Source organism: Nicotiana tabacum, chromosome 4 (assembly GCF_000715075.1).
Source record: "Nicotiana tabacum cultivar K326 chromosome 4, ASM71507v2, whole genome shotgun sequence".
Lineage (NCBI taxonomy): Eukaryota > Viridiplantae > Streptophyta > Magnoliopsida > Solanales > Solanaceae > Nicotiana > Nicotiana tabacum.
The window spans coordinates 58,208,518-58,280,606 of NC_134083.1; the positions used below are offsets into that span (position 1 = coordinate 58,208,518).

Consider the following 72,089-nt stretch of genomic DNA (forward strand, 5'->3'; position numbering starts at 1 on the left):
ACTGGTTGACCCCTCCGCTAAACCTTTACCACAGAAATCTTCTTAGACCTCAAATGGCAAACCTGCCTGTCCACAATGGCAACTGGCTCCTCCTCATAACCCATGCTCTCATCTAGTTGAACCATGTTGTAGTCTAACACATGCGACCTATCGGGATGATATTTCTAGAGCATAGATATGTGGAAAATCGGATGAACTCCCGATAGACTAGTAGGCAAAGAAAGCTCATAAGTAACCTCCCCAACTCGCCTCAACACCTCAAATGGACCTATAAACCTTGGTCTCAAGTTGCCCTTATTCTCAAACCTCATGATTCTCTTCATCGACAAGACTTTAAAGAGAACTTTCTCGCCCACCATAAATGATAAATCACACGCCTTCGCATAACTCTTCTGTCTGGACTATAGTGTGCGAAGTCGCTCCTGAATCAACTTCACCTTCTCCAAGACATCCTTCACTAAATCAGTGCCATATAACCTAGCCTCACCGAGCTCAAACCATCCGATGGGCGAATGTCATCTCCGGCCATCCAAAGCCTCAAATCGAGCCATCTCAATGCTGGATTGATAACTGTTATTATAAGAAAACTCGGCCAAAGGCAAGAATCGATCTCACGGCCCTCCGAAGTCAATCACGCATGCTCTGAGTATATCCTCCAAGATCTGAACCGTCCGCTCCGACTGCCCATCGGTCTGCAGATGAAAGGTTGTGCTGAGCTCTACCCGGGTACCCAACTCGCTCTGAACTACTCTCCAGAAGTGCAAAGTGAAATGAGGGCCTCTGTCTGAAATGATGAAAACAGGCACACCATGCAACCGAACAATCTCTTTAATGTAAATCTAGGCCAATCTATCTGAAGAATACGTAGTCAGAACCGGAATAAAGTATGCCGACTTCAACCTGTCAACAATGACCCAAACTGCATCAAAATTCCTCAAAGCCCGCGGCAACCTAACTACGAAGTCCATAGTAATGTGCTCCCATTTCCACTCAGGTATAACCATCTACTGAAGTAGACCACCTGGCCTCTAGTGTTCATACTTAACCTGCTTGCAATTTAGGCACCTCGCTACATACTCAACTATGTCCTTCTTCATACGCCGCCACCAATAATGTTGCCTCAGGTCGCGATACATCTTCGTAGCACCTGGATGAATAAAATACCGAGAAGTGTGTGCCTCTTCTAGAATCTTTTCCCTCAACCCATCAACATTAGGAACACATAGACGACCCTGGAGTCACAGAACACCATCCTCACTGATAGTAACCTCCTTGTCACCACCCTATAGTACCATCTTCCTAAGAACCAACAAGTGCAGATCATCATACTAACGAGCCTTAATATGCTCGAATAATGAAGATCGAGCGACGACGCAAGCAAGAACTCGACTCATGTAATGACCCGACTTGTCATTTTAAGAATTTATGTCCTGTTCAGTGACTTAAGGTCTCGAGAAGTTTCGTAATATATATTATGACTCGCGTGTGTGGTCGAGTCTGATTTTTGAAAGATTTGGGATTTAACTGAGAAAATAATTCTCATTTTTGAAGCTTAAATGGAAAGAGTTGATCAGAGAGTTGACTTTTGAGCAAAATACCCCAAAATTGAATTTTGATGACTCCAACAGCTCCGTATGGTGATTTTGGACTTAAGAGCGTGTTCGAAATTTTATTTGGAAGTCCGTAGTTGAATTAGGCTTGAAATGGCTCAAATAGAAATTTAAGTTTGAAAGTTTGACCGGGGAGTTAACTTTTTGTTATCGTGGTCGGAATCCAGTTCCGAAAATTTTTATAGGTCCGTTATGTTATTTATGACTTGTGTGCAAAATTTGAGGTCAATCGGACTTAATTTGATAGGTTTCAGCGTCAAATGTAGAAGTTGGAATTTCTTAGTTTCATTAAAGTTGAATTGGGGTATGATTCATGGTTTTAGCGTTATTTGATATGATTTGAGGTTTCGACTAAGTTTGTATGATATTTTAGGACTTGTTGGTATATTTGGTTAAGATTCCTAGGGGCTTGGGTATATTTTGTTTTTTTTTTAATTATTGGTGGAGAGACTAGTAAGGTTAAGAAATTTGGGAGTTTGACCCTAGTCAATATCGGGTCAAGATGGACTCTTTTCAGTATTTTGAGTGTGTGAGCAGGTCCGTAGCGTGTTTTATGATAGAAATTCATATATGGGTTGTGTTCGGGTGAGTTTTGGATGGTTAACGGATCAAAAGTTGGACTTAAACAACTGTTGCAAAAGCTGCTGCAATATTTTCTGCTGGAAATTCTGGGGTAGAAATCGAAAGGCCGAAGACTGAAGCCTAGGATCGAGGCCGAGGGTCAAAGGACGACGATCGAGGCTGAGGATCGAGGCCGAAGATCGAAGGCCCAGAATCGAGGCCCAGGATCGAAGGCCGAGGATCGAGGCCCAGGATCGAAGGCCCAGGATCGAGGCCCAGGATCCGAGGGCAGCCTGGACAGAACTGTGAGTTATAAAGCAGGTCGTCCCATTTTCCATTTTTAACATATTTGTAATTATAGAGCTCAGATTGAAGCGATTTTTGAGGCGATCTTCACCATATGGATTGGGGTAAGTGTTCCATATCCAAAAGTGATTATATTTTATAAATCCATGGTTATATTCATCATTTATTTCGGATTTAAATGGAAGAAATCAAGATTTTTGCAAAACTTTTCAATAACGAAAATTTTAGATTTGGAGGTCGAGTTGTTATCGGAATTTGATAAAATTGGTATGGGTGGACTCTTAATTGAATGGGTTGTCGGATTTTATGAGTTTCGTCGGATTCCGAGACGTGGGCCCCATGGGCGATTTTTGAGTTAAATTTCGGATTTTTGTTGGAAAATTAGTATTTTCATATGGAATTAATTCCTATAATTAGTACTCACTAAATTGAATTAGTTTGGTTAGATTTGAGCTATCCGAAGGTCAATTCAAGCAAGAAGATGATTTTTGAATATCAGTCTAACTTCAAAAAGGTAAGTATGTTGCCTAACCTTGAGTGAGGGAATTACCCCTTAGGCATTGAGTCTTATGTGAAAATTGTGTAATTGAAAAACCATGTACGCAATGTGACGAGTACGTACTTGGTTTATATGTGAAAATTACATTGGTTAAAATTTGTAGACGCCCGTATGTATTAAATTGGAAAATTGTTGGAACTTAGTACATCCTTAATTTGTAATGCCTCATTCCTTGTTTTGTTGAATTTGTTTTTATATGATAATTTGGTGTGATTGCCACTTTGATTTTTATGTGAATCCCGTGTTTTGTTGAGTTGTTATTTCGTGGAGATAATTTTATTATGGATTTTTCATCTACAAATAATTAATGAAATTTGTGATATGTTGTAATATTTGAGCACTTGATGAGCCATTTGTGATATGTGAGCACTTGATGTGCAGTTGTTGAAATCATATTTACTTTGGGACTACAGAATGGTATTCCGGGAGACCCCCCTGCATATTTACTTTGGGACTACGGAACGGTATTCTGGGAGATCCCCCTGCCCTGCATATTTACTTTGGGACTATGGAAGCCCTGCATATTTACTTTGGGACTACGGAACGGTATTCCGGGAGATCCCTCTGCCCTACATATTTACTTTAGGATTACGGAATGGTATTCCGGGAGATCCCCCTGTCTTGCATACTTACTTTTGGGACTACGAGACGGTACCTTGGGAGTGCCCCTTTGTTGATATTTTTCTATGGATGCACTTGCCTTTGATTATTTGTTTTTCCCCTGATATGTAAATTCTTGTCTTCTTCGGTGATGTACTAGTTGACTTTATTATTATGTGTTTTGTGCTCCTTATTGTATTGTGTTGGCTTGAGCTTTTTAGTACGAGACTTTAAAGATTTATATTTCTGTATTTTACTGATTTTTGATGATTGAATTGTTTTAAATAAAAGAAAATTTCTATCATGTTTTAAATTAATAAGTGTTACATACAAATCGGTAGTTTATCTGATGCTTTAATTTAAGTGCAAATGTCATTTTCTTCACTCAAATTATTTCTAAAGTAAATTAATCATGCAGATTCTTTTATATATTGATATTTTTGGCACGTGAGTTGTTCGTGCAGTTGTGATAGAAATATAGGCACGAGGTGCCGTAAAAATATGAAAGTGGGTTGAGACCCATATTTTTATGAATATGAAATGAGGTGTCACAAGGTGACTTTTATTTGAAGGAATTATATTCCAAAATTGTATTTGAAAGAATTATATTTGAAGGACTTGATTAATTGGTTGTACTTGTATTCATTATTTATTGAGCAATATTTATGGTGTTCTTGTCGCCCTGCTGTTTATATCACTGGTTGATTATTATTGCTATCATTGTTATTTATTTCTTATTATTTTTGTATGCTATATTACACAGGTTATTAGACTAGTGAATGTCTTGACTATACCTTGTCACTACTCCACTGAGGTTAGTCTTAATACTTACTGGGTATCGACTGTGGTGTACTCATACTACACTTCTGCACATTTTTGTGAAGAGCCAGGTATGGGAGATATCGGACTCGGGCAGAGTTAGTGTGTTGATCGCAAGGATTCAAGGTAGAGCTGCTTGGTCGTCGCAGTCTCTTAGAGTCTTTCCATTTTATTGTACTGTCAACTCTTATTCGAACAGTATTGTATATTCGATCTTGAGATTCATTGCATGTATTCAGTTAAAGTTCGTGACTCAATATTACCAGTCTTGGGAAGGTGTTATAATTATTTTCGTTGTTGGTTTCGACACTTGTATTAAAATTATATGTTAAAAAAAATAGCCTGAATTGTAATTGTAATTGGCTTACCTAGTCTTAGAGACTAAGTGTCATCACGACGCCTGTGGTGGGATTTTGGGTCGTGACAAGTTGGTATCAGAGCTCTAGATTCATAGGTTCTACGAGTCACGAACGAGTTTAGTAGAGTCTTGCGGATCGGTACGGAGACGTCTGTACTTATCTTCGAGAGGCTACAATACTGTTAGAAAATTTTCACTTCTTTCATTCCTTATCATGCGACATTTATTTAGCTTGAAGCATATATCTTATGTTCTTTTGCATCCACTCGGTATGAAATTACGCACTCGGTATCAACTATGCGCCAACGGTTCGTGATACTACAGAGGGGTTATAAGGGAGCCAGGGTTGCTCAACTATTGTTATAACGTGTCGTCCAGATCGAGGATGCAAAAGTATTGAGAGATCATTCAGTTGTGCATATGGGGATGCAACAGGTTCTGACATCTGGTTGATAAGTATGATCTTGAGAAGGTTTAATTAATTGCCTAATCGTCCCAATCATGGTAGGTTCACGAGATGGATGTAGATCTGAAGATAGTTGGTGGTATTAGAGACTATGTGGTTCGTATGGGATTTCTATTTAGCGAAGGGTATATACTAGCAGCTAAGGCACTAGAGGAAGCGAGTTTAACTGTCATGAGGATGACATGCGCTAAATAAATAGCGGGAGGTGTCTTATGACCGGTGTCGTGCGAGCGATGAAGGTTAGCATTGTGGATCATCAGACTGTGTCCTATTGCTTCGCGCCAAGTAGGGGAGTCCAATATCAACTATCAGATTGCGGGGTCATGTGTTATATCAGTTTTGGCCTGAGATGTATTTATGTGGTATTGAAAGGTTCTCCGAAATTTGTATATAATTAAGAGTTGAGATTTGTATGGGATGATGTTGGTACTTGCAGTATTCCCGCTTCCTTAATAATTCTACATTTCAGTACCAGCGGGGTCACAGAAATAATTTCAGAATACTCGGGGTGCTACAGTAAGTTCTTTTAATTCACCACCGACACGGGATTCCTATAATAGTTATTCCAATTATCCGGCAGAGACTCAGTATGAGCAGCCAAACCCGCAGAGGGGTTGTTATCAGTGTGATTGTACTAGGCAATTCATGAGAGAATGTCCCAAATTTGGGAGAGACGGATTTCATCAGAATACTTAGGCTACAAGATTTATTCCAGTTAATACTCCACGTGCACAGTCAATTAGGGGTGACGGATAGGCGAGTAGAGGGTGCCCAAGAGGGGGAGGCCCGGCTCGTTGATATAATTGCTATGACTTGGTTGAGGCCAATACACTTGATGGTGTCGTACAAGCATGATTTAATTTATAATAAAAGGAGCACTATTCTTATTTTGATTCAATTCTGATTATCGAAGTGAGACCTTCTATCGTGCTCCATATAGGGCGAGTTTGTGATTTGTACACCACTCACGTGTTTACCCTGTTGGGAGATTTGATGATTTTAGCCCATGTCTATCATTTTTTATTTTTTTCACTATCGAGGGCTATAAGTCCAATGACTTTCTATTACTTACTACAGTGGGTTTTGATGTGATTTCAGATTAATTGATTTCAATTTTATGAATTATATGCCCTATTGGTATGGGGGTTCATTATGTGTTGTAAAAAAATTGTTTACGAAATTTATTGAGAAGAAGAAAGAGAGAAAAATTGAAAATTTCAGTTGGCCCAATGTGCAAAATACTTGTGATTCGGAGTTGAAGACGAGATCCTCGCATTTTATATGATGTGATATGTTTAAACCGGGCTACAAGCCGCGGTGAAATTTATATAAGGACAAGGTACTTGTGGTGAAATATTTATGAGTTTAAATTCTCCCTCTGTGAAGTTTAATTTGTACTATAGTACTAATAAGGAGTTATGCCTGTTAGGCTTATTTGATAATTCTTTTATGTGTTTCTGTGCATATTTATCCATAATTGTGAGGAAAAATATTGAGTTTTAACCTATGAGTTGAGTGCCTAGGTGGCGTTAAATGTGATTCGTTAAGTCGGTTAAATAGTTATGAGGTCTTCATGCCTCACATTTTGCTGTCAGTATTGTGAAAAAAATTCGAAATGAGGTTTTGGTTAATATAAGGTTAATTGGCGATATTGTAATTGATTATGAACAACTATTAAGACCAGAGATATGGTGATGGACATACATATGATGTGCTTCATGTCCTGATATCATTATGATAATGCGGTGCTTGTAATGCTGAGATTAGTGTTATTGATATATACATTATGGTGCTTTATTGGATTGTGGATGTGTTGTTAGGAGTTGTTTTGGTATTACTCTGGCAGGTGGATAGGCCCCATTTACAGGGGAGACTCTGCCAAAATTTCTAAAAAATTTGGGAGTTAGTAAAATTTGGGGGATTGAGACGTGCGAAAGAAGAGATAAGTTATGTTATGTGTTTGAGGACGGATTCTACTTCTCATTCAAGGGCGATCGAAGTACTTCAACACTATCAAGAAAGTTGATGTGCATAGGCACGAGTTGCTATAGCCAGTTGAGACTAATACCATGCGTTGATGTGAAAATCAGGCCTTTTGGAAATATTTGGAGTGTAAGAAATTAGTTTTTAAGTTTATAAATGTGGATCAAAGAAGTAATCTCAATTGAGATGGTATTGTCGGACCCCTGTTAAATTTATGGTGACATAGAATCACCCGCGAGTATATGTGCAGTAAATACATTCAGTAAATTAAGTCCTCAGAAAGATTCTTGGCACGTTCGAGGACGAACGTATGTTTAAGAGGGGGAGAATGTAACGACCGGACTTGTCGTTTTAAGGATTTACGCCCCGTTCAGTGACTTAAGGTACCGAGAAGCTTCGTAATATGTATTATGACTCGCGTGTGTGGTCGAGTCTGATTTTCGAAAGATTTGGGATTTAACTAAGAAAACAATTCTCATTTTTGAAGCTTAAATGGAAAGAGTTGACCGGAGAGTTGACTTTTGAGCAAAAGACCCCGGGATGGAATTTTAATGATTCCAACAACTCCGTATGGTGATTTTGGACTTAGGAGCGTGTTCGGAATTTTATTTGGAAGTCCATAGTTGAATTAGGCTTGAAATTGATAAAATATGAATTTAAGTTTGAAAGTTTGACCGGAGAGTTGACTTTTTGATATCGGGGTCGAAATCCAGTTCCGAAAATTTTCATAGGTCTGTTATGACATTTATGACCTGTGTACAAAATTTGAGGTCAATCGGACTTGATTGATAGGTTTCGGCTTCGAATGTAGAAGTTGGAATTTCTTTGTTTCATTAAGGTTGAATTGGGGTATGATTCATGGTTTTAGCATTATTTGATATGATTTGATATTTTGACTAAGTTTGTATGATATTTTAGGACTTGTTGGTATATTTGGTTAAGGTCCCGGGGGGCTTGGGTGTATTTTGTTTTTTTTTTTATCATTGGTGGAGAGGCTAGTAATGTTAAGAAATTTGGGAGTTTGACCCTGGTCAATATCGGGTCAAGATGACCTCTTTTCAGTGTTTTTAGTACGCGAGCATGTCTGTAGCTTGTTTTATGATTGAAATTCATATATGATTGAAATTCAGGTGAGTTTCGGATGGTTAACGGATCAAAAGTTGGACTTAAACAGCTGCTGTAATATTTTTTGCTTGAAATTCTAGGGCAGAAATCGAAGGCCGAAGACTAAGGCCTAGGATCGAGGCCGAGGGTCGAAGGCCGAGGATCAAAGGTCGAGGATTGAGGCCCAGGATAGAGGCCCAGGATCAAAGGCCGAGGATTAAGGCCCAGGATCGAAGGCCGAGGATTGAAGGCCGAGAATCGAAGGCCCAGGATCGAAGGCCGAGGATCAAAGGATGAGGATCGAAGGTCATGGATCGAGGCCTGGGAACGAGGCCTAGGATCGAGGCCCAAGATCGAAGGGCGAGGGCAGCCTGGACAGAACTGTTAGTTATAAAGTAGGTCGTCTCATTTTCCAATTTTAACATATTTGGAGCTATGGAGCTCGAATTGAAGCGATTTTTGAGGCGATCTTCACCATATAGATTGGGGTAAGTGTTCTATATCCAAAAGTGATTATATTTCATAAGTCCATGGTTATATTCATCATTTATTTCGGATTTAAATGGAAGAAATCGAGATTTTTGCAAAACTTTTCAAGAAAGAAAAGTTTAGATTTGGAGGTCGAGTTGTTATCGAAATTTGATAAAATTGGTATGGGTGGACTCGTAATTGAATGGGTTATCGGATTTTGTGAGTTTCATCGGATTCCGAGACGTGGTCCCCACGGGCAATTTTTGAGTTAAATTTCGGATTTTTGTTGGAAAATTAGTATTTTCATATGGAATTAATTCCTATAATTAGTATTCACTGAATTGAATTAATTTGGTTAGATTTGAGCTATCCGGAGGTCAATTCAAGCAAGAAGACAATTTTGGAATATCGGCCTAACTTCAAAAAGGTAAGTATCTTGCCTAACCTTGAGTGGGGGAATTACCCCTTAGGCATTGGGTCTTATGTGAAAATTGTATAATTGAAAAATCATGTACGCGAGGTAACGAGTACGTACTTGGTTTATATGTGCAAATTACATTGGTTAAAATTTGTAGATGCCCGTATATATTAAATTGGAAAATTGTTGGAACTTAGTAAATCCTTGATTTGAAATGCCTCATTCCTTGTTTTGTTGAATTTGTTTTTATATGATAATTTGGCGTGATTGTCACTTTGATTTTTATATGAATCCCGTGTTTTGCTGAGTTGTTATTTCATGGAGATAATTTTATTATGGATTTTTCATCTGCAAACAATTAATGAAATTTGTGATATGTTGTAATATTTGAGCACTTGATGAGCCATTTCTGAAATGTGAGCACTTGATATGCAGTTGTTGAAATCATATTTACTTTGGGACTACGGAACGGTATTCCGGGAGATCCCCCTGCATATTTACTTTGGGACTACGGAACGGTATTCCGGGAGATCTCCCTGCCCTGCATATTTACTTTTGGACTATGAAACGGTATTTCGGGATATCCCCATGCCCTGCATATTTACTTTGGGATTACAGAACGGTATTCCGAGAGATCCCCCTGCCCTGCATATTTACTTTGGGATTACAGAACGGTATTCCGAGAGATCCCCCTGCCCTGCATATTTACTTTGGGACTACGGAACGGTATTCCGGGAGATCCCCCTGTCTTGCATATTTATTTTTGGGACTACAAGGCGGTACCTCGGGAGTGCCCTTTTGTTGATATTTTTCTATGGATGCACTTGCCTTTAGTTATTTTATTTTTCCGTGATATATAAATTCTTGTCTTCTTCAGTGATGTACAAGTTGAATTTATTATTATTATGTATTTTGTGCTCCTTGTTGTATTGTGTTGGCTTGGGCTTTTTAGTACGAGACTTTAAAGATTTATATTTCTGGGTTTTACTGATTTTTGATGACTGAATTGTTTTAAATAAAAGAAAATTTCTATCATGTTTTAAATTAATAAGTGTTACATACAAATCGGTAGTTTATCTGATGCTTTAATTTATGTGCAAATGTCATTTTCTTCACTCAAACTATTTCTAAAGTAAATTGATCATGCGAATTCTTTTATATTTTGATATTTTTGGCACGTGAGTTATCCGTGCAGTTGTGATAGAAATATGGGCAGGAGGTGACGTGAAAATATAAAAGTGGGTTAAGGCCCATATTTTTATGAATATGAAATGAGGTATAACAAGGTGACTTTTATTTGAAGGAATTATATTCCAAAATTGTATTTGAAAGAATTATATTTGAAGGACTTGATTAATTGGTTGTACTTGTATTGATTATTTGTTGAGCAATATTTATGGTATTCTTGTCACCCTGCTATTTATATCACTGGTTGATTATTATTGCCATCATTGTTATTTGTTTTTTATTATTTTTGTATGCTATATTACACAGGTTATTAGACTAGTGAGTGTCTTGACTATACCTCGTCACTACTCCACTGAGGTTAGTCTTGATACTTACTGGGTACCGACTGTGGTGTACTCATACTACACTTCTGCACATTTTTGTGCAGAGCCAGGTATGGGAGATATCGAACTCGGGCAGAGTTAGTGTGTTGATCGCAAGGATTCAAGGTAGAGCTGCTTGGTCATCGCAGTCCCTTAGAGTCTTTCCATTTTATTGTACTGTCAACTCTTATTCGAACAGTATTGTATATTCGATCTTGAGATTCATTGTATGTATTCAGTTAGAGTTCGTGACTCAGTATTACCAATCTTGGGAAGGTGTTATAATTATTTCCGCTATTGGTTTCGACACTTGTATTAAAATTATATGTTAAAAAAATAGTTTTAATTGTAATTGTAATTGGCTTACCTAGTCTTACAGACTAAGTGTCATCACGACGCCTGTGGTGAGATTTTGGGTCGTGACAACTGGGCTTGAAAATATCCAACCTCACAAGTCTATTAGCCAAGGATTGAATGTCCAAAGCCAATGGCCTCTCCTCTGCTTAAATGAATGCCAAACTACCCATACTCTCAGCCTTTCAGCTAAAGGCATCCGCAACCACATTCGCCTTTCTCGGATGATAAGGGATGGTATTATCATAGTCCTTTAGTAACTCAAGCTGCCTGCGCTGCCTCAAATTGAAATCCCTCTGCTTGAAATAATGCTGCAAGTTGCGATGATTGGTGTAAACCTCACAGGACACCCCATAAAGATAATGCCTCTAAATCTTGAAAGCATGAACTATCGCGGCCAACTCCAAATCATGTGCGGGGTAATTCTTCTCGTGCAGCTTCAGCTGACGTGAATCATATGGTATAACTCGCCCCTCCTGCATCAATACACAACCTAGGCCAACGCGTGAAGCGTCGCAATACACAGTATACATCCCTAAATCGGAAGGCAACACTAACACTGGTGTTGTAGTCAATGCAGTCTTGAGCTTCTGAAAGCTCACCTCGCAATCATCGGACCATCGGAATGGAGCACCCTTCTGGGTCAATCTAGTCAAAGGTGCTGCAATAGATGAGAAGCCCTCCACAAACCGGCGATAATAACCTGCTAACCCCAAGAAGCTCCTGATCTCGGTCGCTGTGGTAGGATGAGGCCAACTCTGGACTGCCTCGATCTTTCTGGGATCTACCTTAATACCCTCGTCTGATACAACATGCCCCAAGAATGCCACATAATCTTACCAGAACTCGTACTTGGAGAACTTAGCATATAGCTTCTGTTCCCGCAAGGTCTGAAACATAACTCTCAAATGTTGCTCGTGCTCCTCTATGCTATGCCAGTAGATCAATATGTCATCAATGAAGACAATGACAAACGAGTCAATGTATGGCCTGAACACCCGGTTCATCAAATCCATAAAAGATGTCGGGGCATTGGTCAAGACGAAAGACATCACTAGAAACTCATAATGGCCATATCTAGTCCGTAAAGCCGTCTTCGGAACATCTGAATCATGAATCTTCAGCTGATGATACCCCGATCTCAAGTTGATCTTAGAGAACATCATGTTTCCCTGCAACTGGTAAAACAAATCATCAATACGCAGCAACGGGTACTTGTTCTTAATTAACTTTGTTCAACTATCGGTAATCAATGCACATCTGTATGGTCCCATCCGTCTTCTTCACGAACAACACCGGTGCACCCCAAGGCGACACACTCGGTCTGACAAACCCCTTTGCCAACAACTCCTCAAGTTGTTCTTTTAACTCCTTCAACTCTTTCTAAGCCATGCGGTATGGTGGAATAGAGATAGGCTAGGTACCTGGAGCCAAATCAATACAAAAATCGATATCACGATCTAGTGGCATGCCTGGTAGATCATAAGGAAACACATCGGAGAACTCCCAAACCACGGGCACTGAATCATTTGCTGGAGTCTCTGCAACAGTATCTTGAACATAAGCTAGATAAGCCAAACAACCCTTATTGACCATGTGCAAAGCCTTCAGGAGGAGATAACCCGACTAGATGCACTGACAGATGAATCATTTCACTCCAATCTAGGAAACTCTAGTATCGCCAAGGTAATAGTCTTGGCATGGCAATCAAGGACGATATGATATGGAGATAACCAGCCCATGCCCAAGATGACCTCAAAGTCGTTCATGTTGAGCAATAGAAGATTCTCTCTAGTCTCATAACCACTGAAAGTCACGATACAGGACCGATAAATCTGATCCACAACAACAGAATCACCCATTGGCATGGACACATATACAAGAGTACCCAAGGACTCGCGAGGAACACCCAGAAAATGAGCAAATAGAGATGAACCATATAAATACATAGACCCTGGATCAAATAGTACAAAGCATCCCTACCGCAAACAGAAATAATACATGTGATCATGGCATCTGAGGCTACTGCATCTGGTCTGGCTGGAAAGGCATAGAACATAGCTGGAGCACCATCTGACTGGCCTCCACCTCTAGGATGGCCCCTACCCACTTGCCCTCCGCCTTTGGGCGGCCGGACGGTTGATACGACAGCTGGTGCGGTAATCATGGGCTAATGACCCTAATGTATTGCCTTGCCCCGAAGCATGGGGCAGAATCTTCTCACATGACCAAGATCCCTGCACACGAAACAACCTCTGCACTCTCTCTACATCAGTGGGGAGTATCATAAGGGCATGGCGAGACAACTCAGAGAATCTCGCCTCATAATCGATCACAGACATCTGACCCTGATGGAGTCGCTCGAACTGACCCCGTAACTCTTCCCTTTGAGAGGGTGGGATATATATCTCCAGAAAGAGACGTGTGAACTGGTCCCAAGTCAAGGGAGGAGAACCTGTTGTTCTGCTGAAAAGATAGGACTACCACCATCTACGGGATCTGCCCTCCAGCTGAAAGGTGGTAAAGTCCACCCCATGGGCCTCATATATCCTCATGTTGTACAGTTTGTCCCTGCAATGATCAATAAAGCCCTGGGGGTCCTTATGTCGCTCACCGTTAAAGGCGGGAGGATGTAGTCTGGTCCATCTATCCAATAGCTTCTGTGGCTCGCTGGTCGCGGCTAGTCTGGGCTCTGGAATAGCTGTTGCAACTGGCTGGCTCCGCCTATGGGTAGTGCACCTGGGGTCTGATATATGGCAATTGCATGCCCTAAAGCCTGAGCGGTAGGGGTTTGTGCTTCCCTTCCCGCCTGAGATGTGGCTGGGTCTGCTGGAAATAAACCAGCCTGCGTCATAGAGTCCATAAACCACAGCACACGGCCCATGACCTCCTGGAATCCTGGTGCGGACATGAAATCTGCTGGGGCCGGCTCTGCTGCAGGTACATTTCCCTACTCCTCAATAACAGGATCCTCCACTGGATCCACTGGTGGCACAACTGGAGCAACTCTAGGATGCCCTCATCCTCTAGCACGAGTTGGAGCTCTTCCCCGGCCTCTACCTTGGCCTCTAGCAATAGGGGGAGCAGCTCCTCCACGATCGGGTACATCTGCCGCGTGTGTTCTCACCATCTATGAGAGAATAAGAGAAAGATACTTAGCACAACATCAACTGCATGATAGAAGATGAAAAAAGAGAAGTTTCCTAACACCCTATAGCCTCTCAAAGATAAGTACGGATGTCTCCGCACTGATCCGAAAGACTGTATTATGCCTGCTCATGACTTGTGATACCTACGTGAACCTAGTGCTCTGATACCAAGTTGTCACGACCCAATTTTCCCTATAGGCCGTGATGGTGCCCAACGTCATTGCTAGGCAAGCCAACGGTGAACTAGTCACGTATTTGTTCTTTTTAATAATTTCAAAGTAGTTGTTTTTTATTTATTAGGTAAATGAGTAGTGGGAAATTATAGTAAGGTAAAACATAAACTAATGAGAGAGTAAATAAAATAAAATTAATACTCAAAACCATAAAGTGTCTACTAAAATACTCTCAAAATCCGGCGTCACAAATGTATGAGCAACTAGTAGAATATACAAACCACCTATGCTACTGTCTGGAATAAGAGAGACATAAAGTAAATAGAAAAAAGAGAATGCAGGTGCTGCAGAATGGACACAGAGAGTAGCTCACCACTATGCCTCAGGGTAGCGGGGGTGCGCGTCTGAATAACTGCCAGATGCACCTGCCTCAGATCCTGCACGATTAGTGCATAAGTGTAGCGTGAGTACATAAACCACATGTACCCAATAAGTATCTAGTCTAACCTCGAAGAAATAATAACGAGGGGTCGACATCGACACTTACTACGGGCCAATAAATAAAGTATAGAAATTCTACGTAGGCATGGAATATATCAATAATAATGATAACACAATAACGAACAGTAAATAAGTGATTCTTTAACTAAAAGTCAATTTAAAATCTCCAATTGACACATACTAACTTTAACAAATACGGGCCATCAAGTAAATTATAATTTCTCGAGTCATGAAAATAATATCAAGTGTAATCGGACTCCAAGCATTATCACGCATGATTTATATCGAGGTCGCATGGCCCGATCCAGAATAATGTGTACACTGTCGAGGGTCAACCGGCACGAATCATAGATGCGTCTATTATACCGCTGAGGCGTTCGGCCCGCTCCACAAGAAGAGAGAATACTCTACGAACATTCGATTTAAAGGATATCACAAAACTAATACACAAGTAGACACAATTTCTATCAACGGTCAAGTAACCCACCAAAACTCAAAGTAAGTGAAGTTCGGTCTTTTCGAATCCTTTATCAAGTTTCAATATAATTTAAAAACTTAAATTAACAAGTAGAGTGCAAACAATACAAGTATTTCATGATAGGGTCCTAAAACTACCCGGACATAAGCTTGATTTGTAGCTACGCACGGACTATCGTTACTTCGTGCATACGTAGCACCCAGTGTTTTAAAAGGCGTGGGTATAAGGCGGGGCGTTTTACATATGCCTCAGCGGGGCGTAAGCCCTGAGGCGCGGGGCGTAAGCCCCATAGGTATTTAATTTTTAATATTTTATAAAATAATATAATGATAATTAATATTTATAAACAGATAAAATTACATAAATATTGAAGAAAACTATATATATGTGTGCTCCATCCCTACAAAAAACTAATCATTTTCGTGAGGATTGTTCATAATTTACCCTCAAAAGTTCATAATTTAGCTCCTAGAGTAATTACCCAACCCAAATTGGGAGATTCCTAAAATTCACCCCCGGGCCGACGTGCCCGAATTCAAAAAATTTTCAAAGATAAATGTTATCCATAACCTCACAAACCCAAATATATAATTTCTACTCAATTCCATAATCATTTTCGTGGTCTAATCCCATTTTTATCAAAACCTAAGTTTTTCAACTAAGCCCATAATTTCTACAATTTACATGTTAAGAATCTATCCAAAATCCACGTATTAAACTCACATTAAGTAGTAATTACTTACCTCACGATGATAGGCGAAAAACCCCTCTCCAAGAGCTCCTCAATCGTACACCCCAAGTGAAAATGAGATAAAACCCACCTAAGTCCGATATAAATGCACCTTACTGCCCCAGCGATTTTCGCACCTGTGACAAAACAGTCGCACATGCAGCTCTGCTTCTGCGGACAAATCGCCGCATGTGCGGACCTTGCCTAGGCCAGCCACTCTAGCTTCAGCGGACAAAGTCTCACTTCTGCGAGCCCGCTTCTGTGGAGAAGTGGGTCGCACCTGCGAACCCAAGCTGGCTGGCATTTTCCGCTTCTGTGATCGCATTTCTCACACCTGCGAACTCGCAGGTGTGGTACCTTCTCCGCTTCTATGACCACTCGCCAGCCCACTCCAGGCCGCTTCTGCGGTCAATGAGCCGCTTCAGCGAGCTCGCACCTGCGGCCATTTCCACGCATGTGCGAGTGCACCAGATCCCTGCTGCTTCAGCCATTCTCCGAAGTTCAAACATATTCCGCACATCGTCCGAATAACACCTGAGGCCCCCGGACCTCGTCCAAAAATACCAACAAGTTCATAAACATAAAACAGACTTGCTCGAACACTCGAAACGCGTAAATAAACATCAAAACTAAGAATCGCACCCCAAAACTAAGTCGAAACAACTTATGTACTTCAAGTTTTTCCAACTTACTCCGAATGCGCCGAATCATACTTAAACTACTCGGAATGACATCAAATTTTGCGTGCAAGTCCCAAATCACCATACGGAAGTATCCTCATAATCAGAATCTCAAACGGGCCTCGATAACACCAAAGTCTATTCCAATCCAAACTTAAAAACTTGAACAACTTTCAACGTGCCAACTTTCAATATTAAGCACCGAAACGCTCTCAGGTCATCCGAAACCGATCAGAACACACGCCCAAGTCCAAAATCACCATACGAACCTATTGGGATTGTCAAATCCTTGTTCCAAGGTCGTTTACTCAAAACGTTGACTCAAGTCAAACTTAACCATTTTAAGCCAATATTAAGGAACTAAGTGTTCCGATTTTAACCCGAACCCTTCCAAACCCGAACTAACCATCCCCGCAAGTCATAAAATAGTAAGATCATATACGAGAGTCTAATTAGGTGAAAATGAATTTAGAAAGCAAAACGACTGGCCAGGTCGTTACAATACGCTTAAACCAAGAGTATATCAGTATATGTGAGTTTGCTTCTTATGATCTAGTGAAATAAAGGTGAGTGGAACTTCGCGGTGTGGAACTTCTAAATTCAAGAGTTCATACACAAGATATTTCAAGTGCTTTCAGTTAAAAGCTAAAACTAAAGTGAGAGTTGAATCTTCCCTTTCGTTTTAGGGGGCTTGGTTAGCACGATCAAGTTATTTTCAAATTTTGTTACTACCTAGCGCTTTGCTTCCTATTTGCACTCTACAAGACCTGTCAAGTAGGTAAGGTCGACCCCTTAACCGAACCCCTAAAAATGGACCGATCCACTTATTACTTAACCAAACCGGCCCAAAAAATAAGGAGCTTGGGCTGGTTCTAAATTTTTAAATCATGAACCAGTAGAGGAACCCAAGACCAACCTAGACCACATTTTATTTTCCATTGCACTTGTGATGTAGTATTACTATCATAATTTGTGGATATACCAAGTTGTATTTTTCTTTTCTTTTTGTTTTTGTAATTTGGTAAGGGAAAGATTGATATTCTTTTTATTCGAAAATATCAGGTGTCATGCAGAAGTTAGTAAGAAACACTTGAACGACGATAAATCAGACAATAGAAGAAAAATATATCAAAAAGAGACATAAAACTTTAATACGGTTCGGCCAATTGATCTACGTTTACAGGTAGAAATGAGCAATCCCCTGTATAAAAAGAGAGTACAATATATCGAGAGAACAACCTCACAAAGAGGCAAACACAAGTGGTACACTAACACTTGTCCCGAAAAGTTTTCCCCTTAAATAAGACTCTCAAACCCCATACGATTACATTGTGGATGTTGTTGAATAAGAAGGAAGGATCCTCAATTTATAAAAGTATAAAATATTTTTTTCCAAGAACAAGGACTAGCTAAATATGGGAGATTTATAATTTCCTTCTAAGAAAAGAAAAACTCAATTATGGTAAATATGTTGCCCTTTCCTTCAAGAGAGAGGGAAACTAAATATGGTATGAATATCAGGACAAACACTTAATAATTCTCCCCCTTGGCCTGAATTTTCTGACTAAATAAACTTGATCCACCTTCTTCATATAACCTTCAACATGCCGCATCTCCAAATCTCCACCACAAAGTTTGTCTCAACGTGAGTAGCACTCCAGTCAAATTTCTTAGACAAAAATTATGATTTCCGTCAAATAGGTTACGGCTAAAAATTAAACCCGCCAAGATGAACCTGTCTAGAACCTCGCTCTGATACCACTTGTTTTATCTCTCCCCCGGTCTTTTGTAACTAAAACATCTGCTTGTGTGAAAGAACCCTAAGATTTTCTCCTTACTTCCGCGATCATCACACCACTCTTGGCATATTCTATGGTCACCTTACCACAAGGAGTTGAATTTGTCAAAGAAACATGAAGAGTTTCCCAAGAATCTAACAGAGTATTTAGAAGCCAAAGTCCTTGTATCCCATCATCAAAATTAACTCTCATTCCAGACAACTGATCTTGGATACCCTGAAAATTATTTATATGATCAAAAATAGGAATGTCCTCCTTTTGAAGCATAAAAAGTCTCTAACTTTTTTCACAATGATCTCGCATATGTCTCATTCATAATATGGTTGCGAACATCATCTTCAACCCATTGTCGTATAAATCCACATACTTGCTGATGCTCGAAATGCCAATCTTCATCAGATATAGTCTCGGGTTTATGAGCTGCAAAAACTAGTAGATTCATCTTCTCCACGAATAACAAATCTTTCATCTTTTTTCTCCGAACATTATAATGGCTCCCATTCAAACATCCCATCTTGCTCATATTCGTCTCCATTCTTTATAAATTCGAATAAATAACCAAGGCTCAGATACCACTTGTTAGACCGAAAAATCAGGTATAATGCGGAAGCTAGTAGAGTAACACTTGAACGATGATAAATCAGACAATAGAAAAGAAATATACCAAAATAGACACAGATATTTAACGTGGTTCGGTCAATTGACCTACGTCCACATGCGGAGATGAGCAATTCACTATATAAAAGAGAGTACAAAATATCGAGAGAACAACATCACAAAGAGACAAACACACGTGACACACTAACACTTGTCTCGAAAAGTTCTCCCCTAAACAAGACTCTCAAACCCATATGGCTATACTGTGAATGTTGTTGAATAAGAAGGAAGGATCCTCAATTTATAAAAGTCTAAAATATTTTCCTAAAATATAAAGGACTAGCCAAATATGAGAGATTTATAATTTTCTTCTAAAAAAAGAAAAACGCAATTAAGGTAAATATGTTGTCATTTCTTTCAAGAAATAGGAAAACCAAATATGATAAAAAAATCAGGGCAAACATCTAACTTTTTTTCAATTGATCCGGTGAATCAGACCAGACAGAAATTAAGATGGCACTAAAATGACATTTTAGTAGACTATTACTCCATAAATTCAATGTTTTATTCAGTTCTAGAAAAAAGTATCAAAAAAGGCAATGCAGCTTACCTTAGCAATATCCCTCCACCCTCTGTTGCCCACTCCTGTATAATTGGACAGGCAGATTATAGCTCTATGGGTTGAGCCTGCATCTAGGGCAACTAGAGGAATTACTGCTTAATGAATTACTGTTAGTTTAAACGAACAAAAGAAAGAACCAAAATTTTACAGATCTTGTTATTATTCCATCGTGTATGAAAGCTCATGTTTTCGTTACTCTAATTCCTTTTTTAAATTAAGCTGATTGGGTATGAAATATAGACATCCTATCAGCTTGATATAATGAAAAATAATTGAGCACCTAACCTAAAATTTTAATTGTTCGTGTAACTCGATATAAACCTATTTGGATTCCCTCATATATCATATGTGGAAACATGATCTATTTCTACCTAAAACATTTTATGCAATTGATAGATACTTTAGTTTTTCTCATCTTTTTACCTCCTCCTCGCTTACTCTGTCACTCTTTTTTTTGGGTTTCCCATTCGATCGGTGCTAGTATTAATTGGAGTTCGACTATATCTGGATTCACACCGTGTAGATCCCCATTCGAGGGGAGGAACTCACTACCAAGGATTTTTTCATACCCACAGCTCGAATCTGAAACCTCTGGTTAAGGGAAGATCAACTCCCTCCGCTGCACCATATCGTTTGATGGTAACTCTGTCACTCATATAAATACAGCATCGGGGTAGTTCTCCAAAAAGTGAGGAACTTTTTTCTTCTATGTGTTTTTTGCTTTTTCCTTGGTAATGTTTTGATGAATATCTGTAATATGGCCAATATTTTGGCTAATGGAGTCCATCTCACATAAGCATAAGTATCTTTACAAAGTGTAGACTTTGTTGGTAATATTCTTTGGGACCTAAAAATATTGTATTGTGTGGTGGACATCATTTGCACAAGTTGTATCTCTTCTTTTACACCTAAGAGGCCAAGACTTTTTTGCCTATAAAAGGGAAGGCCATTAGTTCATTTTAAACACACCAACAAGACTTGAGTCTTCATTTCTTGTTTCTTCCTTTCCTCATTTATTAAGAGTATTTTGTATGAGAGTTAGTGTTGGGAAGCACTTGTGTGAACCCTTTCTCTTGGAATGATCTTGTGAGATTATTCCCTTAGGGTTTTGGGATTAATTAGAGTATTTACTCTAATTTTGTACTCTCTTTTGTACTCTTATTGGCATAGTAAAATTGCTCCTCTCCGCTTGTGGACGTAGGTCACTTTGACCGAACCACGTTAAATTTGTGTCTTCTTTATATGCTTTAATTGCCTTTTTTATCAAGTTTTCATTGTCTTTGTTATTGTCATTATACTGTTGTTTGGCTAAATTTTGCACTACCTGGGTTCCCGATCCTAATAAATTGGTATCAGAGCCGGATCTAATCGGGTTTATTTCAGTAGCCAATATGACTTTAACAAAGACTTATGTTGAGAAATTTGATCGAAGTGCAAACTTCAGAATGTGACAATTAAAGATGGAAGTTATCCTAATTCAGGATGGCTTAGATTTGGCGTTGCAGGAAAAGGAGAAGAAGCCTAATAAAATGATGGATGAGGAGTTTGCCGTCATAGACAAAAGGGCAAAAGCAGGTATCATTTTAAATCTCTCAAATAAGGTTTTACGTGAAGTTTCTATAGAAACCACATCCAAATACATGTGAAAAAAATTGAAAACATTATATATGAAGAGGACGATGCAAAATAGACTTTACCTAAAGCAGAAACTTTATACAATCCGTATGGGTGAAGGTACCTCTATTCTCTCTCATCTTGACACCTTTGATTCCATTCTTATCGATTTGAGTAATATAGATACTGAAATTAAAGATGAGGATCAAGCCGTATTACTACTTTGTTCTCTACCCCCATTTTTTAAGCATAGAAGAGATACTATACTTTATGCAAAGGATAATATCTCTTATAAAGATATTAAATCTATTTTAAAATCAAAAGAACAAATAGATAGTGATATTACTGGGGAAGCTAGTGGAACTCAAGCGGAAGTTGACTTGTTTGTTAGGGGTAAATCCGACTCCATATCCAGATACAATAATTTAGAGTGTCGCTATTGTCATAAGAAAGGTCACATTATTTCTGAATGCTATAAACTGAAAAATAAAGAAAAGCATAAAGAAAGAAAAAATGAGCACAAAAATACTGACACCGCCGAAGCTAGTGTAGCAACTGATGAGATTGAGGGAACTATATTTTTAACAACTGAAACTAGTTTTAGATCAGACAATGAGTGGATTTTAGATTCCGGTTGTTCATATCATATGTGTCCTAGCAGGGACTTATTTTCTACATATGATTCAGTTGCACATGGAGTTGTCCAACTAGATAACAATGTTACTTGTAACGTTATTGGCAATAGTACAATTCGGATCAGAATGCACGATGGTGTGATGAGAACTCTCACTGATGTTAGATATGATCATGAGTTGAAGAAAAATCTCATCTCTTTGGGCACTTTAGAATCCTTTGGGTGCAAATTCACTGGTGAAGGTGGAGTTCTAAAAATATTTCAAGGTGCTCTTGTGATCATGAAAGCACACATATCTGGTTCGTTGTATACTTTATTGGGCTCCACTGTTATAGGCCCTACTACAGTTTCGGTATCAAACAACATGTATGATTTTGATGACATTAAATTTTGACATATACCCATTGGGGCTTTTGCGGAGAAGGTGGAACAAATTTACTATATCAGCCAAAATTAGGCCAAGACGGAGATTTATAATATGGCCAATATTTTGGCTAATGGAGTCCATCTCACATAAGTATAAGTATCTTTGTAAAGTGTAGACTTTGTTGGCAATATTTTTTGGGACCCAAAAATATTGCATTATGTGGTGGACATCATTTGCACAAGTTGTATCTCTTCTTTTACACCTAAGATGCCAAGACTTTTTTGCCTATAAAAGGAAAGGCCATTAGTTCATTTTAAACATACCAACAAGACTTGAGTCTTCATTTCTTGTTTCTTCCTTTCCTCATTTATTAAGAGTATTTTGTATGAGAGTTAGTATTGGGAAACACTTGTCTGAACCCTTTCTCTTGGAGTGGTCTTGTGAGGTTATTCCCTTAGGGTTTTTGGGATTAATTAGAGTGTTTACTTTAATTTTGTACTCTCTTTTGTACTCTTATTGGTATAGTAAAATTGTTGCTCTCCGCTTGTGGACGTAGGTCACTTTGACCGAACCACGTTAAATTTGTGTCTTCTTTATATGCTTTAATTGCCGTTTTTATCAACTTTTTATTATCTTTGTCATTGTCATTATACTGTTATTTGACTAAATTTCGCGCTACCCGGATTCCCGATCCTAAAAATACCTAGAGAAGGATTCCTGGTCTATTTAACTACCTAAAGCTAGCCGAGAACGGAAGCTTTCTTATCATGTGATTAGTCGGCAACGACGGGAATGTCAAATGTGGATATTTAAGTTTGTGGCTGTGGTTTAATTAGAGGTCCCACTGCTATTTGGTTTCACTGTTTCCATGTCACATTAGATGGAAATCCTATGATGTCGCTGTATTTCTTTTTCCAATTTTTGCAAGTGTTAAAAGTGAGTCGGCCTATAATATATATTATGCTACAGTTTGTGTAGTTTGTCTGAGATATTAAAAGATAAGTCAAACTATAATTTGATTTGGCATTCCTGTTTACATCACGAGGAAAATTCTTGGGTATTACCTTTGACCGGCGTCAGAAACTATTTACATTCGATAGCCAAAAAATATATAAAATTTATATAATTTTTATATATAAAATACATAATGCATATATAAAAAAATAAATATATTTTTTCAATTATTATTTTGAAAGCAACTATACAGTATCATTTCCCAAAATTATTTTGTCAATTGGAGGAGGACTCCATGGTCTCATTGATTCCTATTGAAGTCTTCCAATTTTCCCCCTTTTTTTTATACAAAAGTAAAGGTGATGTTAATGATAGTATTAAAGGTGGGTTTGGGCCAATGGAGTTCTTGTTTCATGGACTCTATATTTTTTAGGGCAGGCCCTTGAGCTCAGCAATTGTACAACAACATTACAAACTATGAGATTAAATTGAATAACTAAACAAAATAGCCGCACACCCAAATTCTTAATTTAAAAATAGACAACAGATATATAATATATGTATAATTCATGTATAATCTATGTATACATGCTAGGAAAAATAAACAATGAATCCGACCGGTTATTTGTGTAAGGATCCCGACAATAGTCATGAACTAGCCTTCCGGAGTAAAGGGGAGAGTGCTGCAGTATTTTAACAATTTTCCTAATAATAGAATAGCCTGTCAGCCATAGAGATAGAATTTTCAAATGACGATTGACATTTGACTAGAGTGGTGGTTGTGAGTAACTTGTAATTTACAAGTGCTGTTCGTGCAAGGCACTCATCAAATGACATGAGCTACCTAATGCTGGCTTTAAGTATATAACCAATGGTTAAGTTATAGTGGTTGCAAATTAATTCATTTTTAGGGTGTGTATAGTATTCCTTTTTTTTAATTAAAAAATGAGCTATTTATGGCAAGAAATATGGGCTTCTGGTAGTGTTTTTATTGACAGTTGAGAGAAGGAAACAAATTGACTATAAAAACTGGTTAAAGTAAAGTATACAATAAAAGTGCACTAATAATCTTATTCATATGCGTCCCCAAACGATGCTAGTCTGCTGGTCATTTCAAATATTATTTTTGTCTTTTCAATAGTTTAAAACAATCTAATAGTGTAAAATAATTCCACGAGGAAAATGATTTATGCCACATAAAAGACGCCGTTGTGGATAATGTGCGTTTTACTCATTTACTAGCATTCTTTTCATAGTATAGGCTTGTCATGAATCATGATATGGACATATTATCCATTGATATTTTGAATATGAAGCCTCTTCCTAAATTCAAACGTTTGGAAACATGAAAATATCATAGAACTACGAGTCAATTGGCAAAAAAGTGATATCCCGTATTTTAAAGATGATTATCACCCTTGAGGACGTAAGAATTTTACTACTTCCTCTGTCTTAATTATCTAGTGTTTGGACATGGATTTGATTGAAACTTAAAAAAAATTGAACATAAAATTAAAAATAATTTTTGAAAGTTGAAATTATACTTGGACGTGCATTTTACTTTAAAAGAATTTGAAGCTTTGTAAATAAAAAAATTCAAAAACTATCCTAGAGTTGTTTTTTGGATTTGAAGATTTTGTTTTCAAAATCTGCCCAAAATGTAATATCTATAAAAAGATAGATATTTGAAAATAAAATTTGAAAAACAAACTCCAAAATTTTATGGCCAAATGGGAACTTAATTTATATTCACATATTTGATTTGGGCACGTAATTTAAGAAAGAATAAAAATTTTTTGGTATTTGTGATTTAAACAAGTCAAGATTAAAAAAGACTTTTAAAATTTATACCCCTTTCGGTCCACTTTAATTGATTTTTTAGTCTTTTTTTGTGATCCATATTATTTAATTTTTTCAGATATCAAGAGGAATTAACTTCTTTTTTCTAAAGTTACCCTTGGAGTAAAGAGCTTAGGAGTATTTGTTATATTTTCAATGAACAAGTTAAGGTTAATATGATCAATTTCATTGTTAATTAATGCTAAAATGTGAATTCTTAATATGTATAAAAACAACCAAAAAAATCAATTAAAATGAACTTGAAAAAGTAACTTTTAATATGTCAAAATATTTGTGACTATAAAAATTTCTAACTAAAGTATCACATAAAAGTAAAGTTAAAAAAAATTCAAATTTAATGTATTGATTAGACGGAAATAAAGTCACGTACACAGAAACGGATGACGAAGCAGTTGTTAGGCACAAGTCAATTTTGTACTAGGCGAGGTTTTGAGATTGACAACTACGTGTTGATCCGTCCGAGTAATTAAATAACTACTCAGTAAATGTGTTGTGTGTTTCATCATTTAATTGGGAATTTCAATAAGTCACCGCACAACTAGCTTAATACTGCTACTTTGAAATTCTCTTTTAGATAGTAATTACTAGGTGCCTTGAAAAACCAATCACGCAATACTCTTAACATGCGACACTGTGAATTAATCACAGATTTGTCTGTTTGGCAACCTCACAATTGACATGAATATTTAAGTGAAGTTGGAAAATTTGTTGCGCATGAACATGACTATCATTTTAAAAAAATTTACTAGTTTTAAGCTATTAATTTATTTGAAACACTCTTAACATAATTTTTTAAATATATTTTATCAATATTTCAAATGTTTAGTATGTACCAATGGTCAAATTATTATTTACAAATATTGAACTTCAAAAGTATTACGTATATGCTGTCGGTTAAGCTCTAGTTATGAACAGCGCAAAATTAATAGAAGAGCCAAAAAATCAAAGGATGATGAGAAAGCCCATGTGATATTAAATGGTGCTGTTGAAAGCGAATGAAAACAAAGTGCATTCATGTATGAAATTTTTTGGCATTGCGTCTTAAATTACAGAACGTGACAAAGGTTTCCCTTTGTTTACTATCGAAATGAAATGAACAAAATTAATTTCCAAATTATCCTCCGTTAGGGATACTATGAAGTTTGGTACATAACCACCGACAGATATCACGCAATTCCTTGCCGCCACGTGTCAGTTTGTAGATAACCAAAGGCCAAGATTAAATCTGATAAATCGTCACAGTAAAAGTAACATGCCTTTAGAGGATTACAGCGGAGAAGAAACCGCGTATACATTGCCCCGCTTCTCTGCATATATATATATATAACACACACAAACACACACACTGATTTGTACGTATAAGAATATAATCTGAGTGCCAGTAGAGATCGAGTTCGAGTGCTGGTGCGAAAATGGAGTTTTTCTATTACGTGGTGTTTGGGGCTCTGGCCGCAGTGGTAGCAGCTCTGGAGCTGGGTGGAAAGAGCAACAAAGATCGAATCACAACTTCTCAGGCTTTCAATTCCTTCAAGAATAATTACATTCTTGTTTACTCTCTTATGATGGGTATGTTCCTTTTCTTCTCCTCAGATCTGAGCCTGTTTCTACCTCTAATTGATTAAATCACTCTGCATTTTTCACATTAATGTCTGTTGGAATTCTCTTACTTACGTGCTCGATCTGATTATCTGAGCGTGGACTTTTTCGGAATTTGAATCTTATCTATTTGGATCTGAGTTTAGAGTTGTTTTTGCTGTAAATTAAATGAGCAGATTGGGTCTTGAAGTCTTGATATGCAGCCTAATTTGCTTAATGGTCTTTAGATCTGTGCATGATCATTTCACTTAATGATTCCTTGTTAATCCAGCTGTATTATCTAAGCAACTATTTATTCATTATGCCTATGGATTAATTGAGGTTCCAATGATCATTAGCACAACTAAAAAGCAAAAGAGGCTAAGTATTTACTTCTTGATCCTATGCTGGAATAATTCCATAATTAACAGTTACATTATGTATGGAGTAATAATATATATGAGTAGATGATACTTCCAGCTTTTATGATTTGTGTGAATGGTGGTGTTTCCCTTTGCTAACGCTTGGGTATTTTGTGGCCATAGCCGGTGATTGGCTACAGGGTCCATATGTATACTACCTTTACAGCACTTATGGATTTGGAAAGGGGGATATTGGACAGCTCTTTATTGCTGGATTTGGATCTTCCATGTTGTTTGGCACAATTGTTGGATCTCTTGCTGACAAACAGTAGGCTTTCAGAATATTTTGTGTGTCAATAATCATCTTTTAATACCAAAAAGTTTCTTGTTTACATGATCTGCCTTGCATTTTAAATTTCAGAGGTCGGAAGAGGGCATGTGTAACGTACTGTATCACTTACATACTGAGCTGCATCACCAAGCATTCACCTCAATACAAGATTCTGATGATTGGACGTGTTTTGGGTGGCATTGCTACATCTCTACTGTTTTCAGCATTTGAGTCATGGCTTGTAGCAGAACACTTTAAGGTGACATGACATGTCCTTATTATCAAGCTGCCTTTTAAGTAGGAAATCCAAACTGTTAAATTTGATCTTTATACATTGTTGATCGTACTACCATTGTCCTTGAGATACAACTTACAGTCCTTTGAAGGAACATAGCAAGTGCTTGCTCTTTGTTTTTGCTTTATTATTAATCTAATATATTTTTATGAAGTTTTAATATATTACTTGCTTTCTTTGTGCAGAGGGGTTTTGACTCCCAATGGCTCTCACTAACTTTCTCCAAGGCAATATTTGTTGGAAATGGTCTTGTTGCCATTATCGCTGGATTGTTTGGGAATTTTCTTGTTGATTCATTAAATCTTGGCCCTGTGTCTCCTTTTGATGCTGCTGCCTGCTTTCTTGCCATTGGAATGGCTATCATATTATCATCATGGTCGGAGAACTATGGAGACGCATCAGAGAGCAAAGACTTGCTCACTCAATTCAAGGGTGCAGCTGTGGCCATTGCTTCAGGTATAGCTAGATATGCTACACATTATGTTTTTTTGTGGACAATCTTCAACCTATGCATCTATCAAAGTGGATAGAGTGATTCCCTTCGGATGAGATTTGACATGGATATAGATGTGCTATGTGCTCCCTATTTATCTATTAGAGTTAGAGTTTCATAGCAAAGTGGTTTCGGGAAGTTATAAGGTTAATTACATTCTGCTATCTTTAAGGTTACAGGAACGCACCATTTCTGCACCCAGGTTATCTGTTATGATTTAAAGCTCCAAAGCTGCCTGAAAAAGGGCAGGCGTAGGTTGCATTTTCAGGGACTTAACATCTTTTTCTGTTCTCTTGATACTGCATTCTTTGTGATATATCTGTTTGATATATTCAATGATGGCTGTTCAATTTGTAGCTCTTGCACCCTGTGTCATTACTCGATTTTTTGTTTTGTTTACATTAACTTTTGCACTATCCTTATTGCTGCACGGTTTCTTTGACAGATGAGAAGATTGCATTACTCGGTGCTATACAATCTCTGTTTGAAGGTTCAATGTATACATTTGTGTTTCTGTGGACTCCTGCTCTCAGCCCAAATGATGAAGACATTCCCCATGGTTTTATATTTGCAACTTTCATGTTGGCTTCAATGTTGGGAAGCTCATTTGCAGCTCGTCTTATGGCCCAGAACTCACCTAAAGTTGAGAGTTACATGCAAATTGTTTTTGTCGTATCTTCTGCATCTCTCTTGCTGCCCATTCTGACAACTGTAAGTAGAAATGCCTTTGCTCTTTGAGTTTTCTGCCTTGTGGTTTGTTGGTTTTTAACATCTTTCATTGAACCAGTTCCTAGTATCTCCTTCAAATGTGAAAGGGGGAGGCATCTCCTTTTCTGGATGTATCCAGCTTCTTGGCTTCTGCACCTTCGAGGGTTGCTGTGGCCTCTTCTGGCCATCCATCATGAAGATGAGGTCTCAATACATTCCCGAGGAGGCAAGGAGCACCATAATGAACTTCTTCAGGATTCCCCTCAACATCTTCGTGTGCATTGTGCTTTACAATGTATGTTATCGTTCTTCTGCTCCAAGTAACTGTGCTGCACATGTTCCTTTTCTTACATTTATTTACTCAAGCAATTGTTGTGCTGCAAGACATAATTTTTTTTTTTCAATTCCAGCATTCTGATTTTTGACGATCTTTTTATGTCAATTTGAAGGTCAACGCTTTCCCCATCACTGTGATGTTTGGCATGTGCTCAATTTTCCTCTTTGTTGCATCCATCCTGCAAAGACGGCTTGCAGCCATCGCAGACAAGCCAAGTAAGTACGCGGTTCTCTCTAAAGCTTGCAAGGAAATTGACGCCTTAGATTTAAGATCATTCATTACCAATTCTGAGGCAGGATAAGTTCTCACACATGAACCAATCGTACTTGATTATGACTTGTTATTGCATTACCTTCTTTTGCTCTATGTAACTTTGATGGATTAACTTAATATTGTTACTGATTGCAGAAGCAGAAGATTGGGTGGCAATGAAGGAAAGGGATACTGAGGTCGATCCATTAAATGCACCTTGATTTAGCAGTCAAATATCCTATGTGAAATTTGTCTGCAAAGGACTATTCATTACCCATAATCGGCCATCAGGATTTAATATTAGTTGAGCTTACAATTGTTAAAGAGAAATACCATGGATTCATAATGGAGCTGTTCCTGCCTAGCAGATAAGAAAGAGGCGGATAAGCTAGTGATGTTATTCTCGTTCCCTGGTTGTGTTCTTAAAAGACAAACACTTTAACACGTTTTCGACTATTTTCATTTATCTCAGATTGTGCTGCTGTGATAGCGCATTACTTTACTCTATGATTTTTTACCTGTTTCCTTAGCCATGGTTCACAAGTATCGACCGAGGCCTACTTTTATGTCATAGGTTTAATCTTTTTGACAATTTATCTCGAATGTAATAGTGAAAAACACAAGTCAATTCTTTTTCTTAAGCAAAGCTGCAATTCTTGGGAAATTTTGTTGGTGATTGAGATGTCAGGCAAATGTCTAAAACTGGGTTGGTTTGCGGGTTTATTTTCATTTAAATATTTTTTATTTATATTCTATTCGCTTTAGCCTTTCTCGACCAAGAAAGAGTGCTGTAATGGGTAGCATAACAGGGGACTCGGGTGCAGAGCCGCTACTCTCTTGAACCATAAAAGTTTTAATCTTTGTATAAATTCTTTTCTTTTCCAGAATAAAATTTTGGATAACTGATATAATCTCCCTATAACTAATACCTTATACAGATAGTTTCACCGAAATTTGTCGATTGTGGGATTAAAATTCTTGTATTACCAAAATGTAAATAAGAGTATTTAAAGACATAACAATTCATTGCATAAACAATCTCTGCACTATAATCTTCCTATACGCAGACGGTTAACCAAACAACATTTTCCCTGTTTGGTGAAAATGAATGACCACATTTCCCTGTTTGGCGATAGCAGTTCTTTTTTTGTGCAATTTTAGTCTGAATTCAAGGTTGGAAGAGAGCCTGCTTAGAGCGTTGATTCCACTTGAAACTATGAGAACTTGGAATACTCTAGGCAAGTCATTTTTCAGAGATAGAAGAATTAGAGGCTTCAACTCAAAAACTTACTCACGGAGTGTGTTTATACCGTGCAAATTATATTAATTTATCCTGGTTAAGTGATAACTTAATGTGAGAAATATATTTAATCACGGTAATATGATTAAAGTCTGTAAGAGGCAAGTGTCATATAGCCGTTGATTTCGTGTAAACATTAGGTATAGCTAATTTTTTTTTTTTTTTTTTATTTTTTTTTTTACACATTAACTTGCTGATGATGAACATTATGATAGGTGGTAGAAAGGTGTTCTGTAAGAAATTGATACAATATTGGAAATCCTAGGTTTGCTAGACTCACTACTGCAGCATTTAAATTGGTTGACTATAAATCCTTGCAAGTTCAATCTAACTAGTTATCCAACTAATTTATTACTTTAGTCTTAATTTTACTTGGTTATAATCCTTTTGCCCTAATATGTATGTTGGTAAAAACTAAATTGATTAAATCAAGTGAACCTCAAACTATTGAATAACTAAATCAAGGTTGAAGTTCATATTATATTTTACAAGGTAAATAATACTTTCAAGTTCCAATCTTATGAACTTTTGAATTAGAATTCTTGCGGAGCTCATGGACTGGCCCATTTATTATATCAAACAATCCCAAGAAAGCTGAGTTATACTGGTTGATTTCTTGACCACTTAAGTTACTGTTTTTGGTTAAATTGGAGTAAATCAGAGTTTAGCAAGATTTGGAGTAGAAGATGAAATGAGCAGGACAAACCGATCTAAAAAGAAATTTTTCTTCAATAATTATAAAGTACACTTGGATACAGACGAAGTTGGGGCTTAAATTTACTTTCAAAGATTAATGAATACATCATATTACATACAAAAACATTGAAATATTACCATTACAAGGAATTTTGTTTTTAAAGATACAAAAAAAAGTTTAGGTGTTTTTTACATATTTGCCTAGAATCACCCGACAGACATACGTGACAAGTAACCAATGAAACAGACGAGATGCACATAAGCTGATCCAGTTACACCAGCCGGCTTCGTTTAGCCTGGGCTGAAGCAGCTTCAAAATCACCAATGAAGAAAAGGATCTTGTCCAATATGCCTAAATTGGGTTCCTCCTTATGTTCTGGTGAATCAGAGATGCCTTCCATTTTAGATATTCTTGAACCTAAATGTCTTTGAATTTCACCTTGGTGTATTAGGTAGTAGTCATCTCCTTCCCTTATAATCTTCAATCCCCTGAAAAATCATGTAAAAAAAAATTATGAATGCAAAACTAAAACATGTACTACAATATATAGAATTTGGCAATTGAGCTTACAATCCATTCCGATCACAACGATCTTGAACCATATACACATGTTTCCATGACTTAGAATCTGAAGGGGCATAAAAAGTGGCTTGATCTAATCCCCATCTTTCAATGAACAAATCACACCACAAGCTATTATCTGAACCCAAAATTTTCCACCTTCTGCAAACTTTCAAAAAAAACAAAAACATCTCTTTTCAAAGCATGGAACTTTGACTTTTTTTGGGGTCAAAACAGAGATCCAATTTTAATGCCAAATACAGCTTCATGAGAAATTCAGATCATTTCGTCAATAAATGCATAATTAGAAAGATACCCAATTGTCAGAAGAACTCCATATTAACTGCAAATCCGTTATATAATACTATAAGTTGCCAAATGAATCAGTAGAATTAAGACTAACCCAATTGAGCAGTTGCAAGGTTACGGTGATCCAAGAGGCACAAAATTCTGAGACTAAGTTCAGGTGGCAACCTCTCCATCAGAGTTTGAGGGGTGGGGGTGGGGTGTGGTGGGGTGGGTGGGGGGGGGGGGTTGTTACAGGAGAGAGTTGAGAGAATGGATGAACCGTTAACTTGGCTCTGTTTGCAAGTGCACTTTACTCTTCACCTTTGCCTTCTTTTTTGGACGTTACTGTGTGCTGGATTTTTGGTTACGTCCAAATTATTATTATTTTCATTACCTTATCGAGTATACATATATATGACTTCTACTCGCCATGCTGTCCTCTAGTTTTAAATAAACAAACAGGAACAGTGATCCTCTTTAAACTTTGTAGTGTAGAGACAACTGACAAGGATGAAAGAGTTTTAAATGAATATGATTAAGTTTTCTGGAAAATGGTTTTTGAATAAAATAAACTTTAAAGGATAATAACTATAGAATTTTTTTTAAAAGAATTTGTAAAACTTTTCAAAGAGTTCTACCCCTTTAGTTTATTTGATGTGATATTATTTCCTTATTAATTTGTTTAAGAAATAATATAGTTTATATTTGAATATATTTAACTTTAAACTTTTTATTTTCCTCTTAATAAGAAGTTTTTTAGCCACACAAATATCATGTCAAGTTTCAAAAATCTTATAGCCACACAAATGTTATGTCATATCTAGAATTATAAAGTTTCAAAATTCTTTTTTCTTCAATTCTGCATCGATACATAAATTGGTGCAAAGAGAGTGTATTTGTTAAGTTTTTCAAATATGGTTTTACTACGAGACGTTTATCTAATACAGTAGTTCTTTATGAATAAAATAAACTTTACAGGATAACAAGTGTTGAAATATTCTTTTCAGGTCCAGTTATGTTCCTGTACTGCATATAATCTTACTAAAGACTAATTTATATGAATCTGTCTCTAAACTAATTTAGCTGGTTTAAATCTTTTCACTATAAGGTGGTCTAATGTTCTTTTTATCGACCAGTTCGCAAAACATTAACTTCCTAAAACAAAATATAAGGTGTACTGACATTAACAATTAAAAAAAAAAAATTAAGTTATATATATATTGGCAACGTAAACTTTTGTATCAGATAAAATTACCTGTTGCAAGTATCAATTTAATCAGATAGTGCAAAATGTTTACGACCATTATACAGAACTTAAACTCTTAAACAAACGGATGAGGTGAGCCTGAGAGGGGTGGAGAGAAATGCAGTCTATAAGAGTTATTTTCCAAAAACTTTAATTATCTTTTGAAGAATAACGAGACCAGAAAGCATCTTCAAAGAGCAAAGTTTTTACGTCTCGTTACATTTGAAAAGATACCAGAAATTAGTATAGAGAACAAGTCAAAAACACGGCAGGCTTTAGTCATTGATATCGTTACTCTGGCGATCATTCGCAATTCAACTTTCAGCTTTAGCTCATAGCTTCACTTATCTGACAAATCAAAATCATAAAGGGGACCTATTTTATTTGTGAGGCGAATATCCGAAAAATACTTACCCGCACTCTGTGTTTATATTTCATCTTTTATGATCACATTCCAGTCAACTTGCCACCAGGGCCAAAACTGAGCAGAAGAAACGGCAAACTAAAAGCCGCAGCAGACAACCTCTATTTCGCAAGTACATTCATGGTCCAAAGATTTTTGTACAAAATATGCAAGTACAATTGTTTAAGTTGCTTGAGTCCAGGTATACAAATATCATCTCCCTTCAAATATATAATACCATTCACTCTCCAGCAAAATTTCTAAATGTTCTATCCACAAAAGTTTGGATAATGATTTAGAAAGGAAAAAGGAAAACCAAGGACTGGACTGTGAACAAAAAAATGTTCATCTACCATCAAGTGAAAGCAAGGACAGTGAGGATTGGATCAGGTTTTCCATCCTGTCCCTCAAACTGGATACTGTATTTAACAATGGATTAGAGAATTTCACGCTATCCCTAGAGGGGTTGCTCTCCTGTAGTATTTGGATTTGCCTCTCCAAATACTTGTTGAGACAAGCACCTGCTATGTTAATTAAGCTAAGAGAAGGATTTGTGTGCATGAACTTGGCAACAAGAAATCCTGCTAAAATCTGCTGCCCTGATCTCACAAGCTCCGAGACAAAACAGGGAAATACCAGTCTTGTGAAAAGATCAATATGATCTTTTGGAATATTCTCACTTTCTACAGATCCACCACATCCAACATCTGACGACTGGGAATCTTGGCACTGTCGGGAAAAGTTCCCAACCATATAGCAAAGATAGGAGAATACTGTACCATATGAAGGTTTGGTGATGATAGTTGATATAACTCCAGAAGATAAAACAAGTACTAAAAACTCAAGATCCATGCTGATTTTATCAGATATGCCTTCTCGTTTCAGCTTCTGCTCGACAGTATCCAAGCACTGCAACTGGACTACTTCATATGGCAACAAGAGCATCAACTTAAGGGCTAGAAAGCAATCCACTCCAAGTGCAATCTGGCTCAAACCTTGAGCATTCTCTTCATCTAGTAATACTTCGCCTGGCTTTGCCAATGATTTGTCCAACAATTTCAACATTTTGTTGTATTGGGATATTGTTAGCAGCTTTCTGAAGATCTCCATCCAACAGACTTGAAGAGGATGAACTGAAAGTTCAGCATCCTTCTTTGGTTCTCTTTCAATAGGTTCTTGGAAGCTTTCCCATCCTTCATCCCAATCATCATTACTCCAACTGTTTCCACCATCAGATATCTCACCAGAATCCTTTTCAGTTTCTCCCCGAGTAAATTGCTCCTCCCATTCTCTTAACATAGCCAATAATGTTTCTACATGGGATTCAGATTCAGCAAATTTAGATACTCCAAGGAAGCAAGAGACAGTGGATTCCAAAGTCGAAAGATCTTCAGGTGTAATCTCTATGCTGGGCGAGATAGTGGAGACCAGCTGTGTAGATTTTAGAGCAATCAAAGTATTTGTAAACTTATTAGACGCATCTAGTTTCTTTGAAATCCCATCAGCAGCAGTGTTCTCGCAGTTTGCAGTTGCACTATGCAAATTCTCCCAACCTTCCCAAGAATGAACTTCCACCTCTTGGTCAGAAGAAAATCCCTTGCTGTTTTTATCAGTAGCTGCAATAAGTTGCATAAGCTCCAGCATGTAAACTCGAACATGATTGGAGAGATGAAAGTTCTCAGAAAACTCTTCCAATCTCTCCCAAACGGCCTGCCTGACACTCTGCAAATTTCCCAAGTGACCATCTAATTTACTCAAAGAAGATAAGTAATGGTGTAGACATAGGTGCTCACGGGAATGGTCGGTCAATTCCTGCAAGATGGTCTCCAAGATACTAACATAGAGATCTTGAAGATTCTGGATGCTGACAGCTTCTTTTGAAAACTCTGTCACTGATCCAGCTTCACACACGAAGTGAGCCATGACTTCATCATATACATCTGCAACGGCCCCAAAACCACAACCAGAGCAAACCATTGCTTTGCAGAAATTAAAGATTTCAACGGCAGCATCATCAACAAGAACATAGCCTACATAGGCAATAATTGTAGCCCACCCCTGACTAGATGAAACTTTTTCTCCAGCAACTAGACGTGCAAAAACTTTAAGACATGTCATTAGACATTCTAAGCAGAATCTTTCTTCCGAATTCTCAAGTAGTGCAACTTCATGCATGTCATTCATCATTCTGAGCCAAGTATCCACAAGCATGCCAAGGCACACCTGCCAACCTGAGCCAAAAGGCCTCTTGAAAGATATTTCAGCAGGTAGTATGACGGCCAAGAGTTGTTTTAGAATGTCCAGACGAGCAGGATTTGGAATAAATTTTAAGTATTTGCAGCAGGCATTATAAGTCTGCTCGATATCATCGATTAAGCAATGAAGACTTTCAGAGCTTTGGATACTGACCCCAGATTTAGCTCTAGCTTCCAAGTTTGTCAACAAACTTAAAGCATGATGTTTATATACATACTGCCAACACAAGAGACCATCAGGCACAGGACCGTCATGAGCAGAAACAAGGTTGTTGACCATCTTTGCCAATGCCTCAACGTTGTTTTCATTGATGTGAGCAGAAACTTCACTGTTGAAGCAATCCAAGTTCAAATCTTTAATTCCAGCAATATTTTTGAAGTTTAGATGCCCGATAAAGGACACCTTGCAACATTCTTCTTCAACAGTCTTGGAAAAACGAGCAATATGAATAGAATCAGAATGCACTGGATCCTTTTGTTCATATAGCTGCAAGTAGCAGTCAGAGAGTAGGCCATATACTAGAGAAAGCCTCTTCTTATCATGTCCATCAACTGCAGGGTAGATCGATGAGGAAATAACTTTTATTGTTTCTGCAGCACAAGCAAGTATATCTTCTCTGTGATTTGACACTTCAGTTTTAACATCATCGGTGCTCCAAGCCTCAGAAACAAAGATGGACCTCAGGTAATGCAGCAACACCTGAATAGAAGGGGAGCAGTAGGAGAAAGAGTTAGTTTTCTAGCATCTTAGAATCTGTAATTGTAATTTCATTACTCAGTTACTCTTCTGGTTTAACAAACTTGCATACCTTGCTGCAATCTAGGCTATAAGTATTGACCAACTTCAATACATCCTTCACAATGTGTTTCTTCTCTGGGGTAATGGACTGGACAAATGAAAAAACAACACTCTCTCTGTAGTCCATGTCCCCAGATAAGAAGCGAGTAGTTTCAACACCAGGGATTATTTGTTCTAAGCTCCTTGAACGCTCTGCAATGCGCTTTTGCTCTTCTAGCTTCAGTTTCCATTCCCTCCAAAATGTGGATTGTGCTTGGTCTATTTGTTCTTTTTCGTCTGAATTAAAATATGAGGTTAGAGTAGCAATAAGAAAAATGAACATGCAAAGCAAAATACAAACAGTTCTCCACCTAGGGTAAAAAATAATAAGGTAGATCATATAGGTCTAAATTAACAAAATCACCTGAGCAGATCAGTTTATGTTTCTGTTGGAGCTTCGATAGAAGCAGGTCCCTCCTTTGTGCAGAGTCCTTGCACTTGATTTCACAATTGTGTAGCAAACCATAAATCATCCCAACATTCATTATGCTGGTTATTTCATTGTATTTCTCTCTTGTTCTCAAGTTTCTTTCAATTATCTCCACCCCTGAAAATGCATCAACAAGATTTAATAAAAAGGAGCATCCTATGATGTCTTCCTCCTCAGAGACAGGTGGCTCCATAATGGACTTAGCAACAGAAGCAATCAAACTATCCTTAGGGACAAAACCATTCCTTGCCAACCAGGACAAGATAGCCATCAGTGCCTGTGTTCTTAGACTGACATATTGAATCCCTGAAAATGAGCTGGATGTAAATTTCTTATTGCTTTCTGCTTCTCGACTCAGTTCAAGTAACCATGGAAGATATACAGCAGCAAATGATAAAAGTTTTCCATTTTCTCTCAAGATGGACGGGATGCTCCAATCACCATCCATCTGAACATCTTTGGCTACCTGAAAGAGTAAATTTTCTATCTGCTTGAGCTGTGTTTCCTGGTCAGAACATTCCTCTAAGTCTGCTTTATCTTGATTACAAGGAAGTTGATATGGGATAGTTGAGTCCTGAACTAAGGCATTTCCAGGCTCTTTCCCACTCAACACCATTAAAGATTCACATTGATCTTGCATATCCAGATCTTTCCATGCATGTAGTAACTCCGCAATTGATTCCCCATCACAGTGACTCAAACCAAAACCTAACAGCTGTTTTCTGGAAGCAATATCCATGTTCTCAAGGGCAGGACCTCTTGCCAGTGCTGCACATAAGTCCCACACTGAACCATGTCCCTTTTTGGCCAAAACAAGACATAGATCAAAAGCCAGTTGGAGATCTCCAACCACTGCAGCTTCTCTTGCAATAGCTTCTTGAACAGCTGATATGTCATCGTGCGAGCTCAACCCAAGAAGTTTGGCTAGTTCAATGATCTCATCAACATTCAGATATGCTCCACCTTGACTTGTAACAACCAACTTAACTATTTCCATTGGATCTTTAATTTGCCTGAATTGCATTGGCAACAAGGTGACACCAAGGTTGGGAAGTTTAACAGTTACAGCGTCAATAACATCAGCCTCCACCCTCACATTTCTGCTCGTTGGAAAGATATTCAAGCATTCTTTAGCCTTCCAAATCTGGCAGAATTTAGCAGCTTAATTAGTAAATTGTCATACATCTCAATTTGAATTGGACTACTTTCCAAGAGCATGTGCAACCAATGTAAAAAATTAGTTTTTAGAACATAATCTGGACACACTTTAGCCAAAAGCAGAATGCATCTTTATTTTTATTGTTTTTAATAATGGTAGTTTCCAGGCCAACTTGCCCGCACCTGACTACTCCACCGGGTACTTGCTACCTCAATCAGCACAGACCAAGTAACTCCGCCACCAGGCATACACAGATGGTAAGAAATCACACAGTGGTTTTTGTCTCTGCTAGTCTACTGGGATTTAACCCTGGTCACCAGGTTTGCACCCACTTCATTAACCACTAGGTCACATCCTTACATGTCTATTGAATAGTTGAAGGTCTAGTCTGAATGATAATTGATTATTGAAGTCAACACACACTGTGGAGGAACCTTTTGAGTGCTTTGCGGGGGAGGGGGAGACTTGAGGTCTAGCAGACCAAATAAAGCATCCCTTCTTTCATGTAGCATGACAATACCAAGCGAGCATGTCCGTATTCATGATTGAAGAAAAGCAGGTTTCATTAAGACAAAGAGGCAAAGGTATTCATCAAACATGCCCTCAATTTCACTCAATCCAAACAGAACTTCTTAGAACATAGTGCACCTGCACAACATTTTCTCATTCTAGCCTCCCTAGAAATTGATTCTAAATAATTCCTTGACATTGGCCAGAAAAACAAAATGCTCCCCAAATACACCAAAAGCTACTGCCACATTTTTTAGCAAAATGAACAATGTTAGAAGAGATTTATTTGTTAAACTACTTCTCTAGAACGTGATATAACAATCAGGTCTTACAGATTCTACCGGTCTTCCCAACTTTAACTTAGGAATTACGTAATCATTTCTATGCTAGTAATAAAAATAAAATGGACTTACTTCGGAACAAGAAAGACTTGACGCTGAGAAGAAATATTCTCTGGCAGCTTGAATAACAAGGTTTTCTGCTTTATCATTTGCCAAAGACACTGAGCCCACACCTTTCAAATAATTCCTCGCAAGTGCAAACTTCCCTGCTTTAAGCAATCCCCTGCAGAACTCCATTAACATGTATTCAAGATCAATGAAGCGAAATGCTTTCTCTTGCAAAGACTGCAAGTCAAGCCACATGTTTGTCCAGTCATTATCTGATCGACCAGGCTGTCGCCGAACAAATTTGGATAAGATGAGACGAATTATCTGCTTTACACCCTTTTCATCAGAATATGCCTCCTGGAAAAAGCTGATAGGCTTTGGGACCTGAGCATTACGGAAGAATAATTGGAAAATATTATTAGCTAGGTTATGTGACAAACAGCAATGAAGGATTCACTACCCTATCAATACCACAAGCTACAATATCATCCTTTCGTATAAAAAGATAAAGAAGTAAGTAGCCACAAGTCGGCTAATTTATGGCACCACACTTGTTGGGGAAAAAACCCAGTGGAATCGTCATTAATCATTGTGAGTCAATGTTTGACAACAATAGTGGAAGGTAAAACCAATTTGGCATGCTTTAAACAATTTTAAGGCGCATCCAGGCCTGATGATAATTTGACACGAAGCCACCAGATTGCTGAACTTATGGATGAAAGCAATACTATCCAATGGGAGTAAGGAGAAAAAAATCTTGGTATACATGATTACTCATACAAAGGAAAAACCTAACCTGGTAAAGCGCCAAAATTCTTCCTGCTTCAATATGACCTTCTGCAAGTCTCACCCGTTCCTTGAGGCTTGCATCTTCAGAATCTGTTAAACCACAATTTGGCTAATTATTTCTTTTCTTTATCCGTAATAGGGAAAAACAGTAGTGACTTCAGTAAAGTTAAATAATAATATTTAATTGCACAGCAACCCAATCAATGTCAGTCACAAGCAGTTCGACACTGAAAATACAAAGAAACAGACACATGAAATGAGACAAACTAGTAAGGGAGTAATATGACTATGACAATCCAAATTATCAGCTATGCCATGGATTTAATAAGAGCTTTCATCTGAGTCTGAAACTATAGATGGGCAAATGACAACTTCCAGCCCTCTCCCTAAAAAGAGAGGGAGAAAAAGGAAAAGAGAGAAAGGAAAAAAATAATAAACTTCAAAACTTCTATAAGTGCTGTATCAACTACATGTAAGAATTCAACTAGTTTTTCGCATTCCATTCATTTCATGCGAGCCTGTGACATATTTTTATTTATATGCCCTAAAAGTTTGATAATCAGAAAAGCACAGATGAGAAAACATTGAATATCCATCATTACCTATTAACCAAAACTTATACTATTATTTATGAATCAAGAACTGGTCTCAAAGAAAACTTAGACCAAAGTTTACTCAATTTTTAGCTCGATGCCAGCAGGGGGGAGAAGAGGGAGCCAAGAAGAGAAGGTGGAAGATTAGCAAAACTGCCACAGATTGATAAGTTAGTAAACAAAAGCATGATGAAGCAGAACTTTCTTCGTTCGCAAGGTTGGGGATAAGTTATCAATGTTTAGATTGATTGACCCCATAGCCAATATATGGACTGTGGTGATAACAGGATTATAGCATTTTGTCAAGGACTTACCACGGGAAAACTGAAGTTTAGACAGAATGGAAGCCATCATACTCCACCTATCTGTAACAGAGCAAGAGTATATGCACTGCAGAGCACAATCTACAACCTCAGCCTCATTCTGGAAAAAGCTATTATTCTGAAACTCTCTGCTACCCTCTTCAATTACAGCTGAGCACATCTCCAATTTATTTTCAGAGGCGATCTCCTTCAGCCATCTGACCAGAAATGACTCAGCTGAATTGGCTAAAGATGAGCAGTCTGTTTTCTCATCTCTGGAAGGCACGGTCAAAGAGTGAAACCTCTTTTTCATGAATGGAATTGCTTTACTATGTAATCTTTGAATAACAGTATCTTCTTTGACCCTAATCAACATTAATTTAAATCTTTCATAATCAGGTAAGCTTTCCCATATAGTAAGACTCATGGAGAAATTCATTTCGTCATTCTCCTCAGAATAGATAAGCTGGTGTAAGTAAGACATCTCCTCTAGGAACGGCTGCAATTGATGAATGCCTTTGCGGCAAGCAAAGTCGATTAAGCACATGGAGTTGTCGAGCTGCCCACTTAAGGTATCAATATCTCTAGCTCTCTTTTTATACCAAGAAGAGAGTTCACTTACCGATGGCCATTGAGACCCCATAAATTGTTTGACAATTGGTTCAGTCCTGATCTGAGTATAGCTCTCATGACTCTCAGGGACTCTGCTGATAATAAAAGTTACCATCTCATCACACTCAACCCAATCTTCTTCCCTCAAAGAAATACTTGGAGGAGGGGAACCCCCAGGAAGGAGCTGTCCATAAGTCTGCACCGGAAGAGTCTCAGGAATAGCAGCTAAGACATCCAACAATGAGGAAGTTAAGGAGTAAGGATGACGCTTAAAGAGAAGGTTTAATGCCCCAATCTTGCCACTTTCTGCAAGTGCAACTGCAGCATCTTTAATGGGCAAATTACAAAATTTCTTATACTCCAGTAAAGAAAACCTGCAAAAGGCTAAGTCATTAAGTATCAAGTCAGTAGAAACCATTTGAGTACTACTGCTATTAAAAGCATGAAAATTTGTCATGTAAAAAGTGGAGGAGAAAAAGATCACTAGGGCCATTATAAAACACGACCAAATAAGAAGCAATCCTAATGCAATATAGGGAAAGAAACAAAATTAGATATAAGGAAAATCCCTTATCAATTTCACTGCTTGGGTCATTGAGCAACAAGCCACTTTATCCCCCTAGAAAAAGTTTATGAACAGTTTGAAAATGAACGATTTCCATCTCAACTAGTAAGTCCAGTCAAATTTGGAAGTCAAAGGTAATGTGGTAAGTTTTGGAACCTCATCTCAATTTTGAAGTTTTCAGCTTCTGTTCGACATTTCCAGAAAATCTAATTAGGTACGTAGAAACTTCAAAGCCAATATTAAAGAATAGGATATTGCTCTTTGCTTTGTAATAACAATAAGACCGCTTGTGAGCATCACAACATCCCAATTCAATGTTTGATGCAAACCTTATGAATCCAGAACTAAAAATAGAAACATTCACCATTTAAAAAAATAGGGAGCAATAATATCATCACCTGCCCATGTTTATCCCAAGAAATGTCTCTAGCCGGTCTCTGTATTGCAACAATTTAAGTCTTGCCACAAGAAAATCCCAAACCTTACTATGCTCATCAACGTCAGACTCAGAAAATCTGTAACGGTCAGTTATGCCAAGTCCAAGATCGAGCAAAGCCCTAACTGCGTCTTCAGTTGGTCCAAATCGACCTACACATTCAGAAAGTACGAAAACTTGGTCCTTGACATTCGAAAGTAGTGTCTTTATCTCATTTACACCCTGGGAGGAGTGCAACCACTGTGACTTTAGAGCTTCGTCTTTATCTAGCCCATGGTGATCCGCAAATGTGAGAGCAGCCCGATACTCTTGTCTGGAGATTAATATATCATACATTTCAGGAATGGATCGCTCAGAAAATGAAACTAAGCTCCACCGGATACTGGCCCAGTCAAACTTGTTATTCATATCACCACGATTGCATTCAAAAAGACGAAAGCTGCTTGCTCTAATTCCTTCAGTTGATTCATTGTTCTGAATGGATGGTTTTGTCTCTAGTAGAAAAAGTTTTCCCGACAACTGTGGTACTCTCTCTAAAAGGGGCAATGAATACATAGTCTCATCCTTCTTAAATAGCATAGCACCGGTAGATATGTTAATCATAGTGATGTTACCATTCCATTCTGCAACAGCAAGTATATCATCAGACCACCAGGCAAAATCCACGACTTCATTCGCAAGATTGTTCCCCTTATCTGACTCCTTATTTCCATGATGTAATTCCTCTCGATAAGCAAATTTTGAGAGAGAACACTGTTCCTTATCAAATTTAAAGGTACTCAAAGATCCTCCCATATCAAGAGTAGCAACAAATTTTCCCTGTGGTGATATTGACACCTTAGGAGAAGTTATATGACCTACATAACCTTTAGGCATAGAAAAGAAACCCTCAAACTGAGTAGAAACGAGAACTTCTAGGGCTAAGTTTCCACTTCTTCGGCAAAGGGAAAGACTGTACAATCCTAGAAAAAGAAGTACTGTCAGTAATAAAGAAAAGTAATAAGTAGCTTGTACCAATTCGAAATGTCTGGTAAAACAAAATAAAGAAAATCATAAATATGTCCAGATATAGTTAGAGAGTTTGAGCTACCATTACTAGTCAGCTGCAAGCTGCCAGCACTGCTAACTATGGAAAATAAGCTCAGTTCTGGATGGTAATCCAGGCAGAACATGTTCTGTGGGAACTGCTTCAGCATTCTCCCACTTGTCGAGGCAAGGGGTGAGAAAACAGAGGCACTTGGATCTTGACTGATCTCAACGTCATGAATCAAGCCATCTGCCGTAACTATAGTGAAGGTACACCTGAAAAAGAGTTATCCAACCAAAATAGACATAAGCTAAGTAAATAAGATGAAAAATCCGATAGAAGAAACCTGTACAATTAGTGGGCGTTTGGACATAAGAATTGTAAAATTCCAAAATACGGGGAAAAAAAATTTCAAGTGAAAATGGTATTTGAAATTTAGAGTTGTGTATCAGTGTTGTCAAAGGCGCGCTTAAAGCGCGCTTAAGCCCTGAAGCGAGGCTCAAAACACGTTGAGCGCTTCACCCCGCTTTGTGGGCGCTTTAGTATCGCATCTAAGCTCTAAGTCATACTTTTCCTTGCCAATGAGTGTAATACTGAAAAGGCGACCTTAAACAATTGATATTTCACTTTATCGTGAATTGTTTTTCAATTTCTTTGTCCATATATTTGTTATTCATGCTTATAATGATTAGTCTTGGACTACATGCATATTTTTTACTTTTTCTTCCGTTGCGCCTTTTTCATTAAAGCACACGCTTTATTTGCGCTTTGCGCTTTGCGCTTAAAGCCCCAATGGACCTTAGAGCTTTTTTGCGCTTTTCGCCTTTGATAACACTGTTGGAGATGAATATAATTTTGGGTTGTTTTTGAAGTTTTGTGAGTGATTTGAATGAAAATTTTGAAAAACACCTTTTTGGAGTTTTTCAAATTTTCGAAAATTTCCAAAATGCATCTTCAAAGTGAAAATTGAAAATTTTATGAACAAAAGTGAAATTTTTTTGGAAAAAGGGAAAAAAATTCTTATGTCCAAACGGGCTCTTAATTGAGCTTACAAGCAGGATTTCTTCAAATCAGCATCACCCTGCACCGTCAGGCCAACTATTGATGAAGAACTTTTTATATGACTCTTTGAAATTCTGGTAATTTCATCACCATTAGCTCTAATGAGATAGACTGTGTCACTATCGTCCGCAACACCAAGAACATCATGAGTTTCAGACCAAGCCCCACAACAGAATGAAGTAATGCTTTTGCCTAGAAATACAAAAGCAATAAGTAATAGATAAATGTAGCAATACTTTTGCATAATCATAAAGAATGGCACCGGAAACCAACTGTATATATAAAAGTAGGTAACTTGACAGTCATTCTAATCTTCCTCGTCACCCTCTTGAGCTATTTCTGGGCTGGGTTTATTGAATTCTCAACCGGAAAAGAGAGGAAAGTTAACACATCGGTGACACTGTTCTGTCTATGTCCACATAATTCAATTGAATTTTCAGAGGAAAAAACCAGCGCAAGTTAGGTATTAATACATATCAAGGGCACAATGTGTTGGTTCAGTGATTAAATAGGGTCAGAAGAGTTAACACATCGGTGACACTGTTCTGTCTATGTCCACATAATTCAATTGAATTTTCAGAGGAAAAAACCAGAACCAGTTAGGTATTACTCCCTTTGTTCCAGTTTATGTGAACCTATTTTCTTTTTGGTCCGTTCCAAAAAGAATGACCCCTTTCTAAATTTGGAAACAATTTAGCTTAAACTTACAATTCTACCCTTAATGAGAAGCTTTTATAACCACACAAATACTCTGGGCCCCTTTTTGACTTGCTTAGGACCACAAATTTCAAAAGTCCTCATTTTTTCTTAAACTCCGTTTCCAGTCAAACAGGTTCACATAAATTGGAACGGAGGGAGTAATACATATCAAAGGGCACAATGTGTTGGTTCAGTGATTAAATAGGGTCAGAAGAGTAGGAAAAATTAAAAACACTGAAAAGCTGCAGGCAGGAAGGCAGCACTGATACCTTAAGACAAAGAAGCCTTTTAACATGCTAAAATGATGGCCCTATCAGGACATACTCTAAAGGAGGTTACTGCCACCACAGTTTTTCACTTCTATTTTAGGTTCCTAAAACTTACAGATATATATTCCACAAGGCTTTTGGTAGTCATCATCCTTCTGCATGATTGTTATCTGATTCCCAGATGCTACAGCGACAAGATCACCCCTTGAGGAAACAAATAAGGATGCATATCTCCTTACTTTTGTTGGATCCCCCTGCTTTCTGCATCTCTCCTTGAGTTGCGCAATACCTTCAAACATGGTAAAAAATTTGATAATATAAACTAAAAGGTCTTTACAACAAGCAAAATGAAACTAAATACTCTCTATATACAAAGTCGAATATCCTAATGACTTTTTATTTTCTTTCTAATTTTCCTTGGTCCATTTCCTTAAAAGGAAAATTTCTTATCCTTCAAGAATTTTTAAACTAAACTACTACTATCTTATCTTATTGTAATTCGGATACTTTTTGATGAAGATCGTAACTTACACATTATGTTTGTCAACTAGTTATTTTGCCTTTTTTCGACCTATTATTTCAATCCATTCTCTATCAAACTCCAATAAAATAATCTTATTATTTCTTCTCATGAATCTCTGAACTAGTAAAACACATGTAATTTAACTTAGGAGAAATTGCTTAAAGATCATTTGAATTCAAAAATCCGATATATTAAATGATTGTTTTTATGCAAAATAATGTGAACCAGCTATACAAAGCCTCAAAGCTAACGAGAGGGAAACCAAAAGAAATGCAAAAGAAGAAAAAGGAAAAGAGACAAGAAGCTCAAGATTTAAGCATCTCAGAGATGATATGCACTATAAGACTACATATGCGAAAAATAACATCCAAGTTCCGCTACAATCGAATAAGAAACTCTCAAAAGTGCAATGCAGCTTCTTGATGATATTATCATGTCAATTTTAATCAGTGATGATGGGTGACTTCAATAAATAGTTTATAATAATGAAATTTGTAGAATAACATCATATCTTCTTTTCATTTTTTGATAAATAACCCCATATTTTCTTTATATAATTGCATTTTTGTAATCCAATTCAAAAAGAAAGAAAAATTGAAACTTCCCGTCGTCCTCATAATCCGTCAGTATTAAGATTTCTATTTCAAAACTAAAACAATCTACTCACACTCAAAAGTCTTTGCACTATATGAATATATCCGGCCAAAGAAATATCCAACAAATCATGAATAAGGCAATAAGCTTACATTTATAAAATACAGAAAAGATAACATTTAAATCACACCAGAAAAGAAAACAAAAGAAAGATGTCCTCAACTATCAACTGGAAGTTACATTACATACTAGCAGAAAGAAATTAGTTTAAACATAATTTAGCCAATTTAGTTATAATAACTTCACGAAATACTGAATTTCAACAAAAAGTGAATGTACCTGAGGAAGAAAGCAATCTTGAAAAATAACTGCTTTTGGCGCCTTCATTTAGCTAAAATCAAACACAAGCAAATAAGCAATTGAGAAAAAAAGGCGGAAGATCATTAAACAAAAAAATATAGAATTCAAATCAGTAGAAACCTGTTGAATTTGTGGAGGATAATTGGAAATATAAGGCCTAGAGGCATGATGACGTGTCTCAAAGAGTATTTCGCTAGTTGATTCCTCCATCTGTATGTACAAGTAAGAAATAAACCTCTGTGAGCCTGTGATCTTAGAGATCCCAAACCCTATGATTCAGAATTCCAAGAGAAACGCACGGAACATCTATCTACAGTAAGAAAATTCGCAGGAAAACCGGTTCGATAATGAGATTCGAACCGGTCCAGCCGTTGTTTCTTGGGTTTTGGTCAAAGTTGAGGCCGGTTAAATGAAGGCATAATCATGGCATGAGTGATTCGTACGGAAACAACATCCGGGTCTTGGGCCTTTTTCTTCAATCTCTTGTTACATTATGGCCCAGGAGGCAGGACTTGTGGACTCGATGTGGAATGGTGGGCTGGGTATTTTCAAGATTTGAAAATTTGGGCTAAATTGGACTCAAATCTCAAACATAAAATTATTTTTCGAATTTCAACAATCCAATACATAATTTAGTACCCAAATCTACTTTAAATGAGCTCAAAATTGAAATATAACTTTCAGATATCATAAATAACAAATCTCAATCGTCAAATTATGAAAACAACAACAAAATTAAGAAGAAGAAGAAGAAGAAGAAGAAGAAGAAGAAGAAGAGGAGGAGGAGGAGGAGGAGGAGGAGGAGGAGGGGGATGAGGAGGAAGGAGGAAGGAGAAAGAAGAAGAAGAATAAAGAAAGATTGGGTCCTTCAATTGATGGCGCAAAACTAGGTGCCACATAAAAATTGGGTTATTTTTCTTCAATATCTCGTTACTATATGGGCTCAAGAGGCAAGATTTTTGGACAAAAAAAATAGTTGGGCTGGTCACCTTTCGGGACGGCTATTAGAATTTAGCTTTATTTTAAATTGTAGTGGTAAAGTAGCCATTGATCCGATTAATTGACTTATTTATCCCCAATTAAAACACGAAATATAACTCCAGTAGTCGTTATTGGAGTTCGAAACTTTGACAAGTGGAACCTCAGTAAACTATGTTAGAATTCAAAAAATTGCTGAATTTTCAAACCTAGGAATTATTCATAATTTTTGAACCTTTACTAGTGCTTAATTCAGGAATATTTCTTGAATTTTCAACCTTTACTAGCGCAAAATTCAGGAACGGTTTCTGCTTTTCGAATTCTAAGAATTTTGAACCTTTATTAGTACAAAATCCAAACTCTATAAATGATTTATGGTTTTTGAACATTAACTAGTGCAAAATCAAGAAAAATTCAGGAACGGTTCATGATTTTTGAATTTACATTATACTTCAGCAAATTTTAACCTTTAAATATAAGATCTAGGAAAATTAATGGCTTTTGAACCTTTAATAGTCCAAAAAAAAAATGAAAATTCGTGATTTTAGATTCACATTATACTTCAGCAAATTTTAACCTTTAGATACGAAATTCAGAAGAAAAAAATTAATGGTTTTTGAATTCTTTGTAGTGCAAAATCCAGGAAAAATCAGAAAAATAATTCATGGTTTTTGAATTCACATTATATTTCAACAATTTTTAACCTTTAAATATAAAATTTAGGAAAAATTACTAATTTTTGAACCTTTACTATTGTAAAATTCAGGAAGAATTCATAGTTATGAATTCACATTATACTTTAGCAATTTTTAATTTTAATTTTAAATACAAAATTCGAGAAAATTCGGGAATGCTTTATGGGTTTTGAATTCACATTATACTTCAACAATTGAGAGCTACTACTTTAGGTCATTCAAAGTCGAGGAATAATTGTTGAATTTTGAACTTATAACTATTAAAGTCTAGTAGTCATTCCTGGAGTTACTTCGTATTTTAAATAGGGATATTTTTATCAGACTTATATTTTTCGTAGTAATAAGTGATTACTTTGCCAATACACTTCAAAATATGACTAAACTCAAATAAATAGCCGACTTAAAAAGTGGCTATTTATCAAAATCATCCCTTTTGGCCTCATTTGAAAATTGGGCTTAAAGTCTTTCCATTTTTCGTCCACTTTTCCAATATTTTGTTTGTTTAGATGAGAGAAGCACATGTTACCTTTTATTTTAATTTTTTCGACAAGAGCAACATGTTGCTTCATGTCTTCTAACTTTGGGTTTGATCTTTGTTTTGCGACAAAGATTATTCCCGTAGTTTATATATATATAAAATTTGTAGTGAGACAAACCAACTTTGCAATGATTACGGGCCTAGTAGTTCAGAAAAATTCCTATATTTACAAGAAACCTATTTACAATTCCCTTCTAAATAAGAAGGACGAATAACACAATTACCCACAAAAATAAAACTATTTACCCTTTCCTATCCATTTACTTTTCTACCCATCAAACTAATTATCTTTTCTACTCATGATAGCTTTTGTGAGTAATTTTCTCTTTTTCTCATATTTCTTAATTTATCTGCTTCTTTTCTTCTTCTTTTTCCCTCTTTTCTTTCTCTTCTCCTTTTTTTTCCCTCATTTTCTTCTTATTTTTTTTTCCTTTTCCGTTCATATATTTTTTGCCCATATCATATTATTATTATTACCATAATTTAATTTCACACTCAATTTTGACTCCTTCTTTATTTTCTTTTTTTTTTCTTTTTATTTATTTTCTTTATTTCTTGTTACTTTTCTAATTTTATTTAACTCATATTTTCTTTTATTTTCTTTTTCTCTTCATAATCTAATTTTATTTATTTATTTTTTGCTTTTTTTATTATTCTTATATTTTTATACAATAAGAAAAGATAACTGATATAGTAAATATTTGTTTACTTTTTTTAATACAACTGGTATAATATACATTTTATCTTTTTTCTTATTTTCTTTCTTTTTAATTCAATTATTAAAACAACTTATACATTATAACTATTTTCTCTTTTATTTTTTGCTTTCATTTTCTTTTTTTAAAATATCATTTATTATTATTGTAAGCATTTAAATTTTGTTGGATTTAAATCCATAAAATAATTTTGGAGCATATTAAATTCAAGACATTAGTCCAAACAAATATTGTGGCTAGTAAATTGAGCTAATTATTTAAATTCAATATAGGTGTTGGGTTAATCCATTTAATTGGACTACGAATTAAATAATAAGCCCACTTCATTGGCCCAAGGTCCAAATGGCTATTAGCCCATTTTAAAGTCCAAACTCATGTCACATGTCAAGTGATGTGGCAATCCAAGTTAAAAGAATAACAACAACAATAACAACAATAATAATATACCCAGTATTATCCCACATCGTGGGGTTTGGGGAGGGTGGTGTATACGCAGACCTTACCCTTACTTTGTAAAGGTAGAGAGGTTATTTTCAATAGACCATCGGCTCAGAAAAATATAAGTACCACATTAATTAAAAAGATAGACAATGAGGGACAACACCAAAAAGCCATGTAAAAGTAGCATAGAAATAACACGATAATAAGATGATCAAAATGAAAGAAAATAATGGGTAGTCATAGAAACCTACTACTAACAGAATGCGAGAGTGCGTACTAATCCTATTGGTATGAACAATCTACCACCTATCCTACTACCCTAATCCTCGACCTCCACACCTTCCTATCAAGGGTCATGTTCTCGTTTAATTGAAGTTGTGTCATATCTTGCCTAATCACCTCTCCCCACTTCTTCTTCGGCCTACCTCTACCTCTCCATAGGCCCTCCAATGTCAACCTCTCACACCTCCTCACCTGGGCATCTGTGCTCCTCCTTTTCACATGTCAAAACCACCTAAGTCAAAAGAACGAGCCAATAAAATCAAGACATATGTCAAATGATGTGACGATCCAAGATAAATAAATAAGCCAATGAAATCATGCCATGTGTCAAGAAAGGGAGACATAACAAGTCAAATCAACAGCCAATAGAGTTGTGCCAAGTGTCTAGATGGTATTGATCAGTTCAAACAGACCAATCAAATCGTAGAGCCACACCACTCCCTACAACTATAAATAGAAATCTTCATAAGCTAGAAGACACCAGAAGTAATAACAAGAAGCAAGCAGAGAGCTCGTGGATCAAACACCGTAGATTTCTCTACAAGCTACAAGTTCAAGCTTCAAACTGTCACGACCCAAAATTCGCTAAAGGTCGTGATGGTGCCTAACACCGCCGTCAGGCAAGCCAACAGTGATTTACCAATTTAATTACTCATTTTTATATTTTGAAATAATAATTTTCCTTAATTGAATGGTATAAAATAGAATTTACAGAGTAAATGAAAACATTTACACAATTACCACAACTGTCACGACCCAAAATCTAACTAGTCGTGATGGCACCTAACCCAACCCGCTAGGTAAGCCAGTTATCAACTATCCAATTCCAATGAAATTAAACAAGACAATTAAGTAAAAAAATATCTAAATCTTATACATTCCCCAAGGACTGGTAGTACAAATCATGAGCTTTTAAGATTAGAATTTACAAAGCTGGTATGAAATAAATACATCATCTATTCGAAATGTACATAAACAGATTTTTATAAATCTAAGGCTACCATGAACAAGAGGCAGCAACGGCCGGAATACAGGTACGTCTTTAAATCCAGCTCATGTCGATCCCATCAACATCAACATCCAATATCTGCACGCAAGGTGCAAAAGTGTAGTATGTGTACAACCGACCCCATGTACTCAATAAGTAACAAACCTAACCTTAGGTTGAAAGTAACGACGAGCTGGAACAAAGGTCGGGTCCAACACCAATAGCCAACAACAGTCCATAACAACGTAAAGCAAGTAATAAAAGAAGTAACTCAGAGATAAAATGCTCAGCTTAATCATGATTTCTGAAAAGAGTTCTGCCTCTCAAGTGTATCAGTGAAAACTCAAGTCTTTTACCGAAGTTTCCAAAAATATGAGTAAGTTTGAATACAGTAATTTTCACAAAAATCCTTTCAATAATAAATAAGATGTTTTATTTTCTTTCCAGATAACCAGTGAAAAATACATCACTATGCCCATATGCCAATATGTGTGAGAAGTCATGAATGACGTGTTACCGTACAGCATGAAGAAAATGCATCTCTATGCTTGTATGTCAAATGTGCATGTCAATGCGATGCAACTCAGTGATAAAATCATATGCATACTCTCAGAGTATCATTTCACTCAGTCCTCCCAGTCACTCAGTCCTCCCAGTCACTCAGTCTTCCTAATCGCTCGGCACTCGACACTCGCACTCAGTAGGTACATGCGCTCACTGGGGGTGTGTACAGACTCCGGAAGGGCTCTTTCAGCCCAAGCGCTATAATCTGCACGGACAACTTACGTGCTATAGTATCAATATCTGTATCCGTGATGTGCCGTAGAATTTTGGCACTTTTGTTACTAATTACATAGACTTTCGCTCGCCTTTTAAAGCATTTTTAGTTATTTCTTATGTAGTTTTGGGGTTTTGCAATATACCAGACTTGAAGAACCAAGAACAAGGAAAAGATGACAAAACCCCATAGAAGAGTAGAAATGCAGCGGGTTTGCGACCGCAAAAGTGATGTGCGGGCCGCAAACCAACCGCAGAGTGAAGCAGCTATTCCAGTTCCTGAGAGAGGAGTATGCGGTCAATTATGTGGTCGCATAATGCTTGTGTGGGCCGCATAAGTGCAAGAAAGGGTTATGCGAGAGCACTTTTGCGGCATAGTCTGCGATCGCATAATCAACACGCGGACCGCATAACGGATCTGCGATGAACAACTGGGCAACTGGGCGTGCAACTATGCGGTGGATTTGCATTTATGCGGACCGCGAATGTGATCTGTGACCTATTCTGCGGTCGCAGATGTGATCTGCAGGGGTATGTTTGCCATATTTTGACCCCGATTTTTAGCCCATTATAAATAGAATAACTAGGGGTTTTGTGGGACATCTTGTCTGAAAAAGAGGCTACTTTTAGAGCATTGAATACACCATTATTTTGAAAGTTTTTGAAGAAAGAATCTTGCATCTTCGTAAGCTTTATGACTTCATTTATTGCTTTGTTCTTGGATTCTAGTATGAGTAGCTAGTTTTAAATACTAAAGTTGTGGTCCCTAAATGAGTGTAATGTTAATGGGTGTTTACCATTGAATATATATATAATGGTTGGTTGGTATTTATTCATTTCTCATGCTTCATTTAATGTTGGTGGTTGCAAACATTGACTAATGCCATTTCATTCTATCTTTACTTGGAAAAGTAGGTTAGGGTTTGGTAGAATTGAATAGCAAAAACTCAAGGCTTTAAACCTTGTTTAATAGAATCGCTTAGGAATAAGTGGGTTCTATTTGGCATAAATTGGTTGCCCTTAATTGTAACACTTTTATATTTGGGAAAATCATAAAGAGAAAATAATACCTAACTATTAGGAAATATTGGGTAGTCATTTAGAAACCATTTGCATATCAAAGGACCTTCCATTAGGAATATATCATATTAACACTGATAGCATTACATTCCATTGATAGGGACACAACCTAGATTTCCTTAATCAAATTAATTACATTCTCATAACAAAATAGTTTTCTCGATAACTCATAATTACAACACTCTCTTTTAAGCTAACGGAGTAGGATTACGACTTAAGTCAAGTTTCACACTATTCAAGTAATCTTTTCTCACCTATTCCCTGTGGGATTTGACCCCAACCTAGTTGGGTTATTATATTTGACATCGACTGCCTTACACCATTTATTTAGGTGTAATTTAAGTGTATCAAATTTTGGCGTCGTTGCAGGGGAATACGGTTTTGAAATTACTAATTAGTGTGTGCTTTACTTTACGTCTTCTTCTATTCTGTCACACTTTGCTTACTTTGCTTGGTGTCACTAGGTAAACATGGGCGAGCCGGAAGAAGAAAACATTTTTGCGGATATAGATATGTATATTGAGGATACAAATGCCATTGTCCCTCCAAGAGTTGATGCTGCCACCTTCAAGGTGGAACACAGTCTAATCCTAATGCTCAAGGCAGAGGGGGTTTTCCGAAATTTCACAGATGATGATCCGACACAACATCTCAGAAACTTCTTGGGTATGTGCGCGATGCACAAGCAGAATCACGTTTCAGATGATGCCCTAAGGTTGAGGGTGTTCAAGTACTCTCTAACTAGAGAGGCAAGACAATGGATCCAAAATCTACCGCCTAATTCCATTCATACTTGGCCCGAACTTGTCCGAGCTTTCCTATCAAAATGGTTCGTGCAAAGTAAGAAGTCCGAGCTCCGGGATAAAATTTTCTTCTTCAAGCAATTACCGGGAGAGCATCTACATGAGGCATGGGATCAATTGAAGCTATATCTAGTGAGGTCACCGAATCATGGTTTTCCGGACAACATCTTGTTGGAGAAGTTTTATATGGGCTTGGATCCTATGAATCAATCCATATCCAAAAATGCAGCCGATGGATCCTTTATGGATTAAACATTTGCAAGGGTCACACAAATCCTTGACAAGATGGCAGAACATAACCAAGCTTGGCACTCGGAAGACACCACGGGTGGAATTGCAGATGGTACTCCTTCCTTGACCAACATGATTAAGGAGAACCAAGAAAGAGATCAAGTAATTGCCGGGCTTGCAACCAACATCAATGTGTTGATGAAGATGTTCACTGAAAGACAAACAAAAAAGGTAAATATTGTGGAAGATATGCAACCCTTGTCAAATGAGGATTACGAAAAAGCAAATTATGTCAACAACTCTCAAGGTGGTTATCAAAGATAACCCTACCAAGGTTCAGGACAACAAAACCAATGGAGGTCTAACCCACAAGGGTAAGGCCATCAACAGTGGCGAAATGATCAAGGTAGTTCAAATCAAGGTAATTGGAGTAACAACAACAACAACTTTTCAAATCGGAGTTCAAACCCCTATGTTACACCAAAGGGGCAATATTCTAACTCTCCGCATTGGAAGGAAAGTTCTTCAAGTGAGTCCAAGTTGGAAAACATGCTTGAACGAGTATTGCAAAATCAAGAAAAATCTGACACTTCAATGAAGAACATGACTGAGCTTGTGGGTTCTCACACTGCATCCATTCAAAAGTTAGAAATGCAAATGCGAGATCTATCAAGAGAGCAAAATCCGAAGCAGAAGGGTACGCCCCCAAGTGACACAATAGCAAACCCAAAAGGTAGTGGGAATGGTCCGACTTCTCATTGTATGGCAATCACAAATGGAAGTGAGAAACTACTTTAAGGAGAAAATGAACAAGTGGTCGAAGTGAAATATCCTGAACAAGAAGTTGAGGCATAAGTTGAGGTGCCAATTACTGTTGAAGCTGAAAGACTCCCAAAGGAAGTGAAAATTCAAGAAGTGAACCGTGAAGAGGTTAAGGAAAAGGTAAAAAAGCCAAAAGATCTAGCACCAATTCTTAGGCCTCCTCCTCCTTTCCCTTAAAGACTTGCTAGGAGGGTTGATGATAGCAAACTCGAGAAGTTCTATGACATTCTCAAGCAATTATCGGTGAACATTCCATTTGTGGAAGCATTTCAAGAGATGCCGGGTTTTGCTAAGTACTTGAAAGACTTGATCACTAAAAAGAAAACCACTAAGAATTAAGTGGTGAATGTGACTCACCGGGTTAGTTCTATTATTGCAACAACCACCATCCAAAAGAAGGAGGACCCGGGAGCCTTCACCATTCTATGCACTATCGGGTTGCGCGATTTTGCACGAGCTCTTTGTGATAATGGGGCTAGCATCAACTTAATGCCTCTTGCTATTTACAAGCAAGCGGGGTTAGGTATGCCTAGGCCTACAAGTATGAGGTTGCAAATGGCCGACCGTTCAATAAAAAGACCGGTGGGAATTGTTGATTATGTTCTTGTGAAAGTGGGGAAGTTCCTCCTCCCTGCCGACTTTGTTATCCTTGATTGTGTTGTTGATAAAGAAATCCCTATCATCTTGGGGAGACCATTCCTTGCTACCGGAAGAGCACTCATGGATTCAGAACGAAATGAGATCAAGTTCCGAGTTAATGATGAAGAGGTTACTTTTCAAGCGAGTAAGAGTATGAAATTGCCACATGCATACGAAAGTATCTCAGTCATTGATATTGTTGATGAGGTAGAAGATGCAGTCGAGGTGAAGATGGAAGAAGAATTCTTGGGTGAGGCATTGGCGGCTATTTTGGTAAATTTTGATGGTGAAGACATGGAATCGGTAAATGCATTAGAAGGTCTTGGGTCCTACACTTATGCACCAAAGAAACTTTCTCTTGACTTAGAGAATAGAGTCACTCCTCCCACTAAGCCTTCAATTATCGAGCCGCCGCAACTTGAGCTCAAGCCACTTCCACCGCACTTAAGGTATAAATTTCTTGGCTCTAATGAAACTCTACATGTAATCATTCCTCTTTGTTGAATGATGTGCAGGTTGAACACTTGTTGAATACCTTGAGAGAGCACAGACATGCCATTGGGTGGACAATAGCGGATATCCGAGGAATTCCCGCTGAAATTTGTGAGCACAAGATACAATTGGAGCAAGAGAGCAAATCTAGCGTGGAGCATCAAAGAAGGTTAAACCCTTCCATGTAAGAGGTGGTGAAGAAAGAAATCATAAAATGGTTGGATGCCGGGGTTGTCTACCCCATTACCGATAGTCCTTGGGTGAGTCTGGTGCAATGTACTCCAAAGAAAGGAGGCATGACCGTGATTCAAAATAAAAAAAATGAGCTCATAACAACGAGGACGGTAACCGAGTGGAGAGTTTTCATGGACTACCGAAAGCTCAATAGTGCTACTTGCAAGGACCATTTCCCTATGCCTTTTTTTGATCAAATGCTTGATCGGCTAGCGGGAAGGTCATTTTATTGCTTCTTGGATGGTTATTCTAGCTATAACCAAATCAACATCGCCTTAGAAGATCAAGAGAAGACAACATTCACATGCCCGTATCGAACCTTTCCCTTTAGCCGGGTGCCATTTGGGCTATGCAATGCCCTGGCCACCTTTCAATGGTGCATGATATCATTCTTCTAGGACAAGGTGGAGGATTTCTTAGAGGTGTTTATGGATGACTTTTCTATAGTTGGTGACTCCTTTGAGCATTGCCTTGACAACCTTAGGCAAGTACTTAAAAGATGTGAGGAAACCAACCTTGTGCTAAATTGGAAAAAATGTCACTTCATGGTAGACGAGGGTATTGTTCTGGGCCACAAAACTTCCAAGCAAGGCATAGAGGTTGATCGGGCAAATACCGAGATCATTTCCAAGCTTCCTCCTCCCACTTTGGTAAAAGGCGTTCAGAGCTTTTTGGGGCATGCCGGTTTTTATAGGCGTTTTATCAAGGACTTCTCAAAAATTGCAAGTCCCATGTGCAAGCTCCTTGAAAAAGATGCAAAGTTTGATTTCGATGAGAAGTGCCTCAAAGCTTTTGAGGAATTGAAAGCGAGGCTCACCACGACACCTATTATTGTCACACCCGATTGGTCCCTTCCATTTGAACTCATGTGTAACGCTAGTGGTGTAGCTATTGGGGCGGTACTTGGTCAACGGCATAACAAGATCCTTCATCCTGTCTACTATGCAAGCAAGACACTCAATGGTGCATAAATGAATTACAAGGTGATAGAGCAAAAACTGCTTGCCATTGTCTGTGCTTTTGAAAAATTCCGGGCCTATTTATTGGGGTCCAAAGTGATAGTCTACATCGATCATGTTGTTCTCCGCTATCTTATGGTGAAGACGGATGCTAAACCAAGATTGATTAGGTGGGTTCTTTTGTTACAAGAGTTTGACTTCGAAGTCAAAGATCGGAAAGGAACAGAGAATCAAGTTGCGGACCACTTATCTAGGCTTGAAGAGGCAAGGAGACCAAAAGAAAATCTTGAAATTAATGATGCCTTTCCAGATGAGCACATATTGGCATTGTCTAGAACCTTCACTCCTTGGTATGCCGACATCGCTAACTTCTTGGTTAGTGACCTTATCCCCGACAGATTGGAAGCTTATCAAAAGAAAAAGTTCTTGCGGGAGTTTAGGCAATTCTATTGGGAGGAACTCTTTCTGCTCCAGATTTGCGCCGACAACATCATTCGACGTTGTGTTCCGGAAGATGAGGTAATGCAAATTCTTAAAGCATGTCATGACTCCCCAGTTGGGGGCCATCATGGTGGAAACCGTACTGCGGCAAAAGTGCTTGAATGTGGATATTATTGGCCATCGATCTACCAAGACGCAAACCAAATGGTCAAGGTATGTGATCAATGTCAAAGACAAGGGTCAATATCTAGAAGACATGAGATGCCTATGAACTTTGTGATGGAGGTAGAGATCTTCGATGTTTGGGGGATAGATTTCATGGGTCCTTTCATAAGCTCTTACGACATGACATATATCTTGGTGGCAGTAGATTATGTCTCCAAATGGGTCGAGGTAATCGCGTTGCCTAACAATGAGGCAAGGAGTATAACCGCTTTCTTGAAGAAGAACATATTCACGCGGTTCGGAACCCCAAGGGCCATTCATAGTGATGGTGGTTCTCACTTTTGCAACAAGGCTTTCACCGGGCTGCTCGAAAAATATGGAGTTAAACACAAGGTGGCCACCCCTTATTATCCTCAGTCAAGCGGTCAGGTTGAAGTCTCCAACAGGGAGATTAAAAACATCCTAGCAAAAACTTTTAATGCAAACAGGACCGACTGGTCAAGGAAGCTAGATGACGCATTGTGGGCATATCGCACAGCATTTAAGACTCCCATTGGTACCTCACCATACCGGTTGATTTTTGGTAAGGTGTGTCACTTGCCCGTGGAGCTTGAACACAAAAATATGTGGGCATTGAAAAAGTTAAATCTTGACTGGGCCGAAGCTACTAATCTAAGAATGACACAACTCAACGAGATGGAATAATTCCGTCTTCATGCCTATGAGAGTGTAGCCATGTATAAGGAAAGAATGAAGTTTGTTCATGACAAGAAGATTTTGAAGCGGGAATTCAAATCCGGTGACTTGGTCTTACTCTTTAACTCAAGACTCAAGTTATTTCCGGGCAAACTCAAATCCAAATGGTCTGGCCCGTTCAAAGTTGTGAATGTGTCTCCCTATGGCGCTATTGATTTGGAGTCTGAGGACGGGACTCGAACTTTCAAAGTTAATGGCCAAAGGGTCAAGCATTAGCTCAAAACCAAAGGAAAAAGGCACTTGGTAGAACAATTCGCACTCAAGGATAGTCCTACACCAGCCCCCACCACTGATTAGTCAAAATGGGGACAACATCGTCGTGTCGCGATGTTAAATCAAGCGCTTCTTGGGAGGCAACCCATGTGTGGTAACACCTTTTTGGTTAGATTTTATTTTCTGTAGGTTTAGTTGTTAGTGTTGAGCAGTTTGACATGTGTGTTAGAATGCAGGTAACCCAAAATACAATGAAACATGATGCAAGTGCAGAGGAAAATGAAGGAAAGCAAGCCCCATGGTCTGCGACAACATATACAGTCGCATAATGGATATGCGGACCGCATAATGATCGCAGACACAATCAGAAGCAAATGCAATCTAGGCCTTCAAAAATGCGGTGAGATTTTGCTGTCCGTAGCCCGCATAACTATTATGCGACCGCAGAACTGATCGTAAAGCTGGTCTGCCTCACTCAGTCACTAACTCATCGCATAACACATATGCGACCGCATAATGTGTTATGCGATGCTCTTTCTCACCGCGAACCTTCCAGGTATTAAAATCCTAAATCCCTCACTCCACATTTCCGTCATTCATTTACACTCTCACACACACGAGCACCGCATAACACAAAAGCAAAAAAAAACACAAAAATGTTGAAACAACACAAAATCACAAAAAGAAAAAGGAATTGAAAATGAAGGGCTCACCTGGTTCGTGCTTCAGATCCAAATCTTCAAATCCTCGGCTATCTGGTATGTACAATTCCACCCTTTCTCTTGCTTGATCAAATTGAAGAATACTATGGGCTTTCATTCCCCTCCCCCTTCTCCTCAATCCCTTGCTATGGATGTTCATGTGTGCGTGATTGAGCTGAAAATCATCGCTGGAAAACAATTTAGGCTGTGGGTAAATTGGAATTTGGGGATTTAATCTACAGAGTAGGAGTAGAAGAACAGGGATTGGAGAGTTGTCCACTTCTGCGTACCGCATAACTTGCTTTGCTTTTGAGGGATGTATTATGCGACAGGTTTTGCGGCTCGCATAGTTGTTATGGATCGCATAACTGATCGTAAAAATTTCTTGATACTTTTATTTGTTCTCAATATGTTGCCCATGCCATATAATATACTCACTCATTGATTAATTGACAGGAATGGCACCAAAGAAATCCCTAGCATCATGACAACCTCCCGCTCGAGGAAAGAAACGGGCTACTGCTCGGAGCCAACAAGCACATCAATCCAAACACACGCGGCCTGACACAACTAGAAGTATATATAAGCATTCCTCCTAGTCTGAAGAGGAGGAAGCACAGACTGATCTTGTTCCACCCGTTGACCTCCAAGCTGAAGCACGCCAAAAAAGTGGTGAAGATATCAGGTTTGGGGTTTCCGGCTCTTGGAACCTGTACAGAGATGGCTTAGCAAAGAGAAGAATCCTTGAAGAAAAGCAGCTAGGCTTGAACGGTTTAAAAGAATACTACCCTCATGTGCTAGAAAATATTAAAAAGAGGAAATGGGAGTTCTTCACTCAGGTTCCAGTGGAGTACAACGAGACGCTCGTTCGGGAATTCTATGCTGCATATGCTGCCTCAAAGAACGCTGAACAGAAGCAAAACCGTATATTCTTGCAATCCGTCCTAGTTCGAGGGGTGCAATTACTCTGTGATGCCTCGTCAATCAATGATATATATTTTTAGGATTGGGATCCAGGTACGGCCGAATATGATGGAAAGATGGCTAATAAGGAATCTATGTATGCTTGGGTTGCCTAAGTCATAGCCAAGGGAACTCCATACTGGATCGCTCCGCGCCAAAAGATTCTCAAGAGGGATCTCACCCAAGAAGGGCGGTATTGGCTCGGTTTGGTCTGCTCTCGTCTAATGCCCTCAAGAAATGAAACTGACATAAGTATCGAGAAGGCAATCCTCATTGCATGCATCATGTCGGGTATCAAAGTTGATGTGGGAGAGATTATATTCCATGAGATTGGTATCCGAGCAAACGAGAAAGAAACATCGCTCCCCGTCCCATGCTTGATCCATGCTTTGTGTAAAGCTGGGAAAGTTCCTCCTATCCCCAAACATGACCGCATCGAAAAATCTATTCAATATATTGACATCACACGGATCAATGATGCTGCAGAAAAAGTGATAGAAAATCCACCAGAGCCTTCACTCACTCCTCCTCCAGCCTCAGCAGCACCTGTTGTTTCATCAGTACCTGACACTCTTTTCGCACCAGCCACGTCCACATCCACTCCCAAACCAGCCACTACGCAACCACCTGCCTCATTGCCTGCACTCTCAAAGCTTGGTCTACTGGCACCACATGCCAATGCCAAAGTAGACAGATTGACGAAGGAACTTCCAGCTCTCATCCGGCAAGCACTGGCCCCTATCCAAACCTCAGTGAGTGTTCTTCAAAAACAACATCAATCTTATGAACATCGACTCAAGCACTTTGAAGTGCGCCTTGAGAGGGTCGAACGAGGCGAATATGGAGACATGCCTCAACTCCAAAAGGATGTAGCTGAGCTAAAGTCAGGGCTGCACAAGATGCAGAATCTGGAGTTTAATTTGACCTCAATCCTTCCGGAGGAAGGGGAGCAGGGAACCGGTACCTCCCACCTTCCGAGCCTTGAACTTGATTCAAAAACCTTATGATAGCTCTGGTGGCCCATGGTACTGAGGCCTCACAAGCTCCGGACTCCGTTGTGAACATTGATACTCATTCAGACGAGGAGTCTGGAGGGTCTGAGGGGGAAACTGATGAGGAGAATGATGATCAACGGGACAACAGAGGCAAACAAATTATTGTCTCTACAGATACACAGGGTGAGGAGGAAGCAGATGTGCAGACAGCCATTGCACATTCCCTTGCAGATATGGTCGCCAAAGCCACTCCCATAACCACACAACTATCACTGGAGGAGGCTAGTAGCTCCCAGGTCCAACTTCACAGCAGGTGGAGCTTCCTATTCTGGTCTCAGGCACCACTACACAGTCTGAGGTTCTGCCCGTTGCTTCCACAGTGTCAGCCTCTGACCCCACAGCTGCCTCGAATGTTCCAGCCCCTCAAAGCGCCTAGTGCGTCCCAGGAAGCCCCTAAACTTTACTCTTACTTTCTCAATGCATTGGGGACAATGCATGCTCTTAAGTTGGGGGTGTGGGGTAGTTAATTTTTTGTTTGAAACTTATATATAAACTCTTTACTTTGATAGGTGTAGATTTGTATATAACAATGAATTCCCCTTGGTTTTTCTTCGCTGGGTTCTTTTTCTAGGGTGTAATAGTAGAACCGTGGCGGTAGCATAAAACGTTTTGACTTGTTTGGTGTTTTTGTTCTAGCTTCAAGCGTGTGATAAGTTTTTGTTGAATAAATTGCACCCTTCTAATTTTGTAAATAAATGGTTAGTCATTCTTGTGAAATCGAGGCTCGCTATTTGACTTTGTGCTTACCGAATCTCAAATATCATGTGATGAAGCTTTGAGTTGCATTGTATTCACTTGAGGGCTGAAATTATGCCGAGTCGAACAGTTCATGCATTGTGAGTGAGTGAGGATTCGTATAAATAATGTATGTGCTTAACTTGTGATATCTAAAACTTGCCCGGTTGGTTTCTTAATTCAATTCTCAGGTTGATGATTGGGTGTTGAAACGATCTTAGGCTCTCTTTGTGATTGCTAACTAATTTTTGACCAAATTGACCTCCCTAGTACATCGATTATCCTAGTTACCCCCGTTGAGCCTTCAACCTTTTACTTGGCCACTACATTACAAACCTTTACCCCTTTGTGAAATAATTCCCTCTTTTGAACCCATCCGTCCTTGAACGATTAAGAATGAGGCTAAAAGCCTAAGTTGGGGGTGTCGGTGTTAATTGGAAATTGGTAAGGTTGCTCATTGTGTGTAGAAGCAAAAACCTCAAAGTTGTGTATATGAAGATATTCAAGCTCCAAAGGAAAAACAAAAGAAAAACATCTGTGTATATATATATATATATATATATATATATATATATATATATATATATATAAATTAAAAAAAACTGGAAAAGAGTGGAGTCTTGTGAAAACTGAAGAAATACGTTGAGGTGATTCTATGTCGGTAACTCGAGGTCAATAAGTGCTATGTGGTAAAGAAGCAACGTGTATGTAGAGTTCAAGGAGGGTACATCCATTACATTCCCAAATATTCATCCAACCCGTCCCGAAGCCTACACTACAGTGAGTTAAAATAAGGGCAAGCATATGTACTGATACTTATAGCAATTAGCCTTCTTTCTGAGTGCAAGAGTGCTTGATTATATCCCCTGTACATATTTGTGAGTTAGGGATTTTCTTTGTTGTGAGCACACATGAACTGCAAGATTTAGCAAAAGTTAGGTTCTTGAAGTAGGATACAAGTGCACACTTAGCTGTGGGTAGCACTCTGTCAGTTTGCTGGAGGCTCGAAGTTTACAAGTTGATTATTCGAATTGCTAAATGATCGTTGTCTTCCACGAAGGGTGAATAAAAGGAGTTACATGCTTGTTAGCTGACAGTCAGCACCATCTACAGTCAATGATGTTTTGTGATCTGTCGGAAATAGATTAGTATATGATAGGATACCTTTTGTTTTAGTTGCTTGAGGACAAACAAGAGTCTAAGTTGGGGGTCTTGATGTGCCGTAGAATTTCGGCACTTTTGATACTAATTACATAGACTTTCGCTCGCCTTTTAAAGAACTTTTAGTTATTGCTTATGTAGTTTTGGTGTTTTGCAGTATACCAGACTTGAAGAACCAAGAACACAGAAAAGATGACAAAAACCCATAGAAGGGCAGAAATGCGGCAGGTTTGCGACCACAAAAGTGATGTGCGGGCCGCAAACCAACCACAGAGTGAAGCAGCTATTCCAGTTCCCGAGAGAGGAGTATGCGGTCTATTATGCGGTCGCATAACACTTATGCGGGCCGCATAATGACCGCATAAGTGCAAGAAAGGGTTCTGCGAGAGCCCTGACCTCGCTTCTGCACACACGCAGGTACGCTGCTCGCCTCCGCTTCTACGACTTCATGCCCAGGCTGCCCAAGCCACTTCTGCGAGCCTCACCTTGCTTCTGTGACCAAACTTTCGCAGAAGCGATCACACCAGCTGCTGCGTAGCTGCAGCATCTCATAAGTCCAAAATAAATCCGTTAACCATCCGAAATTCACCCGAGGCCCTTGGGACCTTAACCAAATATACCAACACATCCCAAAAATAAATACGAGCTTAGTCGAAGCCTTGAACCATGTCAAACAATATCAAAATCATGAATCACGCATCGAATCAAACTTATAAATTTTCAAATTTCTAAATTCTATATCCCGTGCCGAAACGTATCAAATTAGTCCGGAATGACTTCAAACTTCGTACACGAGTCACAAATGACATAACAAAGCTATTCCAAGGATTGAAACCCCGAACGGACATTTATAACACCAAAGCTCATTTCAAACCAAACTTAGGAAATTCTTAAACCTTCAAAATCCCAACCTTCCATAATAAGCGCTGAAATACTCCCGAGTGATCCGATACTCAACCAGAACATACGCCCAAGTCTGAAATTATCATATGAACCTATTGGAACCTTCAAATCTCGATTCCAAGGTCGTTTACTCAAAAGTCACACCTTAGTCAATTCTTCCAACTTAAAGCTTCCGAAATTAGAATTATCTTTCCAAATCAATCCCGAACTTTCCGAAATTCAATTCCGACCACACGTACAAGTCATAATACCTGAAGTGAAGCTACTCAAGGCCTAAAACCACCGAACGATATGCTAGAGCTCAAAACGACCGGTCGAGTCGTTATATTCTCCCCCACTTAAATATACGTTCGTCCTCGAACGTGCTAAGAACTGCTCCGGAGTTGTCCGAAATCACTGTGCAACACCTTGTACGCCTACCCGTTCCCCCATAACCCAGTTGGGCACATTAACTCGAGCCGGACTGAAGGTCCTCCCTTTTATTTAGTCAATAAGCCTTAGAACCAAATTCCAACCTTCGAATTTCTCTACAATACCTGATTCTAACATACGGACACCGTACCGATCACCACACACCGTACCAAAACACGACCGTACACCTTTTGCTGAATTCACACTATGCCCCGTATAATTCGCATGCCCATAATAACATACTCCAACTACAGCTGTAATTTCACAAATTCGATGCCCGCAATACATCTCATGATGTATATAAATCCTATTCCAACTCTCGCAATACTGCCACGACGAAAGAGATATGTAGAAACTCATAACCACCTTCCGAATCAATAATTCATGGATTCTCCCCTCCTAACAAGAACCATTACCTCATTCTGAACTGAATAATAATATTTTCCCTTTTATGTACCTTATATAAATCTGGTTGCACAAATTTCAGGTCCAAAAATCTCGTCTCACCCAGTACAAGCTGCTCATGTAATAAGCTACCTCAAACATTGACTCAGATCTCATATGACGCCATCAATGTGTCGACAAGCTACAACTCAAATATGACACATAAGAGGGAACGAACTCTGGAAAAGAATTACCCAGCCCGCGTAACGAATAAAATGATCGAATAGATGCTGTAAACCTACCTCAAGGATGAAAACAAGGCACACAAAATAAGTGTAAGGAGCTATGCTCAATATCTCATTGTTGCGGCGTGCAACCCGATCCGATATGACACTGTTGTGGCGTGCAACCCGATCCACATAACATGCCCATGGCGGCGTGCCACCCGATCTGCACATAACAATCACGAAGAAAACACACATACCAAACCGTAACGCTTATACTTACGAAATGCCCGAATATCGACCACAAGCACGCCAAGTGCATAATACCAAATCCTGGGGAAACAGATAGCGCCATATGTTATGAAACCCAAGCATAACTAAGGTGCAATGATGACCTGCATCTCGAGAGCCACCTGCTCACATAACACCACATGCTACACGGACCTCAACACGTGTGCAAATAATCAAGCCACCTCACAACCCACATGGCACAATAGAGATTTACATGGAATAGCTGACGACGGGAATAACATGCAATGCCCGACGACTCCTTCGTACGTAATGCTATGATGAATGAACACGTTCGACCTGACGTAGGGCACACATTCACATTAGGCCCAGCAACGCACCTCAAACCGATTTTGATCATACCACACTAGACCAATAACCTTCCAAGGATCCAAAACGGCCATATTCCTGACACATCAGGATAGTCGTCCCATTCGAAATAAGCTCACATGGTTCACAGCCCAAGGAATAGAACGCCTCTCAAGCATAAACTCTCGCATTAACGATAGTACCATAATCTTCATACTTGATTTTAATCTTTAACAATCAAGTGACTAATATGTCACACTAATACAGATTTCCCTGTGGGATACTCTCATATGACCTTTCGCACCAGGTAGCAAAGTTTGCTTATCCTTACCACCAACCGTTCTAATATGTAACGCAATTCCAGAACCCGCAAATCAATACACAATGCCCCTTCCACAGAACACCATTCTCAGGTGACACTAAAGAAAATGCCAGCTTACTCTGGATATCTAAATTCACCCCTGCTCATCTGACCTCGGGACATTCTTGTCGACACTGAACCGCGACTTTGATCCTCAACTTTCAAATTCTCATGCCGCTCACTGCACCTATCATGCCGCTATGCGATAATACACGCATTCACCATAACCCTTGAGCTACTAATGGAATAAACACTTCATTGGCTAGAAACCTTTCACTTAGCTCATTTCAGAAGAACCAATGCAACACGCAACTGAATTCCCAAACCGTAAAAAATACAAACCTCAAGTCGTGACCTAAACCGCAATGACTCTTTCGGAATCCATTTACACAACAAGGTCATTTGAATCAAATACCTCCTAAATCAATCAAGTTATGATGGCTGTCAATCCCACACGTACAACCACAAACCACATGTATGACTTCACACGCCGAAGGAACTGATCATTGCCACAATCATGCCGACTCAACCATTACTAACCGACCAAACTTCTTTCAATTTACTCTTGACCTGACTTAGAAATATAATAGTTCCATTCACAATATAACGAACTCAATCCGCACTCATCCCGAGTGACCCGAATCACGAGACCACATCATCTCAATACCCATGAATCATCTCATACCCTTTTCAAGTGCACAATAGCATCTACAACTGGTACACCCATTTTGCAAGACTTTCTGCGAATTCGAAGCTATTTCTTCCTATACTCCTGATCACGCCCAACTATGCCTTATAAAAAGGACTAAGCAGTCGTTGCAAATATAATCCGGTTTACAAGTCCAGAGTCGAATCCCACATAAAACTAAGGTTTAGCTACAGTTGTTCAATATTGCTAAGAAACACAAGTCCAAACAATTTTCTAGTTATAAAGATTTGATTTTTATTTCTACTAATTAACTAACAAATATTATAAAGCAGTAAAATTATCAACTAACAAGGATAAAATTGGAGACAAGCCTAAGGAGGTCTAGAGTTATGATTTCCCCAATTGTCGGAATCCTTCCCGCTACGTCTTTTGTAATTTTGCCTAAGTATTCTCTACTGATCGTGAGTACTTCGGGTGTCGTAATTCTCTCTCGAGCAACTACCACAATTTACTAGACGTATTATCTCGAACTACGCTAGCTGGTACTAATTCACCGCTCACTACGATCGCACCAAGGTTTCGTTATCTCTAATCTCATTTTTAAACCCTCTGTATTGATCTCTCACATACGTTAGGAGTGATGTTATTCAACAACTACCTAAATGCGTATCTCTCTCTCTCTCTCTCTCTCGTAATATACAAACTAAATAGGCACAGTTAATTGATGTCCATTCAATCAATAACAATAAATACGTAGTTGAACAAGTAGAGAAATCCAACGGCTCAATTATATAAAAACATAACAAGAATTTATCCTACAAAAGGTTCTATCAAAACTCTAGATAACAAATTAGCTATTCATAATAGTATGCAAAACTACAATACTAGAATTCATAACTAATAATGAAAATAGGAAGAAGGAAGTGAAAAACTCATAGAAGAATTCTTTGCCTTGCTCCTGGTGTGTTCTTGTCTCCTTAGGTCAAAATCCCATCTCCAAATACGTCCCCTTTGGTTGAATCTGCCCTAAAAATGGCTCTCTCTCGTTCAGACATGTTTAGGGAGTATTTATAGGCTAGGGTTGAAGTCCTTGAATCCAAATCCGGGTTGGAGTCTTTTAACCCGTGACTTTTAATTACCTGGTTATAGACCTCGCGAAACCTAGTCTGTAGCGCGATCAAGCTGGATATAGACCTCGTGAAGCCTGGTCTATAGCGCGGTCAACCTGGTTATAGACCTCGCGAAGCCTGGTCTATTGCGCGGTCAACTTGGCTATAGACCTCGCGAAGCCCGGTCTATAGCGCGGTCAACCTGGCTATAGACCTCGCGAAGCCTGGTCTATAGCGCGGTCAACCTGGCTATAGACCTCGCGAAGCCTGGTCTGTAGCACGGTTTGGGTACTTGTCATTTTTGTGCTCTTTTCTTGCATTTTTGTCCTCCTTTTGTGCAACCTTCATTAGTCTTTGTCTTCCGATGCTCTTATACATAAAACAATACAATTTAGCTCAAGTGTCGCACAATAAATCACTAAACCAACAAAATATAGGGCGAGTAATGTGCTAAAATTATAACAATTTGGCCTAACATCAACTCCAATACTGCACCGCATACCCGATAATAACATAGATAATTCCAAGTCTCGTTCATAATCTACTGTAAAAACTCGATTCTTAACCACACAACGGACCCAAAATCCTTAGGCACTGCACCTTAATTCTTGAACTCACTAGGACCGTTGTTGAGAGTCACCCACTCTGACCTGATCCTGAATCTAACCAACTTCAACGCTCTGCGAGCACCTGAACACCCTCTCAAAGAAGAAACCGGCTGAATTCTTTTCCTTGTATATTATATCCATAAAGCATACACTCTAAGTCTTCCCAAAACCTACACATGAATCGATAGGGCAGAATATAGCACACATTTATCAATTTCTTTGCTCGAATTACCCTTGATGTTTCCCTTTCTTAGTCACAAATAATGCACCAATGCACCGATAACCAGAAGCTGTACAAGCCGACAGCCACGCGATTCAATCGTAGACGGTGGGACTCCCCAACTTAGCTTTAAGCTACCATCACATAATGTAGATCCCACAACGATTCCTCATTCTCATTTACCATGATCCCGCACCGTTAACCCGCTAAATTTCTCGAAGTCTTTTGTTAAGCTTTTTATGAACATTCCAAATCATCAGTCATAGTCACATACTCAACCTCTTACCGGGTAGCAAGTAGTATTCTTCGCAGAAGCTTTATCAACATCACACAACCGCTAACCTGCTCACAGGAGATAACCCACCTGTGGAATTCCTTACCGACATCTTCCAACGATGCTGCACTGGTTACAACTACCACGTAATCAGTAAATTCTCCTGAGCTCATGCTCGCCCACCAGCTGTATAAGTCTGCTCCTTCCCTATTGACATTAACTGAAAGTTCAACAATACCTTCTGAACTCAAGTCATATTGCATCTGAAATGATAATCAAATCTTCACATTCCTCTTCATTGCAAGCAAACTCTTTTCTGCCGTACTCGATCTTCCTTTGTACAGCAACCACCATCCTAAATAAAATTTCGTAGACCAAATCACCTTCCATCACGATTCCCAAAATTATTCTAAACTCTCTCAAAGCACGTGGCTATCCTACCACAGAATCTATATGTTACTCTGCCACTCCCACTTCGGTCAAACCATCTCCTTTAAGTAATTTCCCGACCTCTATTGTTCATACTTGACCTGCTAGTGATTCAACTATTGCTCTAAAATCCATGTCCTCCCTCATAATTTGCGGCCCAACTTCTACCTTATACCAACTCCCTATTTGTAGCACCGAAGCTAATGAATTTCCACCAACACTAAACCTCCTAGAAGATCACCTTTTCCGAGCCATCAACATTAGAAATACCAATTCGATTCTAAATCGCTGCACACCGCTATCTCTGACAACCGCCCCTCAGGCACCATTTCACAACACCTTGACTGAAGGCAAAATCAAGAAGACCATACCACCGGCGAACCTTAATGCGTTCAAACAAGGATGACGACACCGCATCACAATAAAAATTCCATCACGCTCGAAAATACCAAGTCTCGTTACTCCATTAACCAAAATCTGAACATCCATAGTCCGATTGCCTTTCCTTTGTTGGAATTAAATGCTAAACCTCTAAATCATGCACCAAAAAATACTCCTTTCAAGTCATTCACTGCCTCAACACATAAACGAGTACCTTACCATTACACCAACATTGTGCGATAATAACGCATAGACATCGTAGCAATCCGTGCACAGTCTCGAAATCATAGAAAATACAGATACTGAGCTGGAACAAAAGAACATCCTTCCGCAAGGCGACGATAATTGCATGCCTGAACACGCAGGGAAAAATATCCTGCACCACGTCTGCAGTACCACTACAACTCCTCGACGCCCAATTGATAACAAACGCTTAACGTCACATAAGATTGAGTAGGAAGGAAATAAAGGCACAAGCCTCAATGGAATCAAACCGCACGATGAGAAAATCAAGAAGGGAAGTGCTCCTAACAGTTCTGTAGCCTCTCGAAGATAAAGCACAAACGTCTCTATACCGATCCGCAAGACTCTACTAGACTTGATCATGACTCGTGAGACCTAAGTGAACCTAATGCTCTGATACCAAGCTGTTACGACCCAAAATCCACTAAACGGTCGTGATGGCGCCTAACACCGCCGTCAGGTAAGCCAACAATGATTTACCAATTTAATTACTCATTTTAGTATTTTGAAATAATAATTTTCCTTAATTAAATGGTATAAAATAAAATTTACAGAGTAAATAAAAATATTTACACAATTACCACAACGGACAACCCGTAGAAACCCCCCAAAATCCGGTGTCACAAGTGCATGAGAATTTTCTAAGGAATATAATAATAATACAACATCTGTCCCGATTGTAATAAGACAGAATAAAATAAATAGTATAATGGAGACTCGGTGGACTGCGATACGTAGCCTGGAATGCAGCTCACATAAAGTCTCCTCAACAGGTGCGCCTACGCGCCAAGGTGATCATCAATGAACCTGTCAGATCTTGCACATTTAGTGCAAAAGTACAAAATCTGTACGTA

General features: G+C 38.4%; 3 protein-coding genes across 3 annotated transcripts; 1 reads left to right on the top strand and 2 right to left on the bottom strand.

Annotated features, from left to right (window-relative positions):
- Nucleotides 1-26,398: 26,398 nt before the first annotated feature.
- LOC107823032 (uncharacterized) lies at nt 26,399-30,334 on the top strand. Its single transcript, XM_016649615.2, has 8 exons — nt 26,399-26,883; nt 27,438-27,582; nt 27,676-27,844; nt 28,066-28,336; nt 28,819-29,084; nt 29,161-29,376; nt 29,531-29,633; nt 29,827-30,334. The coding sequence occupies exons 1-8, from the start codon at nt 26,730-26,732 to the stop codon at nt 29,889-29,891; spliced, it is 1,389 nt and encodes a 462-aa protein (XP_016505101.1). The 5' UTR covers nt 26,399-26,729; the 3' UTR covers nt 29,892-30,334.
- Nucleotides 30,335-31,681: 1,347 nt separating this feature from the next.
- On the bottom strand, nt 31,682-32,809 carry LOC142180206 (uncharacterized). The gene is made up of 3 exons (XM_075251153.1): nt 32,632-32,809; nt 32,238-32,397; nt 31,682-32,155 (listed from the first exon to the last, which is right to left on the bottom strand). The coding sequence occupies exons 1-3, from the start codon at nt 32,708-32,710 to the stop codon at nt 31,939-31,941; spliced, it is 456 nt and encodes a 151-aa protein (XP_075107254.1). The 5' UTR covers nt 32,711-32,809; the 3' UTR covers nt 31,682-31,938.
- Nucleotides 32,810-34,318: 1,509 nt separating this feature from the next.
- Nucleotides 34,319-47,968, bottom strand: LOC107823031 (MAG2-interacting protein 2). The gene is made up of 12 exons (XM_016649614.2): nt 47,698-47,968; nt 47,557-47,608; nt 46,216-46,389; nt 45,123-45,324; nt 44,134-44,345; nt 43,006-44,005; nt 41,443-42,416; nt 40,543-40,625; nt 39,771-40,130; nt 37,623-38,832; nt 37,230-37,495; nt 34,319-37,120 (listed from the first exon to the last, which is right to left on the bottom strand). Exons 1-12 carry the CDS (start codon nt 47,785-47,787, stop codon nt 34,511-34,513), a joined length of 7,233 nt encoding a protein of 2,410 aa, XP_016505100.2. The 5' UTR covers nt 47,788-47,968; the 3' UTR covers nt 34,319-34,510.
- Nucleotides 47,969-72,089: the final 24,121 nt, after the last annotated feature.

Bases quoted from the DNA above. Each gene is read 5' to 3' on its own strand.
- LOC142180206 (XM_075251153.1), bottom strand. From the start codon at position 32,710: ATGGAGAGGTTGCCACCTGAACTTAGTCTCAGAATTTTGTGCCTCTTG. The intron at 32,398-32,631 runs GTTAGTCTTAAT...TTTTTTTGAAAG, and splicing joins CCTTGCAACTGCTCAATTGG to TTTGCAGAAGGTGGAAAATT. The intron at 32,156-32,237 runs GTAAGCTCAATT...ATGATTTTTCAG, and splicing joins CGTTGTGATCGGAATGGATT to GGGATTGAAGATTATAAGGG.
- LOC107823031 (XM_016649614.2), bottom strand. From the start codon at position 47,787: ATGGAGGAATCAACTAGCGAAATACTCTTTGAGACACGTCATCATGCC. The intron at 42,417-43,005 runs GTGATGATATTA...AGCCTTTTGCAG, and splicing joins CTTGGGATAAACATGGGCAG to GTTTTCTTTACTGGAGTATA. The intron at 37,496-37,622 runs GTGATTTTGTTA...ATTTTAATTCAG, and splicing joins ACATAAACTGATCTGCTCAG to ACGAAAAAGAACAAATAGAC.
- LOC107823032 (XM_016649615.2), top strand. From the start codon at position 26,730: ATGGAGTTTTTCTATTACGTGGTGTTTGGGGCTCTGGCCGCAGTGGTA. The intron at 29,085-29,160 runs GTAAGTAGAAAT...TCATTGAACCAG, and splicing joins TGCTGCCCATTCTGACAACT to TTCCTAGTATCTCCTTCAAA. The intron at 29,634-29,826 runs GTAAGTACGCGG...TACTGATTGCAG, and splicing joins AGCCATCGCAGACAAGCCAA to AAGCAGAAGATTGGGTGGCA.